This window comes from Schistocerca piceifrons, chromosome 8 (genome assembly GCF_021461385.2).
Source record: "Schistocerca piceifrons isolate TAMUIC-IGC-003096 chromosome 8, iqSchPice1.1, whole genome shotgun sequence".
Classification (NCBI taxonomy): domain Eukaryota; kingdom Metazoa; phylum Arthropoda; class Insecta; order Orthoptera; family Acrididae; genus Schistocerca; species Schistocerca piceifrons.
Genome location: NC_060145.1, coordinates 474,899,626 through 474,971,714, shown reverse-complemented (window position 1 = coordinate 474,971,714; position 72,089 = coordinate 474,899,626). Strand labels below are relative to the sequence as shown.

Here is a 72,089-nt window from a genome sequence, read left to right as displayed (position 1 = left end):
ACTTAATCAACAGCTGCTATGGGAACAGGCCTCTTCCCTCTCCCTGACGTATCATCTCATTTACCTGCTTCTTCTAAGTTCTTGATGTAGTCCTTAAGCCCATGTATTGACCTGGGGCCCCTTCACAGCTGTTTGTGTCCGATATTCCCGCAATGCAGCACTTCAAAAAAATGGCTCTGAGCACTACGGGACTTAACATCTGTGGTCATCAGTCCCCTAGAACTTAGAACTACTTAAACCTAACTAACCTAAGGACATCATACACATCCATGCCCGAGGCAGGATCCGAACCTGCGACCGTAGCAGTCGCGCGGTTCCGTGCAGCACTTTCATTGCTGCCATTTGAAAGGCGGTCTCTGTTGGATTCCTTTCTTGTTAATTTCTTAAATCTGTTGTCATTTACAGCATAAATTGCACTTCTAAATTTACTGCGGTGTTTCTGACTATCTGGCAGGAGACTGACCAGTGGAACGTGTTACTTTTACACATAAACAAGAACGATGTGTCACACTACTACACTTTAAAACAGTTTATTTGTAATTCATGTCACACAGCCTCATATGGAACCTACATGCGCTTTCTTTTACATAGTGTACGAGGTGTGGCTAGAAAAAAACCGGACTAGTACTGGTGAAACAATAAAACGAATGCAATAAGGCTGAAAGTCGCGTGGCCTGTCACGTGACTCTCGCTCCGCCTACTGCTCGAGTTTCATCTGCCTCCTGCACTCAGTCTGCCCGTGGCGTCTGTTTTAAGTAGTTGACGTTTTGTCTGTGCGTCGGAAAATGTTGAGTGTACAGAAAGAACAGCGTGTTAACATCAAATTTTGATACAAACGAGGAAAATCTGCAAGTGAAACGTTTGTAATGTTACAACAAGTGTACGGCGATGATTGTTTATCGCGAACACAAGTGTTTGAGTGGTTTAAACGATTTAAAGATGGCCGCGAAGACACCAGTGATGACACTCGCACTGGCAGACCATTGTCAGCAAAAACTGATGCAAACATTGAAAAAATCGGTAAACTTGTTCGACAAGATCGCCGTTTAACAATCAGAGCAGTGTCTGAGTTAACAGGAGTTGACAAGGAAAGTGTTAGGCAGATTCTTCATGAAAGTTTCAACATGAACAAAGTGTGTTAAAAAATGGTTCCAAAGTGTCTCACAATTGAACAGAAGGAACGCCGAAGAATGATTTGTTCTGACATCCTGGAAAACATTGAAAGTGATCCCACCTTCTTACAAAATCGATGCATTGGAAAACTCCTAGTTCTCCACGACAAAAAAAAAGCACGAATGTCAAAATCGAAATTCAAGGCAATGATGATTGTTTTTTTTTTGACATCAAAGGGATTGTGCACATTGATTGGGAACCAGAGGGACAAACAGTGAATCAGCATTACTACAATAGCGTCCTGGCTACGCTACGTGAGCGAGTACGGAGAAAACGGAACGATTTGTGGAGAAAAAAGTCATGGATCCTTCAGCAAGACAATGCCCCAGCTCACAGTGCGTTGTCAGTGAAGACGTTTTTGGCAAAACACAACATTCCCATCTTAGATCATCCACCCTACTCACCTGATTTGGCCCCCTGTGACTTTTTTCTTTTCTCTAAAGTCAAGTCAGCTTTGAAAGGAACTAGATTTGAGACTGTTGAAGCAGTAAAAGAAAAAGCGACGGAAGTAATGTATGGACTTACCGAAAATGATCTGCAGCGTTGCTGTGAACAGTGGAAAATTCGTATGGAGCGGTGTAGAGACCGAGGAGGAGAGTACATTGAAGGAGATAACATGAAATTGTAAATAATTGTAAATAAATATTTTTTCCAGCATCAGTCCGGTTTTTTTCTAGCCGCACCTCGTATATGATAAGATACTGTCATCCCCCTTCCCTTCTGTGTGAAAGGATGAATGAGCAAATGTATTTCTAGTTGCATGCTTGATGGTAGCAGACAAGAACAGAGAACAGCTAGAGAACAGTAGGACCAACGTCGGAACAGGTAGCTACGCTTTCTAAAAGCAAAGAGGTTTCTATTCTTGGTATGGTCCTGTACGTCCCTTGTCATGTTGGTATAGGAAGCTGTCTCTCTGGCCACTTCCGATTGTATCTGTGAGGCACCCTCAGTAGGGGCCCACGCCAGTCTGTCCACAGCGAGCGTCCGAAGTGGTAAGATCTCCGGCTAGGCGCGTCTCTGCTAAGTCCATAGGACAATGGATTTCTTAAGTTCAGCCTATCTACAAATTTAATCACCTTTGTTTCAGGTTTAGATCTAAAATATCTTATCTTAAATTGCAACACAGTGTAATTCGAGTGTGAAATTCAGAATATCTTCCAGTAGTTGCTTTGTCACTACTTTGTGAGCAAAGTGGAGCCACGTGTTGATGATCCGTAGCTCTAACTAAGATCATCAATCTTAAATGCGAATGTGCGTGAGATTATAAGTCTCGTCTTGACAATATCTTGCAATATAGCAACTTTTCTTTATGTTCAAACCTCGTGGGGTTACTTTGTGAGACCAGTACCACGTGCTTATACAATTGTTTGACCCATCAGTTTAATAGCATGACGATAGCAACCAGTATGAGGTTTTTCTTTTGTAAATTGCGTTTAGATGTAATTTATTTTAATCATCAAAATTATTGTGGAGTTACAGTCTTCGTGTAACCCAAGTTGACCACTTGAAGCATGTGGTGTAATCTTCAAAGTAGCCCTCAGCTATTCTTTTCGAGAAGATTTCACAGACAATTAGTATGAATTTAGTATAACAGTGTGTGGTAATTTCATGACGGACAGGATTGCGCTACGACCGTAACTTCTTTGGGTGAAAACTGAATCGGTTGGTTGTGGTTAATTTTCTCTTCCATATGTTTCAACGTTCTTCGTGTGCTATTTTATGAATGCAGTGTTGTATGCAGTCTCCCAATCTTGGCTCCGTATTTGATGTGCTCCGTAAGAATACAAACTCACATTTTCACAGTCCTAAATAAGGCACCAGTTTAGTTATGAGTCAAGTTTAATATGCTGAAATTTTAACGGAACAATGGTCAATGTTACAATAAATGTCCAAATATAAACTGATTTATTTCTCTTTATTTAGATTCAAGTTGTCGTAAGATCACTATTAAAAGATTATAATTAATGTTAGTTTGGTTGGCAATTTGGTAAACTAGACTGGATACCTGGTGAAACAGTTGCTCAGTAATGCAAGGATAACTTCCCCAGATAGCTCACAGCTTTTAACCCGCTTTTATTATCTTGAATATCAGCACAGCTTTCAGAACAACGTAATGCATCAACTTTACACGTTCTCATAAAACAACTTTACCAGCAATTCACGGTCTTTATTCTCAGTATCCATCGCGTTTCGTGAGGGGAACTTAAACCTTCCCAACACTACACACACAACCGCTTCACAAAAGAAATCAACATACGAACTTTGAAGTAGGAAATATTTCACATCCTGACTGATTGGAACGCTATATTTTCACCTGGTGGCAGAAAATGCAACTATTATTTTTTTAGCGTACCTCACGAGCGCACCGACTAATGAACATACCTTGTTTGAGCGTACTGTGATGTATACAGCCCTTACTGCAGCGCTTGGAACACCATCGGTTTAATTATAACAATCCAACACATATAATTCATCGTCAGCCACTTCATTCAGTCGGTCATGTTGCCTCTTTGAGTCAGCGTGCTACACAGGATCTGTGCCGGTTCTCTCATTTCTGTCCGTCTTGAACATCCCATTGCCAACTGAATCCAGCTGTCTTTCTTAAGTCTGCGTCCCATCTACTTAGTTGTCTTCCTCTAGGTCTTTTCGGTTAATTGGACTCCATTCTAGTATTTGTTCTGACCGTCTGCCTTCCTTTCTTCGAGGGACGTGATCAGTACATTGATATTGCCCTTTCCATTATTTCACTAATCTCTGTTGTACGTCTGATATCTAATGCTTTGTTTCTGTCGTTCTTTGTGTAGCACAACATCGATCTTTCCATTCGTCTTTGAGGTACTATGATTTTTCTAACAACGTTCTCATTTAAGGGCAGTGCTAGAGCCATAAGTTAATACTCGTATTATATTTTCGTCAAAAATTTAGACTTGAAAACTGAAGAGTAAGATATGTTAATCAAGCCTGCCAGCCCAATTTACCATGTCTAAATGTTTCTGTTTGGTTTCATTTCGTATTTATAATCTCATCCATACAGACATATCCTGTGACACTTTGCAGTTGTGTACATCCAGCATACAAATTTCCCTCCCACGTTCATTCATTCATCATGATCTTCGTTTCGTCGTAATTCATTCTTAAAACAACTTCAGATCAGACTAACAGAAGTTCGCTAACTAATATTTGAAATTCCTTTATACGGTTTGCAAATTGGTTATTTGATCTCTTCCCCCAAAATTTTCGAAGCTTTTGAGTCCAGTTCCACTTAGACATTTTTCCTAGAACTGACAAACATAGTAGAAATAACGAAGCTTGTCTCCATTTTGCTATCGATGCGTCGGTACTCGCGTTATACAGACGTCTTGATAAGTATGGAGGTGTGATTACACATGTCAATCACATCGCGATTACGGGCAGCATGGGGTTCACGCCTGAGCCTCAGGACGTGCGGTAGCAGCGCATGTCGGGTGTTTCAAACGTCAACTTCGCGTCTCAATATCTCGGGATGTATTGGGAATATTGCGACGCAATCAACGCCATTGTGTATGTGCTTTGTCATGCTATGGATTGCTGAAGAAAAAATACAGGAGGTCCATTTAAAAAAACATAAGTTTGTGTTAAAAAACACATATGCTTTCGTTTTAGAATGTTCCCAAATATGTACATTCATGGGCCCCTGCTGTACATTGATACCAGTGAAAGTCGTTTTCCAGTAGCTGTTATTGTTCCAGAGATATTTTGGGTGGACAAGATAGCTGGGACACCCTGTATGTCAGTTGCAATGTCTTTTTCTTACCTAGCTGATGCATCATGATGTTGACTGAAGGCACATTTGTAACTATAAGAGATAGTGACAGTTAATAGCAACAGTATAAAATATATTTTAGAGTACTGCAGAGATATTGCTACTGGAATACATTCTTAATATTTGCATACTTTCTATTTTAAAAGTACTGAATTGAATTTGGTGAAGAAATGTGGATTCTTGAAATCTGTAATTTCGTTTAGGATCTTTATTTTCCGCCTTTGGCCATCTATGTACGTTTCCATTGTCTCCAAGAGTAGATTTTCCACTATTCTCTAAACTGTGCAGCACTTGAAGACCGTTGTCTATTGACGCACTGAGTCTTGTTTCGGCTATAGCTGATTCGTTACCTTCATCAAGTCTGAAATAGCCAATGAGTTCCTTGAAATATAATTTTAAAAAATTTCTGCCAGTTGTACCTCAAAACCAGCGAGTCTCATGCCGTAGGGGGGGGGGGGGGGGGGGGGGGGGCGCGACGCACCTCCATTCTCTTTGGGAGGAATGATAACACTAACTGTGGGGCGTCAGTTCAGTTTATCGAAAAGGAAAAACAATATGGATCAAAATTTATCAATTTACTGAAATAAAAGCCAATCGAAATATATTCTCACTTACAAATTAAAATCCGCATTTACACTGATATAGTACGCTTATAAATATAATTGTATCAGTACTGTACAATGCATTTAATAACTAACTATTCAGTACTAAATTAAAAACAAGTTTTGTAATTATTAATGACTCCCTTGATCCTGGCTTTCAGAGCAAAGATTGTCGAACGAGAGTTTAATGTCAGAATTAGATACTCTGAGTTCTTTTGTACCTAGTGGATATTTCTATCCTCTCTTCAAAGCAACCAAAGCAGAAAATCCAGTTTCGCAAAATTATGGCCTTGAAAATGGTAGTAGTATACGAAATGCTCCTGTTTTAGTGCAGAACACTCAGGAGTCCACCATGCACAAAACTGAAAGAGCGATTGTTACTAAATAGTCTTTCGATTTGGCCACTTGCCGTGTAGTCTATGAGAACTTCTTCAGCAGTTAAAAGATGTTCAGGAGTACCTGTAAGGCAGAGGACCAGGGAGAGGCGTCCATTCTGGTTATGTCAGTGTGGCTGACCAGTGTTGCGAAACACCAATAAATTCACTTATTTGTGGTAATTTATAATGTTGGTAACTTTGTAATTTTAGCGTCAAAATACAATATTACAACGTTGTGGGATAATATAGAACTTTATTGAGATAACTTACAGAATCGGTAGTGCATCATTTTGTAGCAAACAAGCTCAAGTTTGATACACGTAGTGAATAAGAACCCTATTCCGCCACCAGCAGCGCCAGCGTAGAGCACAGACAAAAAAATGTTGTGGGGCTAGGACCTCACGTCGAGTAGACCGTTCGCCGGCTGCAAGTCTTTCGATTTGGCGCCACTTCGGAGACTTGCCCGTCGATGGAGATGAAATGATGATAATGGTGATTAGAACAACACAGTCAAAATGGCTACTTTCGCTGGCGTGTCATGAAGCGAACTCTGCAACAACTGTTCGGTACGGATTTTACACTGAATACGCTAAAACACTCCAAGTAGGCCTGCAATTTACGCTTGGCAAAAGTTCGAGGTTTCCTCGATAACTGCTTCCCAGGTAGGTGGATTGGCCGTGAAGGCCAAATAGCATGGCCACCTCACCCTCCAGATTTGACAAAACTGGATTTCCTTCTCTTGGGTTTTTGTTAAAGACTGTGCGTATTGTGTATGTTCCTCCCCTAGCAAACAATGTAGCCAACCCGAAAAATGGAATCAATGCTGCCGTTTCACAAGTTACGCCCGATTTGCCGCAACGGGTGTGGGAAGAAATTGACTACGAGTGGGGTGTTTGCCGCGTTAGAAATGGTAGTCACATGGAACCAAAAATAACGTTTGACACTTTTATGTGAAACTTCAGGTTATTTGCTACAAAACGACACATCTAGCGATCCTGGAAATTGTATCAATAATTTTCTATATAATTCCATTATATGCTATGTCGGAAGGCGGTTGGGAGGGGGGGGGGGGGGGAGTTGAGAACAGGTGAAGAAACCAACAAAAAATTGTGACAGAAACTCACTGTCGATTGACAGTCAATATTGGATTACATTTTAGAATTAGGTAAGCGTTCCCCAAGGTAGTGTTATAGTCCTGTTCCTTATGTATATAAACAATTATGGAGACAATCTGAGCAGCCGTCTTCGGTTGTTTGAAGATGACGCTGTCGTTTATCGACTAATGAAGTCATCAGAAGATAAAAAAACTCCAACACGGTTTAGAAAAGTTATCTGAATGGTGCGAAAAGTGCCAATTGACCCTAAATAACGAAAAGTGTGAGGTCGTCCACATGAGTGCTCAAAGGAATTCGTTAATTTTCGGTTACACAATATATCAGTCTAATCTAAAAGCCGTAAATTCAACTATATACCTAGGTATTACAATTACGAACAACTTAAATTGGAAGGAACACATAGAAAATGTTGTGGGGAAGGCTAACCGAAGACTGCCTTTTATTGACTGGACACTTAGAAAATGTAACAGACCTACTAAGGAGACTGCCTACATTACGCTCGTCCGTACTCTTTTAGAATACTGCTGCTCGGTGTGGGATCCTTACCAGATAGGACTGACTGAGTATATCGAAAAAGTTCAAAGAAGGTCAGCACGTTTTGTATTATCGCGAAATATGGCGAGAGTGTCACAGAAATGATACAGGGTTTGGGCTGGACATCATTAAAAGAAAGGCGTTTTCCGTTGCGACGGAATCTTCTCACGAAATTCCAATCACCAACTTTCTCCTCCGAATGCGAAAATATTTTGTTGACTCCGACCTACATAGGGAGGAACGATCACCACGATAAAATAAGGGAAATCAGAACGCATACAGAAAGATATATGTGTTCATTCATTCCACGCGCTATACGAGATTGGAATAATGAGAATTGTGAAGGTGGTTCGATGAACCCTCTGCCAGGCACTTGAATGTGATTTGCAGAGAATGTACATGTAGAAGATCGGTCTCGAACGCTATAAGAATCTGGCTAACTTTTCGATTACGTTTATTTTTGTAGCGGGTTCCATAGTCTCAGAGGTGCCTCGTCTAGCGATCCCCCGCCACTCCCCCCCCCCTGCCCCCTTCCCCCTGCCCCGGGCCAAACAAATGCAAAGCTGTCGGCTGTCCGCGGCGGCGGTCGCTTAAAACGCGATCTGCGCCCGCATGACGTCACGGCGCGGCCGGGCTGGGCCGCTCTGATCTGGCCTGTGTAATCCCGGCGCCCCAGGGGACTGCTCCCCCTCCCCGCCGCTCCGTGCCACTGGCCAGTCCTGCTGGGGTGGCGGGCATTGTTTGCCGATAGCGGCGGCTCGGTTACCGCTCTGCGACAACACGCCGGAGGGTGTAGGGCGCGCTCGGCCGTCGGTCGTGGGGCGGCGAAACCCGAGCGCCGGCCGGGGCTTAACGTCTGCGCGGCCTGTCTCAGGGCTGCGCCGGCTCACAGTGGACCAACTCTCTTCAAAACCTGGACGAAACAGAAGAAATGTACATCTGTAAGATCCTACAAAACTGTGTACTTTTGAGATTCTCAGGCTCGCAGGAATGCAATGACGGAATTACCAAATGCAAAATGGTGGATTCAGTTTGGCGGATACTTATAAATTTAACGAATTCGAGTAAAACTTCGGGTCTAAAGTATTGTTAGGTCGCTGATGACAAATATGAAATAGAAATGTCCGTATTGAAAAGTTTCATCCGATATTTCACATTTTTCAACAACCACATCAGCGCCCAGAACCGATCATCCACTTGCGTCACTAGGGCACTCACTAACTGCAGATATGCAAGGCTGAAAGACGAAGAAAGCAGGGGTTGACAGGTGTGAAAATTACCGAACTATTTTGCCTCACTGTTTAGAGGCACAAAACGCGTGGGTGTTTTCAGCTCGTTACTAAATGCAAATAAGTAAGAGGCCGAGTTGGTAGGAGCTGAACGAGTCCAGGTTGCAATGCGGTACGGCACACTGTTAGAGAGAAGGATTATTATTTAAGAAACACATAGTGCAATGAAAATTACTTATTTTCAGTAGTTTGTAGGACTGCCGCGGTGCCTATGAACTAACACAACATATTCTCAGGGACTAAGCCTGATGGGCCCTCCTCAGAGAATCAACGCCAACATTACAAAACTGGCTGAGGGCCGATTAAGAAAGTGCGTCTGCCTAGGTTGAAATCTAGCTAAGAAGTGAACGAGGCACACTCCAGTTCCGTCGAGCTGCACATCCCGCTAGAGTGCGCTGTGCTCGACAGACGACGGACGGGCTGCCAACCTTGTGTTGGCGCGGCGTTGTAGTAGTATCTGTGACAATGATACTAGAAAGTCAGGGCTGCATAATACTAACACAAATTCTTTACAGACGAATGCAAAAACTGGTAGAAGCCGACCTCGGGGAAGACCAGTTTGGATTCCGTAGAAATGTTGGAATAGGTGAGACAATACTGACCCTACGACTTATCTAAGATTAAGGAAAGGCAAACCTACGTTTATAGCATTTGTAGATATAGAGAAAGCTTTGACAATGTTGACTAGAATACTTCAAATTCTGAAGGTGGCTGGGGACAAGTACAGGGAGCGAAAGGGTATTTACAATTTGTGCAGAAATCAGATGGCAGTTATATGAGTCGAGGGTCGTGAAAGGGAAGCAGTGGTTGGGAAGGGAGTGACAAAGGGTTGTAGCCTATCCCCGATGTTATTCAATCTATATACTGAGCAAGCAGTAAAGGAAACAAAAGAAAAATTTGGAGTAGGAACTAAAATGCTTGGAGAAGAAATAAAAACTTTGAGGTTTGCCGAAGACATTGTAATTCTGTCAGAGACCGCAAAGAGCCTGGAAGAGCAGTTGATCGGAATGGACAGTCTGTAAAGGAAGATGTAAGATGAGCATCAAGAAAAGCAAAACTAGGACAATGGAATGTAGTCTAATTAAATTGCGTGATGCTGAGGGAATTAGGAAATGAGACACTTGCAGAAACATGGTAGAGTACATTCCCGAGAAAGGCAAAGGTCCCGAGTTCGAGTCTCGGTCCGGCACACAGTTTTAATCTGCCAGGCTAGTTTCAACATGTTTCCAGCCATCAACAGTCTATTGTCGGTGTTGACGGGCCCAGGAGAGGCGCAAAGCATTGAGTCATGCAGTCATCAAGAGTACTCGAGGGGGCGTTCAGTTCCGAAAACCATATCGATGATGTTTCGTTGTATGGTTCGCATGCTGACACTTGTCGACGGTCCAGCATTGAAATCTGCATCAGTTTGAGGAAGGGTTGCATTTCTGTCACTTTGAACGATTGTCTTCAGTCCCGTTCCTGCAGGAGCCTTAGATATAATTCCATGCATATATCATACCTCTTCGCCGCCAATGAACGTCTCTGGAACTTTGTGTATCTGTGGCCGCATGCGCAGTGGGGCGGGCCGCGGGTTTAAAAGGACGAAACGAGTGCTTGAGCGTCAGTCCCCTCGGCTCACTCTGAAGATGGCTGGACGGTACTCAGCCGAAATATTAGGAGAAGCAGCCCAATCTTTGCGCCGAGAAAATATGAAGATCCACACTATGGGCTAAGTTTATTTAAAATATTTCTGCATTTTTTCCTTCAACATTTCTCTCATCATTTCTTGATCTTTCTCTATTCTTTTTTCTATACACGTTGGTCTCATCTTCTGGGCTTTCTCATGGAAACCTTTGCATATTGCATTTTTTTTTTCTAGGTGGCAGTCGTGGAACATGTTGTTAAGTAATTCCGAGATCGTCCATCTCCCTTCAATTTTCTTTTCGCTGTCCGCTATCAATTTTTAATTTACCGAAATAAGTAAACACTCTTCTTGTCAGTCTGTGGGTGTTCATTATTAATAGATGGGTATAGAAAGCTATACTTTTCTTCATCATGTGCGTAATTTTTCAGTGTTTGTATATAATTCACTATTACGGCGTACTCTGTACCGTATCTGCACTATAATTGGTCCAAAATTTTCCTAAGTAATTTCCTTCCTGTGACTTACAATGCTTCCATCAACACCTTTTTATTTACAGCTAAACATTCTGTTGCCTAAAGCGCTTTTCGGCGATTTACTGTAGAGTGTTGTCTAACTTTAGCTTTGAGCAAATACTGATTTCTTATTATATGCTTCCTCAGTGACGTAATTCCCTGTTTCTATCTTATTAACGCTCTCTTTAATGACTTACTTGCAAAAAAGGTCATGTTCAGTTCTTCTCCTAGCTTCCTTAATGTGTCGATTCTCTCAATTTTATCCATATTCAGTTTTCATTAAGTCGGCCTTTGTGTTTGACGTAAGTTTGGTTTCTTCAAAGGTGATTTCTAAGCCTACTTTTTCAGCTTGTTCTGCCAACAACTGCATTTGTCTAAGGGCTATTCCCATTGAGTCTGAAAAAATTGGAAGGTCGTCTGGAAACGCCTGGCAGTTTACTTGTCGGCTGTCCCATTTGTAACGTAACGTAACGCCCTTTTGGATTTGCCTTTCTCCTAATGGGAATTTCCTTGTTTGTATCTAATAAATACTGCAAACTCAGACGTCGTGAGTTCGGTCCACCGTCACTCCGAGGATATTAATCTGCCGCTTATCACTTGTTTCGCTTCTGGCAATGTATGTTGACGTGAAAAATGACGTGACACGCTGTGGCTCAGAATCCACGCTAATCTACAAGTCCCACTACAACTAGCTGCGTAAGCCAGGTCAGAGGTCGGAGGAAGGCAGTGACATAGCGTCTCAAACTGGACGATGCCAACACTTTGGTGTTCGAAACACTGTTCGCACTGATGACGACCATACTTTTAAAAAAAAGGGTGTTACCTTTATATATAGGCTGATTTCTTGAGCCGCGGAGGGAAGCGAGCATGACACCATGCATAAAATTGTCCGCAACTGCAGTTGTATATTATAGTGAGAGAGTTTGTCGTTAGCTTCATGTTGAAAGTAAATGAAGGGCTGATGCATTTGTTACATCATACAACCATCCGAGATCGTCCATGTCCCTTCCAATTTCTTTTCGCCGTCCGCTATCCATTTTTAATTTACCGAATTAAGTGAACACTCTTTTTTGTCAGTCTGTGGGTGTTCATTATTTATATGTGGCTATAGAAAGCTGTCCTTCTTTTGCTAATCATGTGTGTAATTTTTCAGTGTTTGTGTAAAATTCACTATTATGGCGTACTCTGTGCCGTATTTTCACTATAATAGGTCCAAAATTTTCCTAAGTAATTTCCTTCCTGTGATTTTGCACATTTTGATGGAAAACCACCACAAGATGTTAATTCTTTTATACGTAGTTTCGGTGTTAAATTTGTTGTATTCAATAAATACTTTTGGTGTCAAACATAAATGTAGGAGGAACAGAACCCTCTACCACCGGAAATTAGTTACTGTAGATAACACTTTTTGTTTATGGTTCATCTAAATTTTCATAATTTATTTGCTTTAAAATTTTCGGATCTTGGTACTATATTTTCTGTATCTGTAAAGTTAAGTGTGCTGCATTGAGGGTTGAAGTTCTTTGCATTCTATGTGAGCAATGTATGTAAAACACTATGTAAATTGTCTATTACGTTAAATAATTTTCTGATGACGTTTTGTATTTAAAATGTTTGTGTGAATAAACTGTTCATGTTGATGAAAATTTGACAATTGTAAGAAATGGTCACGCTTGTGAACGATATAAGAAATATGTGTTATGTAAACCCATCGTGCTTTTGTTTGAAACGAAAGTGGTTCTGTGGAGTGTAAAAGACAGCAAGGACGGATTGGTGCGCTACCTAGAGCAGGCGTGGGAAGTAAGCCAAATAAGCCGCACAGTCTGCAGGCAGCAGTGATTGGGGCAACATCTTTGTGGAAAGGGAGAAGCTTTGCCTGCAAATTTGCACAAAAATGCCTCGGAAGAAGACTGTAAACGGCTTACAGCATAGCTGCAAGCTGTTGGGCTACTGGACGCAAAACTGAACGACGCCAAGAAGAGAAACTGAGCCCATACAGCAAGATACTTGCAGGCCGTACAGAGGGTAGTTTACCACCGTAATCGTTCGCGACACTCAAGCCTACAACCACCGGATAAGATTTTTTTGGTATTCTACTTTTGTACAACGTGAACGGTTAATTTATACCGTATTTTGTTAGTGAATAATCATTCTTGAACTTTAAAGAAACTGTTTGTTGGTTATGAAATATGCTTTCCTGAAGATCCCTCTGGTCAAATTTTTTGTGGCTTCCTTGAACTTATCTACTGAGCTTTCTCTCTTTTAAAAACGTAATGTATAAGGGTGTAGGATACAAAAGAAATTCCAGTGTCTGCACCAACATTGTTTACGTGGAGTAATATTTATCTGAGGGAGCAACTTAAAGACTAGCAAGAAAGGAGGCAAAATTCATCCTTCTGCTTTTCCAATACTTCCTTGTTTCATTGCCTGAATAGGCTAGGGACCGTTAGTACATGTTTTAAACCACTAAATGAACTTGCGCTGAGCTGTCCTAGCTTCAATATAATACTATTCGTACTGCGTTTCTTTCTAACCGCTGGGTAATATCTTAGAAAAAGGATTGAATAATCTGATTTGCTTATTCATTAGACACAACACTTGGTCAGATCCTGTTGAAAGGGTAACTCTATTGATTAGCTTTTCCTATTAACAGGACAATCCTCCCATAGTGTATTTTATTTGGAAACAAAACTAAATTTAGTAACAGGGTTATACGTGGCAACTTTTCTGTTATTTAGGTAAAAGCATACTAAATTACAGTAGTAGTGGTAGGGTTACATACTGAGTTTCTTGCATGTATGCTGCAACATTACAGTTTTGTCACAGGGCCAAAAAGTGTTAGATAACAGCTAAGGCAAAAAAGAGATGGCAACACACATTAGCAACTATTTACAATTGTTATCTGAAAGATGTTTTACAGCACTTAACTGGCGCATGCAGATCGTGCGTTGCTATATAGACCAATCTTCACTGGAGTAGTTCTACATCGAATGAACGATGACTGACATCACTTTTATAGTGTTCAATGTTCTCCTTCTTGGTGGAGTCTAGATGAGTTCTGAAACACTAGCTGAGGCACCGTCCTGTGTTCAGGTTCTGTACTGACTGACCAACCAAGTGAAGTCATACGTCTGTTTATATTCGCCTTTGGCCGATGGATGTAACGTACCCTCTGCCGTGTTCACCCTCTCTGCAGACCAGCTGTAATTACGTTGTACCGGCGTTGTTGGTAGCTCAGCACTCCTCAACGTAGGTTCTGTGCTACATCGTCTGGAGGACACGAAAAGAGTCATAATATGGCGAATTTTAAAACAATTATCGAGTACATGGCATACTTTTTATAAGTCCACAAGATTATTCGCAAGCTGATGTAGTACTTTTTAGCTACTTGTGCTTTTTGTAAAAACTGTCCGGCACAATTTAGGGAAGCTTATTTATTTTAATTACAGCATAACAGTTCTCCTTCACATGTCTTATTTTAAGCCACATCTGTTGATCACAAACGTTGAGATTAAAGAAAGGAGACCGACATATAATTATATAACTAATTACTTCAGGATCTCTTTCTAATAATCCCGAAGATAGGACTCGAGAATTAGCAGAAAATATTGACATTAAGAGTGTTAGAGGCAGTAACAAGGAAAAAAAGAATGAAAAATCACCAGGATTAGAGAGCATAAATTTGGAACTTATAAAGAACGAACGACTTTTACTCAAACTCCACCTTCTTCATCCATTAAAGAGCTGTTAGCTTACAGTGAGGATAAGGGCAAATGTTTTTTTCTGTGAATAAGAACAGGGAAAGAAATATAAACTACAGACGTATAAGTATATTAAAATCAACGTATAAAACTATCAGCTATGCACTGGAATGTTAAGGAACCAAATAAAGTCAATAGCAGATTCACTCTTACTAGACGAACAAAATGGATTTCGAAAAGAGCGAACTAGCATTGACAATGTATTTGCGAAGAAACAGCTAATAAGCAATAGAAGAGAACGAAATTTGCCAACGCATATGGCTTTTGTACATCTGAAGAAGGTCTTCGATAAGGTAGAAAGGCGGGAATAATGGAATATAATGGCTGAAAGGGGCTGCCCTCAGTGCATAATAATGCGTGTAAAAACTTCATATAATGGCACCTATTCCTTCTAATTACAACAGGGGAAATTTAGTTATTAATCAGGCAGTAAGACAAGGGTGTGTATTATAACGAACGCTCCTTACGACTTATGCCGACAGTCTCCTACACAAATGGAAGAAACAGGTACCATCTGGAATTAAGTTATGAACGACCACTTTTAATATGCTGGCTTCCACTGTAGACTGAGTGATTATGCAAAGCACTGCAGATAATCTTCAAAGAGCTACTTATTTAATACGTAACATTTATAAAGAACATAACTTTATAAACTCTACCTCAAAGCCAGTAACCATGGCATTCAAGACAAACACGCAATAAGAACAAAGATTGATTTCGACGATAGAATTTTATGACAGGTTCGACATTTTAACTACGTAGGCTGCGATATCTCATACGATAACGATACGTATATAAATAATAAATACCAAGATACCAGGCAATATGTGGAGCTATTGCAAAAACACTGAAAGCAGCGCAGACCGAAACACAGGTGAAAAATTGGAAATTTGTGGTAAGTTCTATGGGACCAAACTGCTGAGTTCGTCGGTCCCTAGGCTTACACACTACTTAATCTAACTTTAACTAACTTACGCTAAGGACAACACACACACACACACACACACACACACACACACACACACACACACACATGCCCGAGGAAGGACTCGAACCTCCGGCGGGAGGAGCCGTGCGAACTGTGACAAGGCGTCCAAGACCAATCGGCTACCCCGCGCGGCTAAACACAGGTGTACATCAACGAGATGATGGCTGTGCTGGTTATTCTACATGGTAAACACACGTGGACATTAAAACAGAAAGACCATAGCTAATTACAAGCCACAGGAATGAAATTTCTTTATTACTGGATCACACTAACCTTGATAAAATAAGCCTTGCGCACGAAAATAGTTAGGAATATTCGCAATACGGGAAAGAATGTGCGAATACAAAAGCAAATGGGAAGAGCATTTAGAAAGAGTGGATAACAAAGGGACTGCCAAAATGGCCCTGTTTTATATATATATATATATATATATTGGCCGAAGAGAAGCAAGAAGACCACGGTTAAGATGGAGTGAAGCTATGACAGACTGAAGGGCCTAATCCCTGATGATGATGACTTTTACACTACTGATTCAGCATCTTTTTAAAATAATCATTGGTCAGTGATGAAGCTACGTCCCACTTCGATAGCTCCGCTGTTTACAAGACTATGAATTAGAGGATGGGGCTGCAATCCCAAAACCAGTCACTAAGAATGTAATTTGTACGCATAAAATAAAACAGAAAACTACAGATGCATTCCTGACAACTAGTTACTTAGTGGAATGCACTCGTGACTCTGGTCATCATATCTGTCAGTATCCTGACAACTAGTTACTTAGTGGAATGCACTCGTGACTCTGGTCATCATATCTGTCAGTATCCTGACAACTAGTTACTTAGTGGAATGCACTCGTGACTCTGGTCATCATATTTGTCAGTATGAGCGTTGAATTTTTTAGCACCTAATACTCGTAAATGCTGTAAATCGTCAGCATGTTGCCATACACCTAAACAGAAAACTTACTGACACCATATCATCATCATCATTATTTCCCAACTCCAGTTTTATGGGTGTGGTGTAGAAGTGCTCGTCATCTCGTTATGTCTTGATAGCCCCTCTGTTCCAGGGCAGCTCCCATTTGTGTCCTTTCTCTTTCACTTTTCTTGGTCTTCCACGTGGTCTTATTACTATGAGGTTCGGGTTGAAATACCTTTACGTGTCCATACTACTGAAGTCTGCTTTCCTTTACGACACTAGTAACAGTAACCTCAATACCAGCTACTTTTCTGTTGACCTTGTTCCTGAATTTGTGCTTTCTAGTTGTTTGATTCGTATGTAGTTCTAATGAATCTCATTTCTGTTGCCTAAATGCTGATGACGTCTTTGTTTAGTAGGCTACATGTTTCTAAACCATATTTCCCAGAGAAGATTGCTGATTTGACTGTAAAAATTGGATGCTTTATACGTCCTGCTTAGTATTTCCTTCTTAATGGTGTTGTCTTTCGAGATCATGGTTCCTAGGTACTTGAAATATGAAACAGATTCAACTTTAACTGCTTCTAGAAATATATTTGCGGTTGTTCCTTACCTGTCGGTGGTTTTTATTAATTTTCAGTCCGAAATTTTTGTTTGTGTTGTTCCACATCATAGACGACGTAATCCAGGACAGCTGCAAATAATTAACGGAACATCGCAGATATTTTCTAGATTCCGGAGTCTGAGTATTGTCTGTAATAGCTGCGCGCAGTTTTCCCGTGTGTATAAACGAGAGGACAGGATGTACGACGTGTGTGGCGTAATTAGGTCATACCAGATTCAGAAGCGGCAATCTGAACGGGTGGTGTGTAATTTCGCGGGTCGCGCTGTTCCCACAGATACGTCAGCCGCGCCGTGTCAACAGCAACGGCGGCGCGCGCAATCCCCGCCCGCCGGCTCTTGGCTGTGGTTGCGTTGTGGCTCGGTCCGGAGCGACGCCGTTCCGCGCGCGGCAATCTGCAATTTGTATTCACAGGGCGCGCCTCATTTGCAAGGCCCCGCGATCACAGCCCGCCGACCGCTGACCCGGAAACTGCAGTGCCTGCCCGGAAAAATTTAGCGCGGGAACGTTGCCTGCCTGGCTGCAGGAGCGGCGCACCCGAGACTGCACGGAGGGATCGGCGCGCCGTGAATAACACAGCGGGCTGCGCCCCAGGTGTTACCCGGCTCCCACCGTCCTGCAAATCCGCGCTACCGAGCTGCGTCCTCCGGCGTGGTGAAGCGTATGAAGTGCAGCGGTCAGAGAAACCGCAGCCTGTTACTGAATACATCGAGGGGAATCGTCTGCAAGACGAGTGACGCTCCAACTCTGAAGTGACACTACAACTCACTCCCATTTAGAGTTACCAGATTCAATTCGCAGAAAACCGTGACTTAAGGACTGGTGATTTAAAAAATCGGCGGGACAATGACCTGCTAGTCTGCTAATTAAAAAAAAAAAATATTTTCAGTCATGTGGTACAATCACACTGGTACAACTATACCTACAAAACACAACTAGCTCTTTGCACACACACGCAGTGCTGAGTGCTATTGGCAAGGGCTTTCAAATTGTAAGTAAGCTGCTTAGGTTTTTATGTTGGTAACGCCACGTAGCGCTCTGTATGAAAATCACTGACTGTGCTGTGTGCAGTCTGTGGCTGATTTGCATTGTTGGAATATTTGCTATTGTAGTGTTGGGCAGTTGGATGTGAACAGCGCGCAGCGTTGCGCAGTTGGAGGTGAGCCGCCAGCAGTGGTGGATGTGGGGAGAGAGATAGTGGAATTTTGAGAGCGGACGATCTGGACGTGTGTCCATCAGAAAGAGTAAATTTGTAATACTGGATGTCATGAACTGATATATATATATATATATATATATATATATATATAATGACTTTTGAACACTATTAAGGTAAATACATTGTTTGTTCTCCATCAAAATCTTTCATTTGCTAACTATGCCTATCAGTAGTTAGTACCTTCAGCAGTTAGAATCTTTTATGTAGCTGGCAGTATTGGCGCTCTCTGTATTGCAGTAGTTCGAGTAATGAAGATTTTTGTGAGGTAAGTGATTCATGAAAGGTATAGGTTATTGTTAGTCAGGGCCATTCTTTTATAGGCATTATTGAAAGTCAGATTGCGTTGCGCTAAAAATATTGTGTGTCAGTTTTGTACTGATCAGAATAAGTAAAGAGAGAAATGTCTGAGTACGTTCAGTTCTGCTCAGCTGTATGAAAATCAAATAACGTAAGGGGTTTACCAGCACTGTCATTCATAAATTTTTCTAAGGGGATGTTTCAAAATGGCATTTGACACTGCACCACGCAAGCAGCTTATATGGCATTGCGTGCTTATGGAATATCGTCCCAGGAGGGTGATTGGATTGGGTGATTTCCTGTCAGATAGGTTCGTAGTAATTGACGGAAAGTCGTCGAGTAAAACAGATGTGATTTATGACGTTCCCCAAGGTAGTGTTACAGCCATCTGCTGTTCTTTGTCTATATAAACGATGTAGGAGACAATCTGAGCATCCGTCTTAGATTCTTTGGAAATGATGCTGTCGTTTATCATCTAGTAGACTCATCATAAGGTCAAAACACCTTGTAAAACGAGTTAGAAAAGATATCTGAATGGTCGAAAAGTGTCACTTGATCCTAAATACTGAAAAATGCGAGGTCATCCACTTGAGTGCTAAAAGAAATCCGTTAAGCTTCGGTTACACGATGAGTTAGTACAATCTAAAGGCTGTAAATTCAACTAAATACCTAGGGAAAACGAACAGTTTAAATTTGAAAGAACACATAGAAAATGTTGTGGGCAAGACAAACCAAAGACTACGCTTTATTGGCAGAACAGTTAGAAAATGTAACAGCTTTACTGACGAGACGGCGTACAGTACGTTTGTCCGTCCTCTTTGGAGTACTACTATGGGGTCTGGGATCCTTACCATATATTGTTAACGGAGTACATCGAGATAGTCCAAAGAAGAGCAGCACATTTTGTATTACCGCGAAATAGGAGAGTGACTGTCATGGATATGATACAGGAATTGGGATGGGCATCATTAGAACATTCGTTGCGGCGGGAGCTTCTCACGAAATTTCAATCATCAGTTTTCTTCTCCGAATGCTAAAATACTTTGTTGTCGCCGACCTACACAGGGAGAAACGTTCATCACAATAAAATAAGGAGAATTACAGCTCGCTCGGAAAGATATAGGTGTTCGTTTTTTCTCTGCGCTCTTCCAGAGTGGAATAATTGTGAAGGTGATTCGACGAGACCTCTGCCAGGCACTAAAGTGTGATTTGCAGAGTATCCATGTAAATGTAGATGTCAATGTCAAAAAACTACCTTGACACTTCGGTGCGCCACACTGAGTCCGTGAAAAGTCTTTCGGCATACGATGTCTGCATCTACTTTACATCACACTCTGCCAGCCACCTAATGGTCGTAGTGGAGATGCGACTGATGTCACGAACTGGTCCCCCCTAACATGTTCCACTCGCGAATGGCGAGGAAAGAGTGATTGTAAGTAATCTTCTGTATTGGCTCTAACTTCTCGACTTTTCTCGTAGTGTTCATTTCGCGAAATGTATCTGGGAGGAAGTAATATGATGTCTTACGCTTCCTGGAAACAACTTCCGTGATGCGCCACGCTTCTCTTATATCGTCTGCTTCTGGAGGTAGTTGAGCATCGCGCCAACTAAACGACCCCGTAATGAATTGCGCTGCACTTCGTTTTATCTTCTCTATCACTTCTATGAGATCTATCGGTAAGAATCCTATACTTATGAACGGCATTCATGAAGCGGTCGATCAAGGTCCTTATAAGCCACTTCCTTCGTGGATGAGTAACATTTCCGTAAGTATCTTGTTGTGGATCTCTGTCAGGCATCTGCTTTTCCTACTACTGTGTTTGTTTGATGGGGTTATTCCAAAATAGTTCACTACAATAGTTACTCGCAGATACACACATCAAAAAAAGTTTTGCGTCACCTCGGTTGCGAGAGTTCCGGAACTTGTAAAGAAAATTGGAATAGAGATCAACATAAACTCCATTTCGGCCCTTTTTATTGCTCATGAAAACCACATATTGCATGTTGTACCACCATACAGCGAGACCATCAGAGGTGGTGGTCCAGATTTCTGTACACACCGTTACCTCTAATACCCAGTAGCACGTCCTGTTGCACTGATACACGCCTGTATTCGTCGTATTATCCTCAAGTTCATCAAGGCACTGATGGTCCAGATTGTCCCACTCCTCAACGGCGATCCGTCGTAGGTCTCTCAGAGTGGTTGGTGGGTTACGTCGTCCATAAACAACCTTTTTTAACTATCCCAGGCAAGTTCGATAGGGTTCATGTCTGGAGAACATGCTGGCCACTCTAGTCGAGCGATGTCGTTATCCAGAAGGAAGTCATTCACAAAATGTGCACGATAGGGTCGCGAATTGTCGTCCATGAAGAATGCCTCGCCAATATGCTGCCGATATGGTTGCACTACAAGTCGGAGGATGGCTTTCACGTATCGTACAGCCGTTATGGCGCCTTCAATGACCACCAGCGACGTACTCGACCCCAAATAACGCCACCCCAAAACAGCAGGGAACCTCCAGCTTGCTGCTCTCGCTGGACAGTGCGCCTAAGGCGTTCAGCCTGACCGGGTTGCCTGAAAACACGTCTCCGAGGACTGTCTGGTTGAAGGCATGTGCGACATTCATCGGTAGAAAGAGCGTAATGCCAATCTTGAGCGGTCCATTCGGTATGTTGTTGGGCCCATCCGTACCGCGCTGCATGGTGTCGTGGTTGCAAAGATGGACCTCGCCATGGACGTCGGGAGTGAAGTTGGGCATCATGCAGCCTATTGCGCACAGTTTGAGTCGTAACGTGACGTCCCGTGGCTGCACGAAAAGCATTATTGAACGTGGTGACTTTGCTGTCAGGTTTCCTCCGAGCCATAATGCGTAGGTAGCGGTCATCCACTGCAGTAGTAGTCCTTTGCCGGCATGATCGAGGCATGTCATCGACAGTTCCTGTCTCTCTGCATCTCCTCCATGTCCGATCATCGCTTTTGTTAACTCCGAGACGCCTGGACACTTCCCTTGTTGAGAGCCCTTCCTGGCACAAAATAACAATGCGAACGCGATCGAACCTCGGCATTGACCTTCTAGGCATGGTTGAATTACAGAAAACACGAGCCGCGTACTTCCTTCCAGGTGGAATGACTGTACATTTTTGGGTGTGTTTAGTGACATCTCGGAACAGTCCGTGTCTGTGATACAATATCCACAGCCAACACTTATCTTCGGAGTTCTGGGAACCGGAGTGATGCAAAACTTTTTTTGATGTGTGTATCTTGCGGTAGATACCGTTTCCACCAGTTTGTCATCAACAGTATAATTGTAGAGTCCTGGGTTTCTTTTGATATGTATCAACAATTTGTTACATTTATTCACGCTCAGGGCCAACTGCCGGAGCCTGTACCTTTCATAAATCCTGCGTTGATTATTCTGCAGATCGATACTGTCTTCTGGCGTTCCTACTTTCTTATAGACAGCCACATTTTCTGCGAACAGGCTTAAAGAGCTTCCGACGCTTTCTTATATATCATTTTGTAAATGGTAACGGTCCTATCACACTTCCCTGGGGTACTCTGGAAATTATAGTTACAACTGTCGATTTTGTTAACTTAAGGGAGTTTTATATCAGTCAAAAATGTGCTTGCCTTCTTTTCAGAAAACGGCAGTGCAGGACGGTGTCAAATGCCTTCCTGATGTCAAGGAACGCGGCATCAACCTGAGCGCCTTTGTCTATAACGCTATGGATCTCATGGAGGAACAGAGCGAGCCTAGTTTCGCAGAATCTCTGTTTGAAGAATCCATGTTTATTTTTACAGAGGAGATTTTCGTTCTGCAAGCGTCATAATTCTTTAGAATAAAACATTTCCCATAATCCCAAAAAAATTGACGTCAACGACACAAGTGCAAGACTTCGTGCATTTGTCCTACGGCCCTTCTCGAAAACGGTAATACATGGGCTTTTTTCCAGTCGCTAGGAACTCTTCGTTACTCCAGTGCAAGGGGAGCAAGTTCTTTTGCATAATCTTTGCAGAATTTTTTGGTTATCTCATCTCGTCCACAGACCCTTCCGCTGCTAAGTCACTTAGTTGCTTTTGTGTTACGTGATCGATTATCTCAGTATCTCCCATTTCGACGTAGGCACAGTAAGTGAAAGGAGGGACGGAATTACGATTGCCGCGGTGAGATAATTTCTGAAAACCGAGTTCAGTATTTCAGCCTCATCTCTGTTATTTTCTCCTCCGTACTAGTACCATTGAATGAACAGAGGATTTAGAACCCCTTACTGTTTAACGTAAGAGGAAAACCTCTGAGGTTTTTACCCACACCGGTTGATAAAATTTTAATTTCATTGTCACTGAACGCTTCTCTCATTGCTCTCCTTACACCATGTTCTGCTTCGTTCAGTTTTTATTTGATCGCTAGGTTTTGTCTTCTCTTTAATCTGTGATTAAGTTCTCTTTGTTTATGTAGCAGCTTTCTAACACGACTGTTCAACCACGGCGGATTTTTTCCATTCCTTAACGCCTTGCTCGGAACACTCTTGTCTAACTTGTCTAAGGCATATTGACCGATGATTTTGAATTTTCTCCATTTGTTGTCCACATTTTCGTCTTCAGCTAGGAATATTTGATGCTGACAGATACTCTGGAATTTGTATCCTGTCACTCTTGCTAACCAAAAATATTTTCCTATCTTTTCTAAAATTCCTTGGAATGCCCGTAGTCGTAGCACCCTTATGATCAGTGATACCTTACTCTACGTTAAGAGGTTGAATAAGTTTAGGGTTGTTTGTTATTAGGAGGTTTAAGACGTTTCCTTCTCCAGCGTCCTCTGCTGGTGGTACTGAGTACTAGACCTCGTGGAGAACACGCTGTTTGACACCATCATGGATAACCGTACTTGCATCATCACCTGACGTCACGGTAACACTCTCTGGTGGCGACCATATGAACTAAGCCAGTTGGGCTCTGGAGCTTGTGGTGAACCCACTAGGTGGCGCATCTTAGATTACAGTAGTTGCGTCATCACCTGACGTCACTACAGCGTCCTCTAGTGGCATCGATAGGAATTAAGTCAGTTGGGCTGTGGACTCAGTGGGTGGTGGTGCTGCCTCTAATTGTTTAAATAAAGGCTGGTGTATGATCTCGACAGTTGACCATTAGCAAGCAGAGTCTTTTAGATAGATTATTATTTTGACAATTTACGAGTTGTTTGGCTATGTGGACGTAAATGTATTGCAATATTTACGAGTGGTTTGCATGTCTGTAGGCTGTGCAATGCCTTATTTTTGAGGGTTTACAATTAGCAAGCGTGTGTGTAGATCCTTATAGGTGAGTCATGTAGGAGTAGTTTGCAGGTCTGTATACTGTGAAGCATGTCAGAGTGTGTGTTCTGTGATACATATACTCCATCACTAAATAAATTGCTCCCAAATAAATACACTCCTTCCTCCCTCCATCAGCCTGATGTGGGCTGAGTCCTTTTACCAGCAACCCCTAGGAAGTGGTTGCGCCCTGGAGGCTTAGGTTAGTGATGGTGAGCTTCATTTACAATAATTTTCTTAGATCGGTAGTGAAAGCCCAAATGACCTTACTTTACTAGGTTCCTAGGAAGAGGTGGCGGTCTGGACCTTGAGAAGTGGTTGAAACTATGTAGTTGAAAGTATAGTGAACACCTTTTCTTAAGTATATGAAATTGGGTAAATAATAAAGACAAGTCCTTTTTTTCTCGCCATTTTTCTTGCTTAGGATAGACAACAGGGGTGTGCTTGATTATGCTGTTGGAACTTCACCCCATTTTTCTTGGGGAGGGGTTTAGGTTAGTGGAGGTAGCCCAATTGACCTTCTTCCCACCGAAATCCGCCATCTTGATTGACGTCACGGCAGCCATCTTTATTGACGTCATGCACTATTGCCATTTCTACACGCCGCCATCTTGGATACATCTGGCAATAATGGAATGTGGGACAGCATCCTTGTTGCCCCCCTACTCAGGCGAGGCGTAAAGCTTTGCGTCGTGCATTCATGAAGGATACACGAGTGGGCCTTCATCTCTGAAAGCCCATATCATTGACGTTTCGTTGAATGGTTCGCATGCTGACACTTGTTGATGCCTCAGATTTAAAATGTGCAGCAGTTTGCGGAAGGGCTGCACTCTTGTCACGTTGAAGGATGTCTTCAGTCATCATTTGTCCCGTTCTTGCAAGAACTTTTTCCGGAAGCACTGATTCGGAGATCTGATGTTTAACAGAATTCCTTATGTTCACGGTACGGTCTTGAAATGATCCAAATGGCTCAAATGGCTCTAAGCACTATGGGACTTAACATCTGAGGTCATCAGTCCCCTGGACTTGGAGAGCTACTTAAACCTAACTAACCTAAGGACATCATACAGATCCACGCCCGAGGTAGGATTCGAACCTGCGATCATAGCAGCAGCGCGGTTCCGGACTAAAGCGCCTAGAACCTCTCGACAACGACGACCGTCCATGGGAAATTCCGCACTTCGTCGCTATCTAAGAGATACTGTGTCCCTTCGCTCGCGCGCCAACCATGTTAAATTCACTTAAATGTTGGTAACATGCCATTGTAGCAGCAGTAACCGATCTAACAACTGCGCGAGACACTTGTTGTCTTATAAAGGCGTTGCCGAGTGCAGCGCCGTATTGTGTCTGTTTACAAACCTGTGTATTTGAATACACATGTCTCTACCAGTTTCTTTGGCGCTCCGGTGTACAATCCAGCATCGCGTCAGCAAGAAGGGCCGTACTTTGGACCATCATGATACTTAAAAAAAAAAAAAAAAATTGACAAGCATGGTGCAAGAGAAACCTATACACTTGCAGCGTATCCTAAAACTTAACGAAAAGAACATAGTTAGCAAAATAAAAATCGGCAGTATGTAGTTGATTAGATGTTCCATGAGTGGTATCGACGAGCCAGTCGTGAATCTGCGAAGATACGGGCTTGGCGGAACGCGTGGATTTGTGGGAACTAGAGCTGACTGCCCCTTTTCTCGGAGCACACTTGGAACCCTTGGCCGACGTTATGGGCGGACTATGTCGCTACGAACAGGCACACGGGTCAGACACGATGTCACACACACGGCGACACAAGCAACACTGACGAAAAGCTGTGGAGGCGCGCTCGATGCTGCCGGTGAGAGTGAGCAGCGAGCGTCCTTTCCGCTCGGCCCATGAGCTGCTGCTGCCGCTTAGCCAGCCTGCCGCATTCTCAAGGCGCTGTTGCTCTCTCGAGACATGAAAGCTCGTCTTCAGGTGTCAATTTCATGGTTTTCATAAATTAATTCTAGTTCATCGTGGTGTCAGTTCCTTTCAGCACTACTTCAGACGTTAGTCGAGTCCATGCCACGTCGTGTCGCGGCACTTCTGCGTGTTCGCGGCGGCCCCACACGATGTTACGTAGGTGTGCCAGTTTTGTGGCTCTTCAGTGTATATGGAGAGAGAAGAAGATTTGTTCAGAGTGCAGCTGTTTTTTAAAATTACTGTGCTGAACTAGGAAAGTTCTTTACTTTTTCGTTAGGTGGTTGTCGATGTCCGAAGCGGCGGAACGTTACTAAGAGTTATATGAATGCGCGGTGTCTGCTTTTTCGAACATGTCGGAATTCATATAATTGATACACCTAGCTGGCAATGGATCGACCTTCTTCAGTGAGGATGCACAAATGCGTCCTAGCTCCTGCGGGAAAGGAGCTGCGAACCGGAGTGTGACGAATAGGCACTTTTGATAAGTGGCGCTCGCTGAGAATGTGGCAGTGAGGCGCCCGAGATAGTTCCTTATGGCCCAGTAGCTCACCCACCTGCCTTTTTTGAAGCCGGAGATCCCGGGTTCGAGTCCCGATCTTGTAGACACGGCACTGATTCCGCGATGAAAGACGATTCCGGTTAATGAAGTAAAAGATGCACGCAGCGGGCACCAAATGATAAAGCCACGCTCACATCTTCTACCACACGCGATCTGACATTGTCTGTCACCTCAAGAAAAGACATATCGCTTCCGTCTCCTTGATTTCCTTGTTGTGTGATCTCGCTGTTGCTAATTCTGTTCAACAGCAACGCCTCCCTACGTTCAAACTGTGCCTCAACCGTTTCATTGCGCTCTTCCTCCATGACGTATGCTTTATGTTCCCGCTCACAGCCTACTTGTCTAGCCCTGCATCTCGTTATCATTGAGAGTCTCTGTAAACAACAACTTTAGTTATCTGCAAGACGTGGACAACCTATTATCTAACTCACAAGAAGCCGGCCGCGGTGGTCTAGTGGTTCTAGGCGCGCAGTCCGGAACCGCGGGACTGCTACGGTCGCAGGTTCGAATCCTGCCTCGGGCATGGATGTGAGTGATGTCCTTAGGTTAGTTAGGTTTAAGTAGTTCTAAGTTCTAGGGGACTGATGACCACAGAAGTTAAGTCCCACAGTGCTCAGAGCCATTTGAACCAGCCAACTCACAAGATATACGCAGTATAATACAATGACAGTAGTACATCAGATTCAGAAACAAAGACAACCAAATACAAAAGTAGTAAACACCACAAAAATAATACGACAACGCCGTTAGCAACGACGGAAAGTCGGTCGGAAAATGAGACAGAAGTCGCTGACACAAATGCACTATAATAAAACAAGTAAACACATAAACAACACAATCAGAGCATTAATATCTACAGCATACTAATGAACCATATTTTTCTTAATAATGGGCACCTGATCGGAAAGTACGCAAACTGACAGCATCACAGAAGTGCCAAGGACCGAGATCCTGGCAGCGGTTCGCCAAATGAAAGACGATTCCGGTTAATGAAGTAAAAGATCCACGCAGTGGGCACCAAACGAAAAAGCTACTCCTTACGTTTCTGATCTAGACTGCCATAAAAATGCCAAGAAACTGTTAATCAGAACTCAGGGAGAAGTTGTAGTATAATTCACAATCGATTTATTGATCTTAAACAAGACAAGACAACAAAATTATTAAAGAATCATCATGCTAAAAATTATTAATTTATTAAAAGCTTTACTAAAATCGGATCTATGGTGGACAAAGTGATCTGCTGGGGATCAACACAAGACACTAACCAGAACACTACTAGCTTTATCTCACTCCATAAACGTGGATCCAGGTTATGGCATCAAACTAAGCCGCCACCAAGCATCTATATTCTACCATACAAAAAAAAAAAAAAAAAAAAAGAAAAAATATGGTTCGAAAGAACAGGGTGCTGAGAAATAGATATTAGAGCCCTACGTCGCAGCAGCGAATACTTTACCATCCTACTGGTCAAGGAGGCACACTACGATGCGTTCGGCGACTGAAGTCGTGGACGGTGCCAATGTGTTATTAAATGCGCGTTCCCGAAAAATGCAAGTACGCGGTCTCGCGTTCGGTTAATTCAGGACGCAGGTACTTCCGTAAGAGCCTCTCAAACCCCGACGGATTCCAGTGTGCAGGTGGACCCGTTTGCTGGTCTGCCAAACCAATTTGGCAGACCCGTTTTGCTGGTCTGAAAAAACCAATTTGACTCCGTGCCACGACTGTGCATGTCGGAATACGTCAAATGTTTAGACGGCCGACTCAAGACAAATAGGTACACCCACGCGTCACTCGTTGTGACCGTGATGATATAAGCAGTACCTCTGACAGTTCAGTAGGTGACTTGCAGAGGCTCTAAGTTGGGCCCTAGCAAAGGACACAAGCCCCACCGTTTAGGTAGAGACCTGCAGTTCTTTACTAGCGAAGCGCCAGTACAAGAGACTTGTACAAGAGTCCCGATCTCCCTTTCTCTGTGTTGCCTCCTCAGCTCGGTTCCAAAAGCACATTTCTCTTTTTTGACTTCCCCCAATTTCGCACAAGCCAATCACGAGCTGGAGCCCGACATGCTAAGCTCAGTGAATGGTCTCTGCTCTGCAAACCGATTTGACCAATCAGAGACTTAAAGTTCATTTGCAGAAAACAGAAAAAAAATTCGGCTTCGCGGCCTCTTTCCCACATGTTTGCCATGTATTTTGCTAACACAATGCAGGGTGGAAGCACAGTCCTCCATAAACAGCTTGTTATCTCCCCTGTTGCGTCCATTTCAATGTTCGCATGGAACGGCCATAAAATTGCATTGACGAAACATGGTTTGAAACAGAGTCTGCACGTCTGGCCACCAGTTTTCCTGTCCCATGGACATTTGCACAACGTTTACATTTCTTTTGGCGGCTTGCTCGCTAACAAGGCCTACAATGCGCTGTCGGCGACTTTTCGGCGCTAGGCCGTATACCTGGACGTCTGCCCCTGTCTGTGGCGTCAAGCTTAATGTTTTCCTGCACAATATGACCTCGGCACAGGGCTGTCTGGAAATGTCTCTTCATCGTTCTCCAGAAAAAACGCGCTTTGTCACCCCACCAACGCCGTGCTTTTACTGCAGTCGTTTAAGTCGGCACCTAGTTCCTTTGAACGCAGGTAAAGTTTACCGTATTTCTTTCCCTAGAGCATGCAAACAAGACCATAAACTGCTGCCTACCATTTCATCACAATGTATGAATTCAAATCGCCGTAGATCATATTCCCTACACCAAATCAGAAGTGAGAGTGCCCTGCAGTCTCTCAGCGTGGGGTCCTGCTACAGATGACAGGAGCGATGCCCTTCAGTTTGCATTACTGAGAGTAGTCAGACGCAAAAGCTATGGTCCCAGTTACAATTTTTACACTGGTAAAGTAATGTTTCCAGGGCATTCTTATTTTAAGCCACTGAGTCATCCGAGACACGCTATATTAACTCAAATTACGAGTGCTATTTGCTATTCGGAAAGTTCTGAGCGCACAGTGAGCACGTAAAGGTGCCCAGAAAATAGTGGCTCCAGCCAAATATGAGGGCCTTTTGAGAGATTTCGACGGAAGTCATGCAGACCACATAACATAACTGTCATGCATTTCCTTTTTCATGGCAACTCTGGACCGCACACTGCAGGGGCAGTAAAGAGGCTCCTGCAGCGTTCTCGATGCGAAGCGTCTGATCGCCTGGCACACATCCCGTAAACGGCTCCTTCAGAACCGCTGGCTATGAAGACAATATTTTCGCACAGACAACGATCTCTAGTCGAGTGTTCAGGATTAGCGGAAAGCCTAAGTTGGAGATGCGACTATGTAGAGGCGTAGCTGGAACGTGTTGGTAGCTGTTGCAGTTAAAACCTTTTCGATTTTTACCGTGGATTCCATTCCGCGACCGATCGGATTTTACTTTCTGAGTAGTCCTCGTACATGTGCTTGCTGGATTCAATTGACAGTAGCTGTTTGCCTTTTGAGGGAACCGCAAAACAGACCAAACTGTTCTTATTTGAAACTTCCTGGCAGATTAAAACTGCGTGATGGACCAAGACTCAAACTCGGCACCCTTGCCTTTCGCGGGGAAGTGCTCTACCAACTGAGCTACCCAAGCATGAATCACGCCCGACCTCACAGCTTTACTTCTGCCAGTACCTCGTCTCCTACCTTCCAAACTTTACAGAAGCTCTCCTGCGAACCATGCAGGACTAGCACTCCTGAAAGAAAGGATATTACGGAGACATGGCTTAGCCGCAGCCTAGGGGAAGTTTCCAGAATGAGATTTTCACTCTGCAGCGGAGTGTGCGCTGATACGAGATTAAAACTGTGTGCCAGACCGAGACTCGAACTCGGGACCTTTGCCTTTCGCGGACAAGTGCTCTACCATCTGAGCTACGCACAGGACAGCCTCTGTTAAGTTTGGAAGATAGGAGACGAGGTACTGGCAGAAGTAAAGCTGTGAGGACGGGGCGTGAGTCGTGCTTGTGTAGCTCAGTTGGTAGAGCACTTGCCCGCGAATGGCAAGGGTACCGAGATCGAGTCTCGGTCCGGCACACAGTTTTAATCTCCCAGGAAGTTTCATATCAGCGCAGCCCCTGCGGCAGTGTGAAAATCTTATTCTGTTCTTATTTTGGTTGTAGTGCAGTGCAGACATTGTACTTAACGTTGCTTTCACGTCGTAGACTAACATTTCTAGTCTCCGTCGTGGCTACCGTCAGCGGCTGGTCAACTATGGTCGGCAAGCAACCAGATTCGCCGCGGCAGCCTACACGACAACGGCGACCGGCGCCCCGTCGCCGTAGGCGCCACGCGTCGCCTCCTCGGGCAGTCTTCCTGCCGCGGCTTCGCGCCCCTTCCCGCTCCTTGGGAGCCGACCACCGGCGCCCGCGGCAGTGTTTGCGTTGCAAACAGGCCGGCAGAAGTGAGCGTGCGCGAGGCGATCATTTTTCCGGGCTGGCGCCCCCTGGAGAGCGGCAGGCGGCCGCTACACAGGGAAAACAGCGGGCCGCTGTTTGCGCGCAGACCTCGCCTCGCCCGGGGCGGCTAATGAATCGGCCGGCGTCCACTCTGTTTTTACGCCGTATTACTCCTCCCCGGCCGCCGGCGGGCGCGGGATCGGCGCTCGCTGGTAACCGCCCCAGAGCAAGACCGCCGAAGAGCGCACTGCCACATCCGAACGCCGCCCAACCGCACCGACTAACAAACAACAGCGGAGTACTCAGCCGTGTCGACGTAATCTCCTATAATATCTGGAACGCTATCAGCTTCTAGTAATCTACATAAGTCCCCTTGGTACAAAATAGTTAATGAAACAACGCGAACGAAAGGAAAACTTCGCAAAATACATTTGGCGGGTACTGGGAGTTGTAATCTCTTCGATAGCCTGCTACACAGGTATGTCTGTATAGAAAATAACGTGATATAGGAATGATATACACTACTGGCCATTAAAATTGCTACACCACGGAGATGAGGTGCTACAGACGCGAAATTTATCCAACATGAAGAAGATGCAATTTCATGTGCAAATGATTAGCTTTACAGAGCATTCACACAAGGTTGGTGCCGGTGGCGACACCTACAACGTGCTGACATGAGGAAAGTTTCCAACCGATTTCTCATACACAAACAGCATTTGACCGGCGTTGCCTAGTGAAACGTTGTTGTGATCCCTCGTGTAAGGAGGAGAAATGCATACCATCATGTTTCCGACTTTCATAAAGGTCGGATTGCAGCCTATCGCGATTGAGGTTTATCGTATCGCGACATTGCTGCTCGCGTTGGTCGAGATCCAATGACTGTCAGCAGAATATGGAATCGGTGGGTTCAGGAGGGTAATACGGAACGCCGTGCTGGATCCCAACGGCCGCGTATCACTAGCAGTCGAGATGCCAGCCATCTTATCCGCATGGCTGTAACGGATCGTGCAGCTACGTCTCGACCCCTGAGTTAACAGGTGGGGACGTTTGCAAGGCAACAACCATCTGCACGAACAGTTCGACGACGTTTGCAGCAGCATGGACTATCAGCTCGGAGACCATGGCTGCGGTTACCCTTGACGCTGCATCACAGACAGGAGCGCCTGCGATGGTCAACGACGACCTGGGTGCACGAATGGCAAAACATCTTTTTTTTTTCGGATCAATCCAGGTTCTGTTTACAGTATCACGACGGTCGCATCCGGGTTTGGCGACATCGCGGTGAACGCACATTGGAAGCGTGTATTCGTCATCGCCATACTGGCGTATCACCCGGTGTGATGGTATGGGGTGCCATTGGTTACACGTCTCGGTCACCTCTTGTTCGCATTGACGGCACTTGGAACAGTGGACGTTACATTTCAGATGTGTTACGACCCGTGGCTCTACCCTTTATTCGATCCCTGTGAAACCATACATTTCAGCAGGATAATTCACGACCGCATGTTGCAGGTTCTGTAGGGGCCTTTCTGGATACAGACAACGTTCGACTGTTGCCCTGGCCAGCACGTTCTCCAAATCTCTCACCAATTGAATACGTCTGGTCAATGGTGGCCTAGCAACTGGCTCGTCAGAATACACCAGTCACTACTGCTGATGAACTGTGCTATCGTGTTGAAGCTGCATCGGCAGCTGTACCTGTACACGCCATCCAAGTTCTGTTTGACCCAATGCCCAGGCGTATCACGGCCGTTATTACGGACGGCGGTGGTTGTTCCTCAGGATCTATGCACCCAAATTGCCTGAAAACGTAATCACATGTCAGTTCTAGTATAACATATTTGTCCAATGAATACCCGTTTATCGTCTGCATTTCTTATTGGTGTAGCAATTTTAATGGCTAGTAGTGTACAAAAATTCAGGCTTCGATCTGCAGAAGAACGAGACAGCACATCTCACTAACATCGGTGTTCCAACTAGACGAAAAACCAGGAAAAATACCTGGACACCGTTGGTACGACAAACTCAGCATTACTCAGCAAGTACCAGGGTGAAAGATCGTGACCGGTCTATTTAGTATACTTCGAGACCCAGGCACAACTATTGAAAAGAGACGCAAGGGCAAGTGAAAGTACTGTGTCGCGACTCTTTTGGGTATCGCGCGCTATCCTGTCCGCCGCACTTTAAAATACGCGCGCCGTCATCTACTCCGCTGCCACGAACGATTACGCCGTTGCCAACGACATGGAACCATCCCCTCACCCGAGTTCCAGCAGCGGCTGTACTAAAGTTCGATCATTCATGGACATAGCCCCATTTTGTGTCTTCCCCAGCTAAATATCATTTACATACTTTGATAGTGGCGAGGTCTCGACGTCTTCTGATTAGACGCTGTATTAAATAGTGAGACATTTATACATCTTTTGTGTCTGTATATGTTTCTACATTCAAATCTACTTTTAGCAACTGACGCTGCAACTTCAGCAACAAAGTTAAACGTTATTTTCATTACTTCATATTGGATCTACAATAAATTAATATCTCAATTCTCTGTTCGTGGACGGCATAAATTTCCCGATCCTGTACACACTAGAGAAGCACAGAGCTTGCAAAGGTAGTCCTAACACTGTTTAGTCGAATGTCGCACAGCAACATCACACAAAATACATTGTGACAGTATTACGCGTAGATTTCCTGAGAAAAAGACACAAGGTCTGTAAAGTGTGGGAGGACAGAGCAGAGTTTCTCCGCTGTTGGTTCGACACGGAAGTGACTAGAGGCATGCCTGCGGGTGGTGTGGGCACAAAGCGAGGATTACGAGAAAGGACACCCGTGTTTCTGTGCCGGAAACACTGTTACGGTCTCGCTTTAGGTGGTGGTGTCCTTAGGCCGGAGATGCGAAGTGTGTTTCCAAAAGGCACGAGGATCCAGTAGGGGTCCTGAGCTGAGCTAGAACTGGCCACGGGCTCTCCCCTAGAGTACGCGTATTAGAGCATCCGTCGGTTTCCCGCACACAGTGTGGGAAACAGCTGGCTCCTTCCCCTAAAAAAGTTTTCAGCCAATGACGGCGAGAGTTTTGTAGAATGCCAGGCCCTACTGAGTTTCCAGATATACTGCAGTGGCCTTTTGAGAAAATCCTACTTTATATTCCCGGTATTTCGAAGGAAGCGGAGAATTTCTCGAATGTCTGTGTGGCAAAACTTGCAAGTCAAAAACGTCTTTGACGTCTGACACGTGATGAATACGGACGTGTGTGTTAGGCTCTCTTCGGTGCCGAACTTGGTGTTCGACACTTAGCTTTCGGCGTTTGAGATTCCCGGACGACAGGCTGAGCGCTTACACAGAGCTCCAGACGCGTCCGGCAGCAGCCTGATGTTGTTCCGGTGCGGTTGTTTTCAGTGACTGTGGGACTGAGTCCTGGAGCAGCTTTCTGCCCTGTGCAGCTCGCAGGTTGCGTAATTATCCAGCAGAAGGAGTTGTTTTCTTATTTATCGCAGAGAGAATTCACCCCAAGAACTGTGAATCGATGTTCCCCAGTTTAGTAGCGTTTGTGAGCTGCTTAGACTTAGACTGGTCCAGTGTGCGATTTGCAGGGGGGATGGGGGGGGGGGGATTTCCCCCCCTCTACATCAGACCATCCCCTCCTCTGGTTTTAGTTTATGCATCCCAACCTGGGATGTTTATTTCCCACGCACTGCAGTAAAACTTTACATATAATTTAAATTTGTGAAGCCGAACACTGAAAGTTTTTAATAAGTCTTACTATTACTATGTTTCAGTTTTCTATCATCAGAATAAGTACAGCTTTTCACAAAAGGGCCTCTACTTTTCGAATTCCCCTTGTATACCTGTATGTAGATGATTTTGTAAATACGCTTTACCTATAATGTACTTTTAAAGATATAACGATGGCTTTTCTGATAGTGCATACGCGTGAATAGTGAGTTTCGGCATTAACATCTATTTATAAATAGCTGTTTCACCATGCGTAACGCCACAGTCCAAGCTAGTAACATATATAATTCTACTAACCCCCTAAGACATCCCCGCCACTGGTAAAAGCTCAAATCGCACCCTGGACTGGTCGTTATTGTCTATCCTGCAGAAGTCTTCCACACAAAATTAAGATGCCTTCGGCGCATGTAAAGATAATTAATTAATAGCTCCGAATAATCTCATCTGTTAACTAATGTCATTAATTTTCGTTTAACTGTACGTCTATTAATGTTGACCTCGCACTCAACAGTTTGTAACTGCATTACATATTTAAACTGAATATGAATGTCTTTAATGTCATCTTTTCTTCCTTGGAGCTAACTGATGAGACGACCAATAAATAATGAATGTCGTCAGCGTATTTATACATTTGTAAACTGTGATCTTGCTGTGACAGTGTTTTTCCTTGTAAAACAGATGTCATTATTAGGAACATTCTCAAGTGTAAGGATATTGATGTAATTATTTTATTTTGGGTAATTGACCGTCACCTGTATGTGCACAGAGCAGCGTGAGTGATCTTTTATTACCACTGTGTTTCATGATGTTATTTTGCCTACACAGCGTAATATTGAGTTGGTAAGTATGGCAGATAACTTGCACTTACCACTGCCGAACCCCCGACCAGTCACCCACACGACACGTCAAAAGCACCGAACAGGAAACATACAATATGCAGACTACATTTCAGCAGTGCAGCTACTGAAAATATGAGGTGGGAAAAAAGAAGGAGACGGAAAGGACTATTGCAGATTCTGTCTCGTTGGCTGCTGCTGATGGCTTTCTCCAATGAATCTGATGTCCCGTGGTCTAGGGGTAGCGTCTTTGATTCATAATCAAAACGTCTTCGGTCCCGTTTTTTTTTTTTTTGTGCTTCCATTATTGTACTATACTGAATAGGAAACAAGCATTACTTAGTGGAAAGTGCCAACTACACATTATTATTATTAGATTTTTTTTTAATGATTTCATTTACTTTGTGCCTATAAAATTTTATTGATTACTCACACTATCCTTTCTGCTTCTCTTATGTAATATGACAAAATTTTCTCTCTTTTTCAATTTAGGTATATCTGTAGTATATCTAAAAAAAGTTTCTTCCACTTCTGCTCCACCCATCATGGTGACGTTTCCCTCACACTGTCCCACTTGACAGTGTAAACTAGAGGAAGAGATCAAACCAGAATACACAAAGTGCCTGTGGCGTCACAACTGCATCACACACAGAAACATAAACTCAGAATCAACGCATCGATGCCAAATATAAACTGTTATGCCTGTCCTGCAGTGTCTACCCCCCTCAAAAAGAAAGACGACAAATGGCCATGTAAAAGGGTTTAAGGAACAACAATAAGAGAAAAACGAAAAAAGAAAATATAAAAATGAAAACATATAAAATGACAGTAATATTAACCAACACTAGGAACATAATAGGGTAATAGAATAAAATGTCTTTATTTAAAAATGTATCGTTGTTAATATATTTAAATAAATATATATGGTTACAAAAAAAAAGGTTCGATCCCCGCCACTGCCAAAATTTTGATAAATAATCAGCATTGGCGGCCGAAGACTTCCGGCATAAGAAGTCAGCCTCATTCTGCCAACAGCCTTGTCAAAGAGGGCAGAGGAGCGGATGGAGATTCACGGCACTCTCTTGTCCTAGGGGTGGGAAATTGCCCCTAAAGGTGGAAGAATCAGCAATGATCAACGACAGGCAATGGAAACCACTGCATTAAAGACACGTAACGTGTATCCACAGGACATGTGGCATGTAATTGAAGAAGTGTCATGATGATCTCTCCATTGGCAAAAGATTCCGAAATAGTCCCCCATTCGGATTTCCGGGAGGGGACTGCCAAGGGGGAGGTTACCACGAGAAGAAGATTGAATAATCAACGAAAGCATAACGTTCTACGAGTCGGGGTGTGGAATGTCAGAAGCTTGAACGTGGTAGGGAAACTAGAAAATCTGAAAAAGGAAATGCAAAGGCTCAATCTAGATATAGTAGGGGTCAGCGAAGTGAAGTGGATGGAAGACAAGGATTTCTGGTCAGATGAGCATCGGGTAATATCAACAGCAGCAGAAAATGGTATAACAGGTGTAGGATTCGTTATGAATAGGAAGGTAGGGCAGAGGGTGTGTTACTGTGAACAGTTCAGTGACCGGGATGTTCTAATCAGAATCGACAGCAGACCAACACCGACAACGACAGTTGAGGAGACCAACACCGACAACGACAGTTGAGGTATACATGCCGACGTCGCAAGCTGAACATGAACAGATAGAGAAAGTGTATGAGGTTATTGAAAGGGTAATGCAGTATGTAAAGGGGGACGAAAATCTAATAGTCATGGGCGACTGGAGTGCAGTTGTAGGGGAAGGAGTAGAAAAAAAGGTTACAAGAGAGTATGGGCTTGGGACAAGGAATGAAAGAGGAGAAAGACTAATTGAGTTCTGTAACAAGTTTCAGCTAGTAATGGCGAATACCCCGTTCAAGAATCACAAGAGGAGGAGGTATACTTGGGAAAGGCCGGGAGATACGGGAAGATTTCAATTACATTACATCATGGTCAGACAAAGATTCCGAAATCAGATACTGGATTGTAAGGCGTACCCAGGAGCAGATATAGACTCAGATCACAATATAGTAGTGATGAAGAGTAGGCTGAAGTTCAAGACATTAGTGAGGAAGAATCAATACGCAAAGAAGTGGGATACGGAAGTACTAAGGAATGACGAGATACGTTTGAAATTCTCTAACGCTATAGATACAGCAATAAGGAATAGCGCAGTAGGCAGTGCAGTTGAAGAGGAATGGACATCTCTAGAAAGGGCCATCACGGAAGTTGGGAAGGAAAACATAGGTACAAAGAAGGTAGCTGCGAAGAAACCATGGGTAACAGAAGAAATACTTCAGTTGATTGATGAAAGGAGGAAGTACAAACATGTTCCGGGAAAATCAGGAATACAGAAATACAAGTCGCTGAGGAATGAAATAAATAGGAAGTGCAGGGAAGCTAAGACGAAACGGCTGCAGGAAAAATGTGAAGACATCGAAGAAGATATGATTGTCGGAAGGACAGACTCAGCATACAGGAAAGTCAAAACAACCTTTGGTGACATTAAAAGTAACGGTGGTAACATTAAGAGTGCAACGGGAATTCCACTGTTAAATGCAGAGGAGAGAGCAGATAGGTGGAAAGAATACATTGAAAGCCTCTATGAGGGTGAAGATTCGTCTGATGTGATAGAAGAAGAAACAGGAGTCGATTTAGAAGAGATAGGGGATCCAGTATTAGAATCAGAATTTAAAAGAGCTTTGGAGGACTTACGGTCAAATAAGGCAGAAGGGATAGATAACATTCCATCAGAATTTCTAAAATCATTGGGGGAAGTGGCAACAAAAGGACTATTCACGTTGGTGTGTGGAATATATGATTCTGGCGATATACCATCTGACTTTCGGAAAAGCATCATCCACACAATTCCGAAGACGGCAAGAGCTGACAAGTGCGAGAATTACCTCACAATCAGCTTAACAGCTCATGCATCGAAGCTGCTTACAAGAATAATATACAGAAGACTGGAAAAGAAAATTGAGAATGCGCTAGGTGACGATCAGTTTGGCTTTAGGAAAAGTAAAGGGACGAGAGAGGCAATTTTGACGTTACGGCTAGTAATGGAAGCAAGGCTAAAGAAAAATCAAGACACTTTCATAGGATTTGTCTACCTGGAAAAAGCGTTCGACAATATAAAATGGTGCAAACTGTTCGAGATTCTGAAAAAAGTAGGGGTAAGCTATAGGGAGAGACGGGTCATATACAATATGTACAACAACCAAGAGGGAATAATAAGAGTGGACGATCAAGAACGTTGTGCTCGTATTAAGAAGGGTGTAAGACAAGGCTGTAGCCTTTCGCCCCTACTCTTCAATCTGTACATCGAGGAAGCAATGATGGAAATAAGAGAAAGGTTCAGGAGTGGAATTAAAATACAACGTGAAAGGATATCAATGATACGATTCGCTGATGACATTGCTATCCTGAGTGATAGTGAAGAAGAATTAAATGATCTGCTGAACGGAATGAACAGTCTAATGAGTACACAGTATGGTTTGAGAGTAAATCGGAGAAAGACGAAGGTAATGAGAAGTAGTAGAAATGAGAACAGCGAGAAACTTAACATCAGGATTGATGGTCACGAAGGCAATGAAGTTAAGGAATTCTGCTACCTAGGCAGTAAAATAACCAATGACGGACGGAGCATGGAGGACATCAAAAGCAGACTCGCTATGGCAAAAAAGGCATTTCTGGCCAAGAGAAGTCTACTAATATCAAATACCGGCCTTAATTTGAGGAAGAAATTTCTGAGGATGTACGTCTGGAGTACAGCATTGTATGGTAGTGAAACATGGACTGTGGGAAAACCGGAACAGAAGTGAATCGAAGCATCTGAGATGTGGTGCTATAGACGAATGTTGAACATTAGGTGGACTGATAAGGTAAGGAATGAGGAGGTTCTACGCAGAATCGGAGAGGAAAGGAATATGTGGAAAACACTGATAAGGAGATGGGACAGGATGATAGAACATCTGCTAAGACATGCGGGAATGACTTCCATGGTACTAGAGAGCTGTAGAGGGCAAAAATTGTAGAGGAAGACAGAGATTGGAATACGTCAAGCAAATAATGGAGGACGTAGGTTGCAAGTACTACTCCGAGATGAAGAGGTTAGCACAGGAAAGTAATTCGTGGCGGGCTGCATCAAACCATTCAGTAGACTGATGACCAAAAAAAAAAACCTAACTGACATGCAGCCTGGGAAATGAGGCATCTGAGGTGGAAGACGTAGCTGTACCTAGGCACTTTCGTAAGTTACTGTCTTCTTCGCATACCCAGTGGCATTCACTGGAAACGAGCGTAGAGCAAAGTTTCACGATTTTAAGCATTACATCCCGAACCATGAGAAACCAGAAGAGATTGGTGATGAAGAAAATGATGACATAGATACAGCACGGCAGTGAAGCAGCAAAAGCGAAAATTCTAATGGGCACTATATACTAGCAGCGTACAAGTGCTACCTTCAGTTGGAGCAAGTAGCGGCGGGAAAAATGCCAGTTTGATTATATTACATTCACCAGTGGTTTTTTGCATAGTATATATGAAAAACTGTGCTGTAAATTTGTGTGTATTCATCTAGTTTTAAGCCAAAAATTGCCACCTTCATGTGACGGCCTAGAACTAGAATGTAGTCACATACAGACTGCAGCAATGTTCAGTTCCCTTCAACTTCTGTACGGACAGTCGCATCACAGTTAGAAAGCAAAGACTGTAGAGACAAGGTAAAATCTAGGAAACTTCTTTCAAAATGGTAATGGAAATCTGGTATACCTACCTCTACGTTACAATAAGAATAATTGAAAATAAAAAGATGATTTGTATCTTATTTATTGTTTAACAGACTTGTTGTACTATAATCCATTCAGATTTAACTTTAAAAATTGCCTTAATATCACCTATTTCATATCCTGACGTCGTCACTAACAAAACACAGGAAGTGAAAGAAGAAATACACTGCAGTTGTGTGTGTGTGTGTGTGTGTGTGTGTGTGTGTGTGTGTGTGTGTGTGTGTGTGAACATTGTGATACTTGATACTAACACTACACATGCTTGCATTGCTACACGTTTTAAATAGATATTTTTGACATGAAAAGAGCATTGAGACATTTGGCAAGCGCCAAAGATGTGGAAAATAAATAATTTTAGGATCTGTCATGCCTTTTATTATGGTATATCAATCGAACTACGTGTGTTTAAAATTGCAGCCCTCTGCAGCAAGAGCGTAAGGTGGCAATTGACATTATTTCTGATTTTTGAAGTTTTGCGATATTGTTTTTTAAGTTAAACTGATCAGTAGCAGCTACGTACTTCTATATCGTTAGTAACATTCCATCAGCAAATGTTGATTTTTAATTATTTATGGCGACTATGGTTTTCCAATAAAATTTACAGATGCGACATATAAAATTTTTTGTAGTGAGCAATGAAAACATAGTTTTAGCGTCAATTTACGCAATTCAGATAGAAGTTACTTATTTTTTAAGTAATGTACGTACTGGATTCAGATGCAAATATCTTATCCTACGTTATGTAAATAGTCATTTTTACATTATGGTGATTAAATTCAGAGGTATGTGTGCAGTTCAATTTACGTTCGAATCAAGGTTACAGAAATGATGCATATGTTTACGCATCATATTAACATTATGCTTATTAAATACGGAAATATATATATATATATATATATATATATATATATATATATATATATATATATATATATATATACACACATCTCCACGCAATATCTTTGACTCTAAAATCAATGGTCATGGAAATAAGGCATATCCTCGAACTTGTCACCATTTTTATGCAAGTCACTGCATCATTTTAATATTACACTGATTAAATAATACACATTTTTGACATTGGCGTATATTGAGGTGAAAGTAAGGTTATATTTTACTGTATATCTTCGAAGTTGATGATACAAGCTTGCGTCTACATTCTGATTGTGTGCCTCATTTTAATACTTTGTTGTGATCGGCTAAGAAGGAGAGGATGAGGGGAGAGTGCCACATGAGGAGCGGTACACTGCTGCCATCTTGCACTTCTTAAATTTCTCATCATTCGCCAACTTGGTTTTTAAATTTCCTACCATCTTGCATTTTTCGGAGTTTTGTGCTATCAGCCATCTTTGATTTTTAAATCTTTCGATTCCTCTGCTCTGTCTTGGTTTTTTTCATTTCGTGCTATCACCAGTGACTGCAGTGCCACTACTATAGCGATAACTAGTGGTGGGAACTTGAACTACGTGCGTGAATGGCTACAGGTATATGTACTATTGATAGCCACAGTTTTTTCAGTAACTTTACAGATTTATTTCTCCTTAAAAATATTGAAAAAGGGGAAAATCTTTGTATACTGACAAGTTCGGATTTCTCTGACGGACACCGGTATTGGAAATGCTAACTTCTCAAGGAAAAATTCGCAGTATTGTGTAATTCTGAAGAAATCAGTTATTTTTATAAATTTTTGTCACGTATCGTCATCGGACTAATGTGTTTGGGCACCGGAAGTTGCATATTCATGGCTCGTAAGTTCATCGTGCTCTGGCTGGAAACCACGTGTGTGAATGGAGACTGATGTTCTTCCATTTATATTCTACGAATGCTTAACAGACATGGCTCCAGGAGTTGCCAATTTGGTTAAAATTTAGATATAATAAAATTTTCGTGTTATAAAATTACGGTCTGAGACAAAAGCTCTATGTCACACATTTATTAAAACAACACCGGTATCGGTCAAACAAGAGAATATACTTAGACACGTATTTGCAATGAAAAAGTCTATAATTCCCTTCTGAAATTCGACTACACTCCATTACTCTTCCTCACTTCAGATGATATTCATCTTATAACGTCATTTCAAGGCACAATCCGGACCGTTGAACTGTTCTTCCAACTACTCTGCCGTCTCTGTCACAACTTCAATGACACAGGAGAATCTCAAAGCTTTTGCCACTTCGGTTCGAAATTTTCGACGCAATTTCCTTTACTTCTTCCTGAACGTACATGTGGCTGAGGGTACAATACTGCCTTTTCAACTACTGACTCCCGTTATGCCGTTCGACTCAAAACTCCATTCTGTACAAATTGCAAATAACGTTTTGTCCCCGTATTTCATCCGCGCCATCTTCATAATTTCAAGGAGTTACACTGTCTCCCTAAATAAAGAGACTTAAGCAAGAAACGCAAAAGGTACATCACAGAGTGTACTCCAGTCAGTTTTGTCAAAAGTTTTCTATAAATCTGCAAATGCTATAAATGTAGGTTTGCCTTTCTTCACCCTATCTTTTAATATACACCGATCAACCAGAAAATTATGACCACCGACCTACAATCGATATAAAACCGTCCAGGCGATTGCAGAGTCATCTGGCGAGGAATGGCTGTAGTCAGACACACGCACAGTGTATATAGTGCCAGTGATTTTGCTGCCCGTGTGTATAATGGGGAAGGCGCGACCAATGTGAGCGTGATCAAGGGCTGACTATGATAGCCCGGAGGCTCGGCACGAGCGAGTCTGAAACTACATTTCGCGTGTTCGAGGAGTGCTGTGGTGGGTGTCTTCAAAACTTGGCGAAACCAGGGTGAAACCACATCCAGACGTTGTGGGGTTGGGCGGTCTCTTCTTACTACAGATGTCGAAGGCCTTGGGCTGGGCAGACTGGTGAAAAAGGACAGGCGGCAAACTGTAGCGGAACATCAGACAGAGAACAAGTGTGTCGGAACACACAGTGCACCGAACACTCGGGCATGCGATCATCAGCATTGGGCGTTGGTCCAGTGGCAGAGCGTTCCATGGTCTGATGAATCCCGATACCTTCTTCATCACGCCGATGGGAGGGCGCGAAGCCGTCGTCTTCCAGGAGAACAGCTCCTTGACACCTGTACTGCGGGACGGAGACAAGCTGGAGGCGGTTGCAATATGCTCGGTGGAACATTCACATGGGCACCTATGGGTCCAGCGGACTCGTGTAGGGCACCATTACGGCCAACTGGTTGCAGACCACGTACACGACTTGAACGCGCCATGTCACAAGGACAGGAGTCTGATGGAGTGGTTCGAGGGACACAGTGGTGAGCTACAATTCATGTGCCGGTCCCCAACTCGCCATATCTGAACCCGATCGACCACATCTGGGATGTGTGGAACGCCGCGTTAGAGCTCATCGTCCCCCTCCCCGGAATTTGCGGGAGTTAGGTGACGTGGGTGTGCAGATGCGGTGCCAACTCCCTCCAGCGACCTCACAAGGCCTTGTTCCTTCCATGCCACGACGCGTCGCCGCTGTTATCCGTGCCAAACGAGATACACACCGGCTATTATGTAGGTAGTCGTAATGTTATGGGTGATCGGTGTGAGCTGCAAAGTCATTATAGCCTCGCGTGTTAATACGTCTCTATGTAACTCAAACTAGTCTTTGGCGGGGTTGGTTTCGGCCAGTTTCTACATTATTTTGCAAATAATTGTGTCATTATTTGGTAACGATGACTTATTAAACTAATGGCTTGGTCATGCAGCAAAAGTGGGAAATGACATCGTCTTTTAATGACTTTGTAACTGTGGTAGCTGCTATGAAGAAGAAAACTGGCGCGTTTCTTCATAGCAGCTACCACAGTTTCAAAGTCATTAAAAGACGATGTGATTTCCCACTTTTGCTTCATTAATTTTCAATGTTGACGACTGCTATCAGCCGTTAAGGGATTTTGTAGTTCTGAAATAGAAAACTATGCTTTTCATATCGAAATGTTTTGATTCACAGTTGCTCTCTTGTTGGTTTGGTAACATGACATTTACAAATGTGTTACACTGATAAAATAACAAAGCTAATAATGGAATAAATGGATTAATAATTTCAAATAGTGTGTGAGTACCCGAGGAAAGTTAAAACAGTAAGAAAAATGAGAGAGTATGGAAAATAAAATAAAATAAAAATATATATTAAAACATAAGGTGACGTTAAACTTAATTTCAAATTTCATTTTATTGTACGGGTGATTTCTGTTTAGTTAGACTGTGACTGAAATTCTCAATAAATGTATTGCTCAGATGATCTGTTTGCTTACTAAAAATTGCGTAAGGTTGATTTTTAAGTGATTGAAAATTTCAATTTCTTCTAGTATATTCATTTGGTTCCGTTTTTTTTCCAAAAGTGGAAAATGATGCCGTCTTTTAACATCTGTCATTGTCTTTTTGTCCACTTTATCCTCTGATGTCTTTACTATCTAATCCTTAAAGCTATGTATGTGAATCTGGATGCAATATTTGGAAATATGGTTTGAGTATCACGGACGTAAAATACAGCAATATTTCGCCTAAATAGTAAAGATAAAAGATGAACAGTCATTACTGGTTACATTTTGTACATCTGTGAGGGTGTTGGTGCAGCAATACGTTACAAAGTATAGCACATTTACAAAACAGGTAACATATAAGAAAGCTCGGCTCTTTCATGTGTTCATAGCTTCATATTCTAGTACAAGCCGTTTCCAACTAAATGATAATCTAGAACGGATATATACACATCAAAAAAAGTTTTGCATCACCTCGGTTCCGAGAGTTCCGGAACCACAGAAAATTGGAATAGAGATCAACATAAACATCATTTCCGTCCTTTTTATTCCTCATGAGAACCAAACATTGCATGTTGTACCACCATACAGCGACACCTTCGAAGATGGACCTCGCAATGGGATTCGCACAGTTTGAGTCGGAACACGACGTCCTGTGACTGCACGAAAAGCATTATTCAACATGGTGGCGTTACTGTCAGGGCTCCTCCGAGCCATAACCCGTAGGTATCACTCACCCACTGCAGTAGTAGCCCTTGCGTGGCCTGAGCGAGGCATGTCATCGACAGTTCCTGTCTCTCTGTACCTCCTCCATGTCCGAACAACATCGCTTTGGTTCACTCCGAGACGCCTGAACTCTTGCCTTGTTGAGAGTCCTTCCTGGCACATAGTAACAATGCGGACGCGATCCATCAGCGGTGTTGACCGTCTTAGGCATTGTTGAACTACAGACAACGCCAGCTGTGTACCTCCTTCCTGGAGGAAGGACTGAAACATCAGCTGTTGGTCCCCGTCCATCTAATAGGCGCTGCTCATGCGTGGTTGTTTATTTCTTTGGGCGTGTTTAGTGACATCTCGGAACAGTCGAAAGGACTGTGTCTGTGATACAATATCCACAGTCAACATCTGTCTTCAGGAGTTCTGGGAACCGGGGCGATACAAACCTTTTGTTGATGCGTGTATGATTTTACATGTTAATAGCATCTGCTAACATGTCGCATCTACTCTATCTTTCTAACGTTTAAAATAGGACAAAAATGAATCGGAAACATGTGCACATATTAATGGAAGTAGGAAGACTGAATGAACACTGTCGCACCTCATTTCGTGGCCGCACGTGTGTGCTATTCTTTGTCTGCGGTGGAGTCAGCTTTGGCGGGAAGCAGGCTCTCTCCAACGGACAGGTGGTGGTCGCTTACTTCCCCGACCCTCCTAAAAGGGTTGTGATGGTGCCTACGTGGGTGGCTGAAAAGCGAGGAATTTAGCGTAGACGCCAGGTGTTGACCAGTACTCGATGGAAGCAGCGTCTTGCGGTGTTTATCTAGCGCGGGCGGCAAGTGGCTGATGAAAATGTTTGCACGCAGCCGCTAAGTCTGACTGGCTGAAGCGTAGGGACGTTAAAAACTTTTTTGGAGAGGTTTGGATCTCGCGAAATGAGGAGTCGATCGACAGGTCGGCTAGTTGTTGGAGTCGTGAGCTCATTGAGAGTTGACAACGGAACTGCAAGTTTCCATGCGACGCCGATAGCAGTCGTGTGGGACCCGGTGGAAACAATGGAGCACACCCACTGAGCCACACCTCCAGTGGCTGCGGACTACGAGCGCCCTCTGCCAACGCAATACACAACGGCCGACGGCAGACACTGACGCACTCGCCCTCGAAACCTCTCCGTTACGACACCGTCGTTTGTGCTTAGTACAGTGAGCCTCTTCCCAGCGGGCACTGTGATAGCACGACTCTGATCCTTATCCCATTATTTGTAATGAGCCTTTGTGTGCTTTGAGAAATACAAGTAAGTCTTCTGCTTACTGTGTTCATTTGTTCACTAATCATTTTTGCTCTTGTCCAGCTTTCCTACGACGACAGTTGCCGCACCACTCTGCAGTCCACCTCCCACTATTGTGTACGAAGATGTGCAAAAGAAGCTTGTTACAGGACTTTTAGTTCTTCGCTTTGGAGTGGTGAACTGTTTAACCCTACCATGCAGTTCAAAGCGAGGCTGGTGATCCTTGTTTACACTGATCTAGCAGCAGTGCGCAGAATTAATCCGAGTGGAGCCACGGATGTTACGAGAATGAAGGAAAGGAATATTTCCCTACGACCTTGCAAAAATCGTCCAGACTCTTGCATAAAATATTCGCCAAAGGGTAGATGAGCGATCGCGTACTGCTGGTGGTATCTGCTTAAGGTGCGAGAAATGCTGAAGAGAGAAGCGCAGTGGTTACTCGCAGCCTTTCCACCGACGCCGTCAGCGCCGCCCCCCGGAAATGTGCGGCGCGTGCGGTTTATTGCCGGCCTCGCCAGGCCGCCCATCGTCCCGTACCAAACATCTCAATAGCAGATCCGAATTCTCGCTGCGCCATTAGTTTCCGGCCGCTCCGCCTCCGCGCGAGCGCCGCCTTTGTGGAAACCTGCTCGATGGCGCCAGTAATCGCTGGCGCGACAGGCCGCCGCCAGATGGCACTCCGCGACAAACTGCGGCACGCGCCGCCCCCGATTCATTCATACGTTTCCCTCAGCAGGCCGAGACCTGGCCGCTATCGCGTCTGGCACCTCGCATCTGCCGCAGCCGTTTCCATCGCAGCTCCTGACTCAGTTTCGACATCCGCGCACATTCGCCAACTTCACTGATCCGTAAAGAGGAGGATACTAGTGCGAATCGTACAAGTACTTTGCCAGCACTGTATGGACCTCCACCGCGCTAAATTTTAGCTCTCTCACGGAATCCTACACGCTCTGCGCTCCGCCTTATCTTTCGCTTCCACCTACCGTGCTTCCCCACAGCCTTTATCAATTAATCAAATCCCCACGTCTCCTTTATTACAGAGATCATCTACGCTTTACCTACCTCTTCCGTAAACTTGAGTTTCTGCACCCTCCTGTCTCACCGACCACTTGCCGCGCCTATGCCTATAGATCCCACCTTCTCTCCATTTGCATGCACTTCATCTCCTTTCCCAGAGGAATTTCAGTCGCTTTCCACTCCGAGAAAGTGGCCTCATACCCGAGATTTAACCCTTTTTCCAACCATAATCTACCCTACCAATCCCACTGTAAGGTCGCCATATACAGCTGTCAGCTCATGTTTTTATTGATGCACCGATATTAAAATTCTTTGTACGCAGGTGTCTAAAATTAAAGCGATAATGCGCTATTTTCCCTTCCTGTGCTGTGTCTAATTCACGATATAATAGCACAAATTGTCAACTGACGTCCGCACAATCGCATTCTGCAGGAAGTTACCCGTTTAATTCCCGCGAGCGTTTCTACAATCCCTTCTTGACGGATGTATGGATCTGTTGCGATAGGAGAAACACGTCCATGAATTATTTCAATGTTTATTGTCTCGCTTGCTCGATACGTACTCCAAATACTGGAATAGTGTTGTGGAATTGGTCACATTAGTGTCTTGTGGGAGAGTTCCATTACAAACGCACTGCAGAACCCTCGCAACAGATCCAAGTTTTGCATTCGTCGTTTCTAATACTGACTTTACGTTAACATCCGATTTCACAGTCTTCTCAGTATTACCCCCAAACACTTACACGCCACCGAGCGAGGTGGCGCCGTGGTTAGACACTGGACTCGCATTCGGAAGGACGACGGTTCAATCCCGCGTCCGGCCATCCTGATTTAGGTTTTCCGTGATTTCCCTAAATCACTCCAGGCAAATGCCGGGATGGTTCCTCTGAAAGGGCACGGCCGACTTCCTTCCCCATCCTTCCCTAATCCGATGAGACCGATGACCACGCTGTCTGGTCTTCCCCAAACCAACCAACCAACTTACACGCCCTGACATGCTGAAGATGTTGACCGTCTTGTAATCAGGTATTATCGTGTTCTTTAGAGTTGTTATAGCATTTGTATTACATGTATCCACAGTTAAAGAGAGTTGTCATTCATTGCGACATGTGGAATGGTGTCCAAAATGTAATGTGTTTCCCTGTCCTGTGTCTAATTCACGATATAATCATACAAATTGTTAACCAGATTTCCGTGCGCACGTGTTATGTACGGAAGATGGCTGTCAGGTCAACAGAGAACCACATTAGCAATGACAACAGGTCACCTATCAAGCGGGCTAATGTTTGCAGGGTTGTCCCACATTCACAATCTCTGTGTACGCAGCCGCAGACGGTGCAGTATGGCACAGAGAAGACGCCTACCAGACTCTCAGCTGTAGGGGGTCATAGTAAGAAGCAGGAGCGTCGCAGACTGATGTGGCCCGATGGCTTAATGTGAATAGTTGTGTTGTTTCTCGGGTGAGTGGACAGTTTATAGAGACTGAAACTTTATTCTGAAGACTAGGGCAGGGACGACCACGTATGACATCAGAAAAGGTGGGCTGTAAAGGCACGACGGTACCGCCCTAGTAATGCACTGCAACTGGCAGCTGATCTCGCAGCATCCACTGGACGTGTTGTAGCGAAGCAAACGGTATAGAGAAGGCTTCGGCAGAGTGGCCACTAGTGTCGGAGACATGCTGTGTGTGTGCCTCTGACGTATCTTCACGGAAGGGAATGTCTAGAGTGGAGTCGTCAACATAACACCTGGACAGTCGAACTGTGGGCCAATGTTCTTTTCACAGATGAGTGCCGATCTGGTCTAGAGAGTGATTCTCGACGGAACAGATCTGAAGGGGATGTGGAACACAATTTCGAGACCTAAACATTGTGGAAAGAGACCGATATCGAGTAGGAACACTAATGGTGTGGGGAGGGATTATGTTGACCACTCGAACAGCTCTTCATGAACTTGTGCGGGTGAATCGGTAAGGTTTAACTGCTGTCAGGTATCGCGACGAGGTCCTGGGACCTCAAGTATGGTTGTTGAGAGGTATTATGCGCCCAGACTTCGTACTGATGGACGACAATGGTTCAAATGGCTCTAAGCACTATGGGACTTAACATGTGGGGGTCATCAGTCCCCTTCATTTAGAACTACTTAAACCTATCTAACCTAAGAACATCACACCCATCTATGCCCGAGACAGGATTCGAACCTGCGACCGTAGCAGCAGCGCGGTTCCGGACTGAAGCGCCTAGAACCACTCGGCCACAGCGGCCGGCGATGGACGACAATGCTCGACCTCATGGAGAGCGAGTGGTTGATGTTTTCTTGTAAACGGTAGACACCGCACTCGTGGCGTGCGCTGGTCGCCCTCCCAATTTGAATCCCAGAGAGCATATCTGGGATGCACTAGCGAGTTGAGTTGCATCACGTCAGCATCCATCAACCGCTCTCCAAAACTTGCAAGCAACTCCGCAGGAAGAATGAGCGTTACTGCTTCAACACGACATTGATAACGTTATTCACAGAATGCTCCGTCGTTGTCAGCCCTGTATTACTGGTAGAGGTGGTCGTACCCCATATTGAGCACATTAATCAGTTGTCATAATTTGTGTGCAAATCCTTTAAGTTGGGAAAAAAATGTGGAGTGTTTCTAGGAGCTTCAATCCTGAGCCGCGCTGCTGCTGCGGTCGCTGGTTCGAATCCTGTCTCGGGCGTGGATGTGTGTGATGTCCTTAGGTTAGTTAGGCTTAAGTAGTTCTACGTCTAGGGGACTGATGACCTCAGATGTTAAGTCCCATAGTGCTTAGAGCCATTTGAACCATTTTTTTTAACGTAAAACATTGCTATGCATGTTGCAGTTTTTTACATTCTGTATGCTTTGCATTGTTTCTACTTTGCTATCACCTGTATATACTGTTTCGTGCCAAAATAAACCAACCGTACAAAATTTTGGTTTTTTGCTTTAATTTTGAACACCATTGTGTATAAGTGAACATCTAAATTCGTCCCTGTACTCAGTGCTCCTTTGATGTAGTTGTACCGTAAAGAAATTCTCCAGATTAGCACTGCCTTTCACGGACGGTAGCAGGAAAGGGAGCGACGATGAATGTCGTGAAAGCGAGTGTGAAGTATTGATAAGGTTAAAATTCGGGAGAGAACATCGATGGTGCAACAAAGACGCAAGTATTACAAATAAAATAACGAAACAAATACGGAAATTATGTGAAAGTTCGAGAAAATCTTTAACATGAAGAATCAGATCTAAACTTTTCCCGGCGGTTTAACTGTTCGAAGATATTTTGGGATTGCAGCCGCTCGTCGTGAACTTCACTCAACTATAATTCAACTGGACATATGCCAGCCACCTTCAGGCGAGCGATCGAAGACGATCTTCGAAATCTTCGATGGCTCACCTGAAGGTGATTGACAGGTGTCCATTTGAAATACCGTGAAGTTTACGACGACCAGGTGCAATCCCGAAATCTCTTCGATCATGATTGATCAAGACTGTTCAGTCGCTATTACTTTTGTATATTAACAGTTGGCGCTGAAAAAGCAAAGTGACCAATAACAATTACAAATTCAAAACCACTAATCGTGCTTTCCTTTTTTTATTTGATTACCTTCCAACAAAACGACAGCATTAAAGGAGCAATGCATTCAATCAGTTCTCGCTGCCATGTTTCGGATGAAACAGACAATGTTATTGGGATGCTACGGAAACCATCCCTTCAGGCACAGAAAACGGATGACGACACACTGTTTAACACAATGATTATAATTATGGGATACAGGACTCAAGATTGAATACTGCATGTCACAGATTCTCACACGAAGACATCCTCCTGTAATCAGATTATCTCATACAAAAATAATACAGTTGCGCATATGAAAAGTAAAAATTCTGACACGAACCTTAATAGATAGTTCTTATGCTACAGAGTAAACATGAGACCTGAGCTTCGCACCTGCGCCTAAAGCACTCTTCCACTTATCTGATCATATTAGACACTCTGAAATAGCTATCAGATCTAATTTCAGTGCCGCAGCAGGCGAAATGATACGTGAAGCGTGCCGTGCGCTTGTGAGAGTTTCTCCTCAGAAAAGTCACACTTCCTTCGCAGAAAGGGCCGCACTAAGCAAGCTACAAGATCTCTACATGGTTCTCTTTCCAGTGGATAAGGGCAACACCACTATTTGTTCCATAATGCCTTCTCTTCAACTTAATATTTGCTCAACAGTGAATATTTTCAACACACTGATGACGTTTCCTCGGGAAGTAAGTTGTCCTCTCTGTTACCAAACTTTCTCATTCATGGCTATGAGGGGTATGCACTCGAATCGGCGGAACTAAAAGCAAGTTTTTCTGGGATTGAGTAAATAATATGTTTGTATTGCGGCTCCAAGGTGACGAAGAGACGTCACGCTTTTCACAACATCGAAACTATCTTCAGAAGAAGATCAGATTTACGATGTAAGTAAAAAAAGTCTACCGTTTCTAGACGTCTTAGTTAGACGGGATGTGGATGGGTCATTAGGGCACTCCGTTTACCGTAAGCTCATATATACATATACATACGTACAACAACGTTTGGTACAAAAACATAGCGACGAGCATCGGTAATCTCCAGCTGTAAAACTCTCCGGAAAATGGGTATCTGGTGGTCAGCCGAAATTCTACGGCAATAAGTAATTATCCAGCTGCAATATGAAATATGAAAGTGGTCGAGTATCATTGTGAAATCCCCACAATATGTGGTTGGCGCAACTGACCGACATCTTGAGGTGCGTTCAAATGGTTCAAATGGCTCTGAGAACTATGGGACTTCTGAGGTCATCAGTCCCCTACAACTTAGAACTACTTAAACCTAACTAACCTAAGGACATCACACACATCCATGCCCGAGGCAGGATTCGAACCTGCGACCGTAGCAGTCACGCGGTTCCGGACTGAAGCGCTTAGAACCGCTCGGCCACCGCGGCCGTCTCTTGAAGTGGGGCGAACACGGTGCTTAGCTACGTAAGACACGCGCTAGCGTCAGTGTGCCAACATACAGTGAACCACTTCAGAGCTCCTAAAGAACAGCGAGACCTCCGATGTTGTGTTCGAGAAACTGCGTACGCAGGCACCCGTTTCTCCCAAGCTATACGTTCTGACTGAAATTCATTAAGATAGCGTGCCATATCAGCCAATTATAACATTAGGGAGCCAACATGCAAGTTGGAGAAACATCTGGCAGGGCAATTTGAGCCTTTGGAGTGGAAACATCAGCACCACGTATGCATCTCACGTTTGCCGACTCAAGAACCTACGACTCACACTATCATTCACTCAAGAGCCAAACAAACTGGTACACCTGCCTAGTACCGTGTAGGGCCCCCGCGAGCAGCAGAAGTGCCGCGACACGACTGACGTGGACTCAATGGATGTGTGAAGTAGTGCTGGAGGAAATCGATGCCATGAATCCTGCAGGGCTGTCCATAAATCCGTAAGAGCATGAGGGAGTGGAGATCTCTTCTGTACAGCACATTGCAAGGCGTCCCAGATATGCTCAATAATGTTCATGTCTGGAGAGTTTGGTGGCCAGCGGAAGTGTTTACACACAGAAGAATGTTCCTGGACCACTCTGTAGTAATTCTGGACGTGTGTGGTGTCACATTGTCCTGCAGGAATTGCCCAAGTGCGTCGGAACGCACAATGGACATGAATGGATGCAGGTGATCAGACAGGATGCTTACGTATGCGTCACCATTCAGAGCCGTATTTAGACGTATTAGGGGACCCGTATTACTCCAACTGCACACGCCCCACGCCATTAAAAAGCCTCCACCAGCTTCAACGATCCCCTGCTGCAGGGTCCATGGATTCATGAGGTTGTCTCCATAGCCGTACAGGTCCATCCGCTCGATAAAAGTAGAAACGAGTGTTGCCGACCAGGTAACATGTTTCCAGTCAGCAACAGTTCAACGTCGAAGTTGACGGGCCCAGGCGAGACGTAATGATTTGTGTCATGCAGTCATCGTGGGTACACGAGTGGGCCTTCGGCTCCGAAAGCCCATATCGATGATGTTTCGTCGAATGGTTCTCACGCTAACACGTGTTGATGGCCCAGCACTCTGATCTGCAGGAATTTGCGTAATGGTTGCACTTCTGTGACGTTGACCGATTCTCTTCAATCGTCATTGGTTCCGTGCTTGCAGGATCTTTTTCCAACCACACCATTGTCGGAGATTTGATATTTTACCGGATTTCTGATATTCATGGTACACTCGTGAAATAGTCGCACAGGAAAGTCCGTACTTCATCTCTACCTCGGAGATCCTGTGTCCCATCGCTCGCGCGTCGAGTATAATACGACGTTCAGACTCACTTAAATCTTGATAAACTGCCGTTGTAGCAGTAGTAACATATCTAACAACTGCGCCAGACACTTGTTGTCTTATATAGGCGTTACCGACCGCAACGCCCCATTCTGCCTGTTTACATGTCTCTGTATTTGAATACGAATGCCTGTACCAGTTTCTCTGATGCTTTAGTGTATACGGTGTGTTCTGAAGTGGTCTCATTTTTCACTCGAGGGCCACTGCAAAAATCGCTGTTTCTTTATTATCCAGAGGATGTAACATTTGTTCAAACTCGTGCTCATCTCGACTTATTAAGACATACGATCCTTTGGCAATAGATGGATGATAACTGATTTCCTGTCAGAGAGGTCACAGTTGGTAGTAATTGACGGAAAGTCATCGAGTATAACAGAAATGATTTCTGGCGTTCCCCAAGATAGTGTTATAGGCCCTTTGCTGTTCCTTATCTACATAAACGATTTTGGAGACAATCTGAGCAGCCGTCTTCTGTTATTTGCAAATGACGCTGTCGTTTATCGACTAATAAAGTCATCAGAAGATCAAAAGAAACCGCAAAACGATATAGAAAAGATATCTGAATGGTGCGAAATGTGGCAGTTGACCCAAAATAACGAAAAGTGTGAGGTCATATGCATCAGTCTAATATAAAAGCCGTAAATTCAACTAAATACCTAGGTATTACAATTACGAACAACTTAAATTGGAAGGAACACATAGAAAATGTTGCGGAGGAGGATAACCAAAGACTGAGTTTTATTGGCAGGACACTTAGAAAATGTAACAGACCTAATAACGAGACTGCCTACACTGCGTTTGTCCGTCCTCTTTTAGAATACTGCTGCTCGGTGTGGGATGCTTACCAGATAGGACTGACAGAGTACATCGAAAAAGTTCAAAGAGAGGCAGCGCGTTTTGTATTATCGCGAAATATGGGAGAGAGTGTCACAGAAATGATACAGGATTTGGGCTGGAAATCATTAAAAGAAAGGCGTTTTTCGTTGCGACGGAATCATCTCACGAAAATCCAGTCACCAACGTTCTCCTCCGAATGGGAAAATATTTTGTTGACACCGACCTACATAGGGAGAAAATAAGGGAAATCAGAGGTCGTACGGAAAGGTATAGGTGTTCATTCTTTCCGCGCGCTATACGAGATTGGAATAATAGATAATTGTGAAGGTGGTTCGATGAACCCTCTACCAGGCACTTGATTGTTACTTGCGGAGTATCCATGTAGATGTAGACCTTTGTAATATAGTTCCCACGGCACTGCACCCCTGGTTGTATTTCCACAGCATTTAAATCTTCTTGTTTCTAACATCAGATTTACAACGGAGATGGAGTAAAATTACGAACTACAGTGCCAGGACATGCGGAGGAAAGAGGATGGCGCCTTGGAACACGCAGTGTACTATAAACTGACACGCACAGACTTAATGTTTACAGGTCAGCAGATGTCACCACTCTTCGCAACGAAATTGCATGCTTAGAAAGTTTTTTCACACAGCACGAGCCATATGTGACTGAGACAGCTTATCGTATGAGCTTCGCTGCCGCACCGTATTCCTGCAACATGGTTTTTCCGAACGAAGAGTCGCCGTGGCATCTACATCTACATCTACATCCATATTCCGCAAGCCACCTGACGGTGTGCGGCGGACAGTACCTTGAGTACCTCTATCGGTTCTCCCTTCTATTCCAGTCTCGTATTGTTCGTGGAAAGAAGGATTGTCGGTATGCCTCTATGTGGGCTCTAATCTCTCTGATTTATCCTCATGGTCTCTCCGCGAGATATACGTAGGAGGGAGCAATATACTGCTTGACCCCTCGGTGAAGGTATGTTCTCGAAACATCAACAAAAGCCCGTAACGAGCTACTGAGCGTCTCTCCTGCAGAGTCTTCCGCGGGAGTTTATCTGTCATCTCCGTAACGCTTTCGCGATTACTGAATGATCCTGTAACGAAGCGCTCTGCTCTCCGTTGGATCTTCTCTCTCTCTTATATCAACCCTATCTGGTACGGATCCCACACCGGTGAGCAGTATTCAAGTAGTGGGCGAACAGATGTACTGTAACCCACTTCCTTTGTTTACGGACTGCATTTCCTTAGGATTCTTCCAATGAATCTCATTCTGGCATCTGCTTTACCGACGATTAATTTTATATGGTCATTCAATTTTATATCACTCCTAACGCCTACTCGCAGATAATTTATGGAATTAACTGGTTCCAGTTGCTGACCTGCTATATTATAACTAAATGATAAATGATCTTTCTTTCTGTGTATTCGCAGCACATTACACTTGTCTACATTGAGATTCAATTTCCATTCCCTGCATCATGCGTTAATTCGTTGCAGATCCTCCTGCTATTCAGTACAATTTTGCATTGTTACAACCTCTCGATGTACTACAATATCATCCGCAAAAAGCCTTAGTGAACTTCCGATATTATCCACAAGGTCATTTATATATATTGTGAATAGCAACGGTCCTACGACACTCCCCTGCGGCACACCTGAAATCACTCTTACTTCGGAAGACTTCTTTCCATTGAGAATGACATGCTGCGTTCTGTTATCTAGGAACTCTTCAATCCAATCACAGAATTGGTCTGATAGTCCATATGCTCTTACTTTGTTCATTAAACGACTGTGGGGAACTGTATGAAACACGGCATCTACCTGGCAACCCGTGTCTATGGCCCTCTGAGTCTCGTGGACGAAGAGCGCGAGTTGGGTTTCACATGACCGTCTTTTTCGAAACCCATGCTGATTCCTACAGAGTAGATTTCTAGTAGTCATTATACTCGAACATTCCACCTGGTTCATGTCAGATGATGTGAGGTGTGCGAGGCGCCACTGGGGTAAGCCTCTAGTCAGTCTGTCTTGCCTCTGACGTGCACTGAGTACGCTTTCTCAAGGTGCAAGTCCGTCACTACGGTTCAGGTGTACGGAAAGGAACTGCGAACACGGAAAAGGAAGGAAACAGTTGCTCCTAACACTTGGAATTTAGCTATCTGCCCTGATTAAACTTTAATAATTACTAAGTAGTGATAGTGACTTTCAGCTACTGCAATGAAACAAGGGTCACAAGTCACGTACGTTGTGTTCAGAACAAACAAACAAAGATGAAATACTCATCACGGGAGAACGAGTATACATACACATATGAACGTGTGATAACTGTGGATCTTCGGAGGGAAACGGGACTGGAAAAGTTATCATAAAATAGGCCAAAGGAACACAAAATCGTGCTAACTGACTCCTAATCGCGAAATTCAAGTATTGGTGGTGACTGAATTGGCAAGTACGAGTAGTGAGTAAAGAGAAATAGAACACCACAAAGTGAAATCTTGGCTGGAAGGTCACAACACAGTGGCTGATTGGTTAATCTGAACCACCGCGTCTGTCATCCAATACGTACTTCGTATGCCATTGCTGCGACACTTCGTCATTTGAGGGAGACGAGGCGCGGCGAGGTCACAGGAGGGGCAGGCGGTGTCATTCGGCTACCCATCTGCTCGTGAATCCACTGCTCCTCTCCAGCTCCGTCCCTCTCTCACGCTGACCAGCCTCTTCTCTGGGCATCACAATCACAAAGTCCTTGATACTTCGCTTTCTTGCTCCCTTGGGCTGTGAACCCTCTAAATTGCCCGTTTTGGCCAGTTTGAAACCACGTCCATTACACTGATGAGCTAAAACATTTTGACTGTCTGCTCAATGGCTTGGTTCTTCGTCTTTGGAACGAAATACGTTACTGATTCTGCGAATCAGGGGTCCTGCAGGTGGTTGGCAGGTTTTTGGAGGTATGTGGCACTACACATCTACGTACAGGTCATGTAACACGTGCAAATAACGGGCCGCTGATCTGCGTACGCGGTGATGACGACCTAGATGCGCTCCTCAGGATTTACATCAGGTGAATTTGGTCGCCAAGACATCAGCTTGAGTTGACGATAATGCTCCTCTAACCACTGTAGCACGGTTCTGGATCCGATGCACGAACAGTTATACTGCTGAAAGATGACACCGCCGTCGGGGAAGACATCACGCATGAAGGGATGCAGGTGGTTTGCAATTGTCAGCCTGCCTTCGATTACCACCATAGGTCCCATGCAAGCGCAGTAGAATGTCTCCCATAGCACAATGCTGCTGCCACCAGTCTGTGTCCGTGGCACGCTCCACGTTTCGGGCCACGATTCACCACGATGACAGCGTTTCTGGACCTAGTGTAGCAAAAACATAATTCACCCGAAGTGGCGACACGTTTCCACTGATCGATAGTCGAATCCCGATGGTCTCGTGTCCACTGCAATCGTAACTGACAATGTCGTTGGGTCATCATGGGAATACATAGGGGTGATCTGCTGCGGAGCCCAATGTTCAGAAATGCACAATGGATGGTGTTCTCCAAAACACTTGCACGTGCACCAGTATTGGACTCTTTCGGCAGAGATGCCACAGATCGCTGTCTGTCCTACTTCAGAGAGCGGACAAGCCTGCAAACTCCACGTTCTGTGAAGATTGTGGAAGTCCAACCATTTAGTGCCTAGTAATAATTTCACTGTCCCTCTACTCCATTCCTTATAATGCTTACGATAGTAGCAGGTAAACATTGGAACAGCTTCGCCGTACTCGTCCACAGGATCCGTATAATACCAATCTAGCATTTGTCAAAGATGCTTATGTCAGAGAATTTCTCAATTTTCGTCCCGTATCGTCTCTAGAATGATCACCGCATTCGTCTCTGCTCCGCTTACATACTTTTCTTCACACGTTACATTCCCGCAGCGCCAACAGGCGACATCCCGCCTCGCGACTGGCAGTGCTTTTATCATTGTATTTCTCCAGTCTGAATACTCTAACAGCTTTATCCTCGGGAAGGTTCGGTATCACTGTCTGAGAGACGCCAAATGTTAACTTTCCCAGTGACTCGTTCAAAAAACTTGTGAGCGCCGTCCTACGGCATATCCCCCTCCCAAAGATTCCGAGTTCCGACCTATCAAGGGGAGTCCTGCAGAAATCTTTCCTTAACTTTACCTTCTCAATTTTTTGCGCTCAAGGTGTCAGCAGCCCGTCAACACTACACAAAAAGTCGCTTATGGAAGTACCCCTTGGCTACTGGATAAGATTGCAATTTCACTGTACTGGACAGGTCATTTCCGTCGGGGGTCTGTATTTTGGAGAAACCTTTATATTCATATTCGCCAACTGGCGAGGACAGGGCGGGTTTGCTGAACTCAGTATGCAAGCGCATTCTTTCCCGAGCGTGGCTAATCCTGTGAAAGGCGCACGCCGCCTCTGCCTCGGTAGAGATGGGGCCCCTCCGCGCCCGCACCAACGTGGTGACCAAACCAAAAGTTCTACTGTCACCTCCGTAAACATGTTAGTTATCTAGTAAGTGGATCACAGGATGCTGGGCTTTGATGTTATCCGTGTGTCTGGGTAAGACTACGCATTAACACGGTCCATCAGGTGATAGATAGTGGACGAAACGCGAGTGAGGGTAGCGATTTGAAGAGCAGAGGGAAAAAAGTGCCAAGGCTCGTGCCGTGGGAAAAAAAAAATCTGCGACAGTGTGATGGGTAGTAAGAGCAGTAGCGGCTTACCAGCTGCGATAGTTCATGCAAGGTTGGATTTGTTAGTATGGGTATCATGCATCATTACCGTGGCAAGCGATGGCGATGTATCCCAGTTGCTGCAGCCGCAACATTCCTGGAACAATCAAGATCGTTATACAGTAGTGGGAGATCGGCCATAGATCATCTCACTGTGTGGGGGATGTGTCGAGCTTGTCTGCATGCAGTGTACGGTACGGCTTCCCTGCGTGGTGCCAGTTATTCGGCAGTGTATTCCAGCTGGATATCCTGTAATGGCGTCTGATTATCAGGGGCTCAGCTGTACCGTTGTGTTTGCGTGTGCTTAGCCATAGATTTTAGGTCCTTACAAGTATGTTTTTTGGTCTTTTATGTTTCCATCTATGATTGGGGTCGTAGTTCCCCAGATTCAGAATAAACGGGTTCTGCGGATGTCTGGAGTTTCTGTATAGTCTTGTGGTGAGTTTGTGGATTACCTCCGTGAGAGTCTCAAGTCGGTATTCCCGGTGAAGGTCCGCGACGCGTGTGTATCGTGGAGAATTGCTTATGATATTAAGTGTTTTGTATGAGCTGCAGACGGCGCAGGCGTGTAGGCGCAGCGTATCCCCAGACAGGAGCTGCGTACGTCATCAGGGGTCGGATAAGTGTCATGTACATGGACCTCGACACCCTTCTGTTCAGTGTGCTACGCCTATTGAGCATAGGGTAGAGCTGTTTGAGCCTCGAGCTAGCTCGGTTGGTCATGTGTTGTATGTGGTCGCCCAGAGTAATTTCCGGTCCAGCCAGACACCGAGGTATTTGACTTTCTCACGGAAACGTTATTGGTCTGCAGTATCGGTGTTTGCGCAGTTGCTTCGGTCTTCTAGTGAGCAGAACGGCTTCGCACTTGTCGACGTTTGCTCTAACACGCCATTTCTCTAACCAAGGCTCAGCCACTCTGAGTGCAGTCTGTAGGCGTGACGTAATGTTTGATGGTTACCAATCTTGCGCGAGGATGGCTGTGTCATCCGCGTAGATTGCCATCGTTGTGTTGTGTGTGGTTGGGAGATCGTTTATGTAGAGGTTAAACAGTAGGGGCCCTAGGATGCTTCCCTGGGGTACTCCCAAGTGTATACCGTGTCGTGTTGATTGCTATCCCTGCACGTCAGTGTTGAAACTCCTGTCTGTGAGGTATGAGTGTATTTGACGCACCAGCCCGTCGCGGAATCCCGCGTCGCTGAGTTTGCGAATGAGGCCGTTCTGCCTTTTCAAATGGCTCTGAGCACTATGGGACTTAACATCTCTAGTCATCAGTCCCCTAGAACTTAGAACTACTTAAACCTATTAACCTAAGGACAACACACACATCCATGCCCGAGGCAGGATTCGAACCTGCGACCGGACTGAGCGCCTAGAACCGCTAGACCACCGCGGCCGGCGGTCGAAAGCCTTTTAGATGTCCAGGAACACCGCCCCCCTAGCTTTGTTTATGTTGAAGCCATGTGTTATATGTTCAACGACCCGTAAGAGTTGTTGTGTTGTGGAGTGGTGATTCCTGAAGCCGAATTGCTCCGGTCTCAGGATGTCGTTTGTTATGCAGTGCCTAGTGATGCGTTTGACAATCACCTTCTCAACAATCTTACTGAGCGAGCTCAGAAGGCTGATGGGTCGGTAATTTTGTGGGAGGCTGTGGTCTTTCCCCGGCTTCCTGAACATCAGGACCTTGGCCGTCTTCCCAAAGGCGGGGAAGTGTTGGTGTTTTAGTACGGCATTCGTTATGTGTGTTAGGTAGTCAGTAGCTTTATCCGTGAACTCCTGGAGGATACGGTTTTGAATGCCATCATGACCAGGGGCTTTCCTAGGAGCGGAATGCATTATAGCCCAGGAGACTTCGGCTGTGCTAGCATGTCGAATGTCGTCACGCGATGGTTGGGCTAGAATGCGTGTAACCTCTTGGTCAGCAGCAAGTGTGAACACTGGATCTGATGGTACCAGTTTCGGTGTAAATGACGCTGCGAGTGTGCGGGCCATTAGTTCTGGTTTCTCTTCCGCTGAGTATGCAGGTCCGTCAGGCCCTTGAAGCATTGGGGTATATATTTTCTCCCTGGTGAAGTGTCGGGCTAGTTGCCACACGCCAGGTCGTGCGGTGTCCAGCCCCTCGAGTTTTTGGTTCCACTGTTGTTTGAATGCGACAGGACTCATGTGGACTGCGCTAACTCCCAGTGCACAGCCAGCCGCCCGTATTGCCCGCCCAAGTCGGGTCAACGCGAGCGTCATGTGTAAGAGCGATGTCTTCACTCCCCTCTAAGTACCAGAATTCATGACTAATTCAACATCTACTTCAGAATTAAGTGAAGTTGCAGGAAATCGTCTACAGTCACCACCCACTCGCACGGATAACACCGCTCTCTTGTGTGATTAATTAGAACTATCACATCGATGGATTGAATGCGCCGAGTGAAGACAAGAATGAAACGCGAGGTGACTACTGCCTGGCGCGTTTGAGGAGCTAGAAGACAGTGAAGAAGAAAAAGGAATGGCAGTCTTGTCATAGGTCGGCGGTGTTACGTCGAAAATAGAAGGATTACTGAAGAAACATAAACATGTCTTAAGTTCGCCAATGGTACTAAGAGGTTTTCTAGGCTCAGTGAAGTACTAACTTGGTTTGAGAAGGTCTGGTGTTTATAAAACTCCTTGTGATTTCGGAAACCCACACTTTGAAAACTTGTCGCACCGTGGAAGATAGATGCGCTGAACATCAATTACAAATCTGCAGCAGCCGATTGCTGTACGGGGCGCAGTATGGACCACAAGAGCACTAAAAGTCTCTCGTCGACGTATTCGTATTCGTATTCGTATTCGTATGGCTCGAAAACTATCTCGTTAACAGAGATGCACGTATCCAACTTACAACAGCATCGGATCAAGCGCTTGTAGTGTTATTGCCACAGCGACCTCAAGGCGGAACTATTGGTCATTGATGTTTCGGTGGCGACTTAAATTTGCGGATGTTTATGACGAGGATGGTCAAAAGCCATATCGGACTCTCATTTAGGCGGGAGGCTTCGAACAGAGGGCGCTGGGGCGGCCAGCTGCAGCGTACAATAGCAACGACAGTCTCTGCTCGTGCGCGAAGTCCTTGGTTCATCGCCCGACAGGTAGTGAGTCCGTGCTTCCCGCTACCGATCAGGAAATCATCGCTGTTAGCCACCTGATTTGGCGCCTCGAGACCTCCGCAATTCTTATTTTGACAGGCTTTAGTCATACCACAGCACAAAGTTCGTCACACATGAGATGTGGATCAGTTGCGTCCTGAAATATTGTGGCGCTGTCACAACGACATGAGACATCGCACCTGAAAACCATTTCCGTTGGGAAAGCCTAAAAAACTTACGAAAGTGTTTCTTCACGGTTGATATACAAAGTATCTGCGCTGTGAGCGTAACTAATTGTACAGCAACTCATATTGGAAGTTCAGTATTTGTCTGTACTGGACTTTACGACAACAGTGTTGCTAGATTACTTTGTCTTTCATTTTGTAAGTTTTTTTTATATGTTGCTGCAAGCATTGTTGGTTCCTACCATTGCCAAAGTTCAAACGTGGGCGTGAAGAGCCGAGATCGAATTTCATGATGTAAACTCCGAACACCACATCTTTCAAACTCGACACGCATTTCCTATTACATTTATTTGGACTGGTGTGCAGACATTGTATCTGTTACGAGACCACAAACAGTGACTGGGACATGATTTTCGAAGGAATTACCCAGTAATTAGGTACGGCGAATCTCCCATCGTAATACTCAGGCGAGAGTATATTATAACGAAGTAAGTTGACCTGAGTCTGATGACCCTTTCCCGATATTGTATTGGATATAAATAACAGTACCGAATCCGTACAAAGCTGATAAGGCCGGCCGGTGAGGTCGAGCGGTTCTAGGCGCTACAGTCCGGAACCGCGAGACCGCTAAGGTCGTAGGTACGAATCCTGCCTCGGGCATGGATGTGTGTGATGTCCTTAGGTTAGTTGGTTTAAGTAGTTCTATGAGACTGATGACCTCAGATGTTATGTCCCATAGTGTTCAAAGCTATTTGAACTAAAGCTGATAAACTGAAGAAAGAATCAGAGATTTCCAGATAATAGTGTGTGTATGGTTACAAACGTGTATGATTAGGGTAGGGGTGGAGTTAAGGCATGCGCGACAACTTCACGGCCAGTACAGGAGTAGTGTAGTGTTTGGCTAGAAGTGAAACTGAACCAGGCAGCAGAGGAGAGAAAAAGAGGGCGGTGGGAGGGGGGGATGGAGAAGCCGCTGCGGTGGCTGCAAGCTGGGGTGGCAGAGTCAGGGGTGGCGGCGAGGGGTGAGGGGATCGGATTTCGATTTATTTTAGGCGAGCCTGAGCGAGCACGGCGCCGGAGGCCGTTCCGCTGCAGTGGGCGCGCCCCTGTTCCACAGGGCTCCGTTCCGCCGCCTCTGTACCTGCCATCCCAGCGCACAGCCTCTCTGCTTACTGCGACTGCCTCTCTGGGCCGCACCGACACCTATGTTACAAAACTTCCGTCTCTCACTTGCTGAGTCAGTGCAAAACATCCGTTTGGCACGTAGAACCAAGGTGGCTGTATTCGTGCACGTGTGGCGTGCACACGTGGCTTTTTTAGGTTAGAGAACCCCTCCCTTGGGATCAAAGACGATTTGCCTGTTAAAGCAGCCACAGTGACCTCAGTGGATCGTGGTCCTCACAGATCAGAGACAGAAAAGGTTAATGTGATTTTAGTAAACTGCAGGAGCATCCAAGGATAGGTCCCAGAATTAGTATCGCTTACTGAAGGTTATAATGCACAGATAATATTGCGAACAGAAAGCTGGCTGAAACCAGACGTCAATGATAACGAAATCCTAAGTTCAGATTGGAATTTTTTATCGTAAGGATAGGTTAGTCGCCACTGGTGGCCGCGTGTTTATTGCAGCAAAAATTTCGATAAAATCTAGCGAGGTTATCACGGATTCCGAATGTGAATAAATCTGGGTGAAACTGAGCATCAAAGAACGGTCATAAATGGTGATCGGATGCTTTTATACACCACCTGGGTCAGGATCTGTAGTTGTAGAGTGCTTCAGACGAAACTTGCAGAATATCATTAGTAATTTTCCTGAACACGCCTTTGTAATAGGGGCTGATGTCAACTTGCCAGGTATAGATTGGGTGTGTTACGCCATCAGAACTGATGCGAGAGACAGGGATTCGTGTGGCGTTGTTCTGGATATCTTGGCCCCAAATTACCTGGAACAGATAGTTAGAGAACCAGCTGCTCAGGGTAACGTCTTAGATCTCCTGGCAAAAGACAGACCTGAACTTTTCCGATCAGTTATCGTAGAGGAAGGTATCAGTGATCATAACGCTGTGACAGCATCTATGACTACGAGTCCTACAAGGAATTTTAAGAAAGGCAGAAATATATTTGCTCAGCAAGGATGACAGAATACGAATTTCAGAATACCTCAGCAGTCAGCATCAAATATTCGGTGATGAGGTCGAAGATATGGAGAACAAACGGAAAAAATTCAAAAGGCATCGCTCAATATGCCCTAGACAAGTATGTTCCCCGTAAGGTTTTAACGGATGGGAGAAATCCATGATATAATAGCCGTGTTAGAAAAGTGCTACGTAAACAAAGAGCACTTCGTCTCAGATTCTCTAGCTGACAAACAAAAGCTGAACGAAGCGAAAATGAGCGTAAGGAAAGCAGTGAGAGAAGCGTTCAATGATTTAGAAAGTAAGACGTTGTCAACCGACCTGAGTGCAAACCTTAAGAGATTTCGGTCGTATGTAAAATCAGTTAGTGGGTCAAAATCATCTATTCATTCTCTCAGTGACAGCACAGGCACCGAAACGGAAGGTAACAGACAAGGCCGAAATATTGAATTCGGTCTTCAGAAGTTGTTTCACCCCGGAAGATCGTAACACCGTCCCTGTTTTCAATCGTCGTACGAACGTGAAAATGGCAAATATTGAGATAACTGATCGTGGAACCGAAAAGCAGCTACAATCGCTTAGTAGTGGAAAGGCGTCAGGACCAGATGAGACACCTATGAGATTTTATAAAGATTATGAGAAAGAACTTGCTCCCCTTCTAGCAGTAATTTATCGTATATTGCTTGAGCAACGAAAGGTACCTAACAAATGGAAGAAAAGGACAGGCCATCCCCGTTTTTAGAAAGGCCGTAAGACAGATCCGTACAATTATATACCTACATCGTTGACGTCGATCTCTTGTAGAATTATTGAACATGTTTCATGCTCAATAACTGTGACGTTTTTGAAAAATAAACATTTGCTCTGCGAGGTGCCGAGGCTAGCAGTGTATTTAACACTAAATTCTTCTCGAAGCTTCATATGGAAATGATGCTCTAAGCCCCCCCCCCCCCCCCGCTTTTCTAACTCCTACTTTTGCTGTTGCACGTGAATTGAGAAGAAACGCGAACTGACTGTAATCGACCCTGCAAGTGGAGTAGAAAAGAGTTTGGCACCTGCAATAATTTAATTTGATAGACATTAATTAAATAAAGGAAAATTTCAGTAACGTAGTGAGAAATGAAAGGGTTGCTCTACCGATTAACAGAATGAAAGTTCTGTCCAAAATAATAATTTGATTTATTATGACTAAACTCAAAATCATAAACAAAACACATGAAACATTTACAATACATCAAACTGGATCAAATTGGATACTCAAATAAATGTTGTGAAAGTAACGTTGTCCATAAACTAGATTGTGACATTTATGACGAAGTGGTATGTGGAGCCAATCCCTTGCAACTCAAATCTTAAGAGAAACACCCAGGCAACCCAACATTAATTGCTGATACAGTAGTGAGAACTAAATGGTTCAAATGGCTCTGAGCACTATGGGACTCAACTGCTGAGGTCATTAGTCCCCTAGAACTTAGAACTAGTTAAACCTAACTAACCTAAGGACATCACAAACATCCATGCCCGAGGCAGGATTCGAACCTGCGACCGTAGCGGTCTTGCGGTTCCAGACTGCAGCGCCTTTAACCGCACGGCCACTTCGGCCGGCCAGTGAGAACTCAGACAATGAACATCCAAGACAGAACCACATAAGAGAAGACGGGAACAGGCGCTCTCTGCTGAGCTCTGATTATCACAGAACAGATTCCCTAATCTGTCGATGCTGTGGACATACATTACCAAGCTGTCTTCTTAACTGCGAGGACACGATCTGGCGTACCGGAAGCGATGGCTGGTTGCTTCGACGTGCCGTCGTGGTGATGATAATGTCGCGAGTATAGCCCGAAACAAATTATCATGGCCTGGTTGTTCCAGACTAAAGACTTCCTATCAATACAAATGCGTCTCTGAGGGAGACGAAGAATGCTCGTCACACAACCACTGACGGTACAGTGATTGATTTTAACAAGCGAAGTCACACAGTAACTCCGATACAGTCAATTTTAGCGAAAACTGCTCAAGACAGACAACATCGGCCGCTTGTACGCAGAACGCTCAATTGCCAACTGTACTCGGAAAGTTACGTTGAAGTCGAAACTTCAGCAACTTCGTCAAACAGTTACAATCAAATAAAAGTATATTAGACAGCCAACGGAAGGCAGGCTGTCCAGAGCAGCGAGAGCTCAGTCTTGTAACCTACGCCGACCGAAAGGTGGAGCCGACTATCTCAAGAGCACCCGTACAAGACGAACACAGAACATACCTGCCCCCACGACAGTGGCCGTGGTTAAACGTTCCAATCAGCAACTCGAAAACCGGCGGAAAATTCCACTCTATTGCCAAAGCACTACCATTCCACCAATGGAGATTCTTGGCGCCAATTTCTGCGCCGATTTTGCTACGTCACGGAGCTACGCCCTGAGATAGCCAATTACAGTTACGATTTTGCAGAAAACGCGGGAATTTGCCCGCCAAGACTGCCTGGGAACACAAGTCATTCCCACGCCTCGCTGGTAGCCTGCCAGAAACGATTTTCACAAAGTTTCTGCGAATTAACGGTATCTCTAGTCCAGCTGCCTTTTCCGGCGTATCTGGGCGTGTCGCTCCCGCTCTTATGACAATGCCGGCGTCTGGAAAGCATCCACTCCCTCACACCCGTCGGCCTAACCCCATTTCAAACTCAGCGGAACTCGCCTGTCACCAGACCACCCGGGTGACGAGAGACGCTGCGTGGGAAGTCTGCGTGTGAAGGAATAGCAACTTTTCACCGCATGCAAATAGAGAGGAAAATCGAATTACTCAGAGTAAGACAGAAATATGAGAAGGGGGCTTCTGCCACCTCTCAGCTCTACAAAAATCAACATGGATATCGCAAACAGAGATCATGCGCTCTGTTCCTCCATGAGATCCACAGCGCAGTGGACAACGACGCTCAGGTTGATGCAGTGTTCCTTGATTTCCGTTTGACTCCGTCTCGCATTGCCGTTTAATGAGAAAAATATGACCTTATGCAGTATCTGAGCAGATTTGCGATTGTATCTAAGACTTTCTTGCAGATAGAACTCAACACGTCGCTCTTAGCGGAACAAAATCGACAGATGTAAAGGTAATATCCGGAGTGCCACAGGGAAGTATGACAGGAATGTTGCTGTTTACAGTATGTGTAAATGATCTAGCAGAAAGCGTTGGATGCTCTTTAAGGCTATTTGCAGATGATGCAGTTGTCTATACCAAAGTAGCGACGCTGGGAGACAGTAAGAATTTTCTGAACGACCTGCACAGAACTGATGAATGGTGCAGACACTGGAGTAAAAAAATGTAACATATTGCGCATACATAGGAAAAGAAATCCACTACTGTACAGCTACACTACTGATGACAAACAATTGGAGATAGCGTCTGCCATAAAATATCTAGGCGTAACTATCCAGAGCGACCTGAACTGGAATTATCACATAAAGCAGATGGTGGGAAAAGCAGATACCAGACTCAGATTCATCGGAAGAATCTTAAGGAAATGTGGAAGAAGTGGCTTATAAGGCGTTTGTTCGCCCGATTCTTGAGTATTGTTCATCTATCTGGGATCCCTATCAGGTAGGACTGATAAAGGAGATAGAGAGGATCCAACGAAGAGCGGCGCGTTTGTCACGGGATCGTTTATCCGGCGAGAGAGCGTTACGGAGATGCTAAACAAACCCCACCGGCAGACGTTACAAGAGAGGCGTTGTGCAACACGGAGAGATTTACTGTTGAAATTTCGAGACAGCACCTTTCAGGAGGAGTCGGACAACATATTACTTCCCCCACTTACATCTCGCGTATTGACCATGAGGAGAAAATTCGAGAAATTAGAGCCAATGCAGAGACTTACCGACAATCATTCTGCCCACGCACTATTAGTGAGTGCAACAGGTTTAGAGGCATCAGATAGTGGTACCGAAAGTACCCTCCGCCACACACCATTGGGTGGCTTGTGGAGTATGATGTAGATGTAGGTGTAGCAACATAAATATAAGAGTAATACTAAGGAATGGTATGAAATGAGCCAAACATCTACATTAGGGAAGGCGAATGGAAGAGGCAGATTTGTTGAAAGGGTGCTGTAAAAATGCAGCGCGTCATTAGATTGTATGACTATCCTTGGGCACTACAGCCCTTAATGGTCCTTGGACTCGTCAACAATCTTCTTCCATACATCTCTGTTCTCTGCTTTTCTGTTCCATTCATGGATATCCATCTTGGTAAGGTTTGCCACACCTACTGGACGGCCGTTCCTTCTAGCGGCATACGATCTGCCTTTCATTATTCCTTTATGCATCCTTCATCTGTCATCCTCTCAATATGTCCTAACTAGGGAATTCTTTGAGATTTAACAAATTCCACTAAATATTTCCCTTGCATAAGCTCTTGTATTTCATGGCTGAACCTTACTCTCCAATACTCTGCCTTACTAACGGGACCGTAAGTATTCCGCAGGATTTTCCTTTCAAATGCCATTAGGTTGCTCGTACCTGCTACTGTCATCGTCCAGATTTCTGACCCGCATGCAACAATTGGTCACGCAAGTGAATACTATACTCTTAACTTGGCTGATCTTACAATAGAGAATTGCTAATAACCGCAAGTTTTCATAAAAGCCTCTCCGTCTTGCTTGTATCCATTACCTAATACAGTACGTCTTGTTATTGTCGCTGGTTAAGAGGACACTTAAATAACAGAAGCAGCTGACGGCTTTACAGCATTTATTAGAGGCTTCAAGATCATATGACGTTTTTATTGTCATAGAATTGGATTTTACCATTTATTTGGTGTTGTTTTCGATCACTGTAAGTTCAATTTTTGCTCATTCTGCTTCCATTATTTCGCATGTCTGTTTAAGTGTGTTTATACATTGAAAGGTCTCTGTTGGACTCCTTTCATGTTAATTTCTTAAATCTGTTGTCATTTACGGCATAAATTCCTCTTCTGAATTTACTGTGGTGTTTCTGACTATCTGGGAGGAGACTGAGCAGTGAAACGTGTTACTTTTACACATAAACAAGAACGATCTGTCACACTACTACACTTTAAAACACAGTTTATATCTAATTCATGTCACACAGTCTCATACGGAAGGTACATCCCCTTTCTTTTATATACTGTATATGATAAGATACTGTCATCCCCCTTCCCTTCTGTGTGAGAGGATGAATGAGCAAATGTGTTTCTAGTTGCATGCTGGATGGTAGCAGACAAGTCTGTCTGCTAGAGAACAGTAGGACCAACGTCGAAACAGGTAGCTACGCTTTCTAAAAGCAGGGAGGTTTCTATCCTTAGTATGGTCCTGTCCGTCTCTTGTCATGTTGGTATAGGAAGCTGCCTCTCTGGTCACTTCCGTTTGTATCTTGGAAGCACGCTTGGTAGCGGCCCAGTTCTGTCTGTCCGCGGCGAGCGTCTGAAGTGGTAAGATCTCCGGCTAAGCGCGTGTCTGCCAAGTCCGTAGGACAATGGATTTCTTAAGATCAGCCTAACTGAAAATTTAATCACCTTTATTTCAGGTTTATCTCTAAAATATCTAATGTTATCTTAAATTGCAACGCAGTGTGATTCGATTGTGCAGTTCACAATATATTCCGGTAGTTGCTTTGTCACTACTTTGTGAGTAAAGTGGAACCACGCGTTGATGAGTAACTCTAACTAAGATCGTCAATCTTAACTGCGAAGGTGCGTGAGATTATAACGTCTTGTCTTGACAATATTTTTCAATATAGCAACTATTCTGTATGTTCAACCCACGTGGGGTGTACTTTGTGAGACCAGTACCACGTGCTTATACAATTGTTTGACCCATCAGGTTAATAGTAAGACGATAGTAACCAGTTCGAGGTTTTTCTTTTGTAAATTGCTTTTCGATCTAATTTATTTTAATTATCAAAATTATTGTGGAGTTACACTCTTTGTGTAAACCAAGTTGACCACGTGAAATATGTGGTGTAATCATCAAAGTAGCCCTCAGCTATTTTTTTCGGGAAGACTTCACAGAGAGTTAGTACGAATTTAGTATACCAGTGTGTGGTAATTACATGACGGACAGGATTGCGTTACGAACGTAACTTCTTTGGGTGAAAATTGAATTGGTTGGTTGTGGTTAATCTCCTCTTGCATATGTTTCAACGTTCTTCGTGTGTTGTTTTATGAATGCAGTGTTATATGCAGTCTCCCAATCATGGCTCCCTATTTGATGTGTTCCGTAAGATTACAAACTCACATTTTCACAGCCCTAAATAAGGCACCAGCTTAGTTATGACTCAAGTTTAATATGCTGAAATTTCAATGATCAATGTTAAAATAAATTTCCAAATATAAACTGATTTATTTCTTTTTATTTAAATTCTCTTATATATATATATATATATATATATATATATATATATATATATATATATATATATCACCGGTTGTCGTATTACGATTAAAAGATTATCATTAATGTTAGTCTGGTTGGGAATTTGGTAGGCTAGACTGGATACCTGGTGAAACAGTTGCTCAGTAATGCAAGGTTAACTTTCCCAGACAGCTCACAGCTTTTAACCCGTTTTTATTGTCTATCAGCACCGCTCGCATAGCAAATTAAACCAACAACGTTACAACATCTTGCCACAATTTCAGTTCCATCTGCGTCATTATTGTTCCTCTCTTGTTATTTATTGTATCAGACACACACACACACACACACACACACACACACACACACACACACACACACACACTTACACACGCGCATGGTAACAAGTTCTTAATCGTTTGTGCATTACAGACCGCAGTCGCTCACTAGTATCCAAATACTGCCCTGTGGAGATTACAATAGACGTGTCCATTCAGTTCATGAACCCAAACGAATATTTCTAGGTCTGTGAAATGGAAAGGACGT

At 44.1% G+C, this 72,089-nt stretch overlaps 1 protein-coding gene across 1 annotated transcript; it reads left to right on the top strand.

The window, feature by feature from the left end:
- The first annotated feature begins 30,873 nt into the window (after nt 1-30,873).
- On the top strand, nt 30,874-31,413 carry LOC124712471 (putative SCAN domain-containing protein SCAND2P). Its single transcript, XM_047242766.1, has one exon. It carries the CDS (start codon nt 30,874-30,876, stop codon nt 31,411-31,413), a length of 540 nt encoding a protein of 179 aa, XP_047098722.1.
- Nucleotides 31,414-72,089: the final 40,676 nt, after the last annotated feature.

Bases quoted from the DNA above. Each gene is read 5' to 3' on its own strand.
- LOC124712471 (XM_047242766.1), top strand. From the start codon at position 30,874: ATGGTCGGCAAGCAACCAGATTCGCCGCGGCAGCCTACACGACAACGG.